The sequence below is a fragment of the Mus musculus genome, chromosome 3 (assembly GCF_000001635.26).
Source record: "Mus musculus strain C57BL/6J chromosome 3, GRCm38.p6 C57BL/6J".
Lineage (NCBI taxonomy): Eukaryota > Metazoa > Chordata > Mammalia > Rodentia > Muridae > Mus > Mus musculus.
Window position 1 is genome coordinate 10,974,944 of NC_000069.6, and position 72,089 is coordinate 11,047,032.

At 37.5% G+C, this 72,089-nt stretch overlaps 2 pseudogenes; both read right to left on the minus strand.

The window, feature by feature from the left end:
- Window positions 1-525: 525 nt before the first annotated feature.
- On the minus strand, window positions 526-643 carry Gm22795 (annotated as a pseudogene).
- Window positions 38,571-40,256, minus strand: Gm8910 (predicted gene 8910; annotated as a pseudogene).

Consider the following 72,089-nt stretch of genomic DNA (forward strand, 5'->3'; position numbering starts at 1 on the left):
TCTGTCTGGCCTTTGATGGTAAAGGGTCCCTGCTGCTTCATGGCCATGGACCCAGACACACCCCCCAGGCCCAGGGCAGCACAGGCCAGTACCCCACCATAGTTCTGGATAGCATCACCAGCTATTCACATCCAGCTGTTAGTCACTACCCTTGAATATCCAGTTCTGCTTTTCGTCATTGTGCCCAGGTCCTTCTCTTTCTCTTTCATTTCTCCATTGACTTGTTCCTTTTAGTGGCATCTAGGGTCTCTGAATGTCTGGGGTTGTGTCAGAGTGTTCTCGGGAGTATTCTGCCTCTCTTGCATATTCTGCCAGAAAGGGGTCATTTTGAGCATTGTCTGCCCCCCAGGTGCCCAGCATTAGACTGGTCCCAGATGAAAGAGATCTAGTCTCCAGCTTACTTCTTGTTCTGGGAGCCAGTATAGGCCTGCTTAGCACCTGACTCGTGGTCAATCTCAGGCTAGCTCTCTGTTTGGAACCCTGACGCTAGATTCTTTTGGTCTCAAGCTGACTTTTTTTTCAGGGAATGTTAGGCTACTAATCATTCAGATGTAATAAATAGGTCAGAACATTGACCATAGATGTAGCTTCTCTCCTCTCTGCAACCTACTGACACAAATGGCAGCCACATCTGCAAGGCAATTCTATCAGTTTTTTTTTAATTAATGAATCACAATGGAGTTATCAAAGTAAAATTGTCATTACAGGAAGCTTATGGAAGCTGAATAAGAAAAAGAAAAATTCAGTTATTTTATAAACTGTAAAAAAATCTTCAAGGAGTAGTTGCCAGAGTATTTCAATGTTTTTAGAAAATGAAGGAAAAAGAAAAGCTTTAAAAATCTAACAAAGAAAACTGAAAATAATTATATCAGTCTAAGTTATGAACACAGATGAAAAATACTAATTATGAGCAAATGGTATCCAGATGAATTGAAAGGACATAATTTATCATGGCCACTGGGGCTTGTTCATAAATGCAAAAATGAATCAATACTATGAAATCCATTAATCACTTCATATTCACAGGCCTAATGAAATAGGTTAAGTACCACCATGTAAATTTGATTGAACAGAATGATCATTTATGGCCCAAACATATGAGACACACAGCCACAATGTACTGTTAGATAGCTAACACAGCTTAGGATAGATAGATACTAAAACTATTTTAAAACAAAGGCAAACATTTGTTTATTTTGTAGAAAATAGTTTATGTATTTTTTTAATAAAAACATAAGAAAAGCTGACATACATGTGTCATTCATAGATTTAACATCTGATATACAGTTGGGGATTTTGCTGCCATTTGAGATTATTTAATTTTGTACAGAAGGGTAACTTCAGTGACTTCCCACTGGATATATTGAAATGCAATGGCTCTATATGTTTAAGTTTTATTTTGAAACATTGTAGATTGTGGACACGAAGCATGAGAAACAATCAGTACTGCTATTTATATTTCTCTTATTTTTCAGATATTTTGCCTAACAATTAAGTATAAAGCAGGTCTAAAAATAGTTGATGTAAACCAGTACTATATGTTCAGAAATTTAAGAAAAAACGAAAACAGAACACTCAGCTTCTCTTTTGTTCTTTAAAGCATAAACATTACATCATTATTAATGTCACAAAATTGATTCCAAAAATTACATATTAAGGTGTGTAAGAAAGCAAATCCAAAGAAATCAATTATCAGTACAAGAAAATTATGTCTTATTGATTCAATTAGTGTTGATTTATAGATTGACTGAAAAGTCCTGATTGAAACAATGACTCTTTGATGGAGATGGTGGTCCACATATTTTTACTTTATGAATCTGTGAGTTAGTAAAGTACCTGTCACAAACATTTGTTATGCACACAAGCAACTGACTAGGTAAAGGGACTGGAGGTCCCTTTGCCACACTGAGATTATTGAAATGGGAAGAATGGAATGACTTTAGATAGTTTCCTTTGAGATTTTGTGCTGACATCATTACTAACATAATTGTTGAGAAGATATTGAAAAATAAAATAAAATATTGAAAATAAAAATCACAGCATAATAAACATCATGTTCAATTAAATGCATTCACATCGATTTGTCTCCAAGCCTATCTTTTAATAGGGACCTAATTAATAATCCATATTATCCTTTTCTATAATGTTTCATAACGATAAATTTTCTATCCATTATGACAAAGTGATTATTCACTTTAATAAGATTGTTGTTGAGCAATTCAGCTAATGATAGATCTTGTTAGCTACTGTGGGAACTGGGGCAAGCACCTGAAAGCAGAGCACATGACAGAAGCCTGGCATGGGAAGTTTCAGAAAGAAGTTAAATGTACAACATTTTGATTAAAAAAAAAAATCTGTTTCTGGTCAGCTGGAGCTGAAAAGTTGACCATGACTAGCAAAAACCCAAAAGTACTAAAATAAAACATTTAATTTGCTGGAATACTGATTGGCTAGGGCTGAAGACTAAGAAGCAACCAGCATCATTGATATAAAATCTTCCAGGAAGTGTTTATCAGGGTCATTACAGAGAAGCTGTACACCAGAGAGAGCCAAGTAAATACTTTATTCAGGCAGATGAACTCGGTAGTTTGTAAAAGTCACCCAACTGACACTTGTTTTGAAGGTATGAAGGTTCATGAACCTCAACTGAGGCTTGGCACAATTTGACAGGGATGGATTTCTTAAAGAGAGTCCATGAGAGGGCATTAGTGAAGGTGCAGCCTCAGTTGTAGTAGAAGTCTCAGGATTGATTGGCCTAGTACCACGTGCCAGGCCAGAGGACCTGAGGAGAACCCAGGAGAAGCTACTGTAAAGGTGAAGCCAAGTTGCAGTGGAGATCTGAGGATTTGGGATATGTCAGTACCAGGGAATAATTGCCAAGAATAGTAACTGCTGTGGAGTGGAGCTTTTGAACTTATCAGATGAACTGTGTGTTTTGTGATTGGCAAAGCTGGAGAACTAGCCCTTTGTGGCACAGAGGATTCTGAGTGGTTCCCAGATGTGAATCACTGAATTATGTCCACTGTTGGATATGCTTTCTTAGTTTTGACTGTGTCCTAGTCTTTCCTGTTTAAAATAAGAAGTATTAACTTAATCTTTATATTTTCAGGAGTCCACAGTTAAGAGACTTGGGGATTTTAGAGAAATATATAATTTTATAGATTTGGGAATTTTAGAAAGACTTCAGATAATTCAGTAAGAATTTGCATAGTTTAGATAAATGGAACTTAGGGACTTTTGATGTTTTAAAGATACTGAACTTTCTCTTGTTAATTAATTTATTTACATCCTGACCACAGCCTCCTCTCTCTTCTCTTTCCCTTTCCCTCCATCTTTCCTCTCCTTCGCTCATTCCTTCTCCCTGTCTTCTCAGAAAAGGAGAGTCCTCCCGTGGATATCAATCAGCCTTGGCATATCAAGTTGCAGTATGCCAAGGTGCATTTTCTACTACTGAGCCTGGAAAAGGAAACCCAGTTAAGGGAAAGGAATCCAAAGGCAGAAAGAGTCAATGACAGCTCTTACTCCTGCGTTTAGAAGGTCCTACATGAAGACCAAGCTGCACATCTGTTATGTACAGAGGGCATAGGTCTAGCCCAAGCATGCTTTCTGGTTGGTGATTCAGTCTCTATGAGCTTCAATGGGACCAGCTTAGTAGATTCTGAAGGCGTTCTTATGGTGTCCTTGACCCTGCTGGATTCTCCATTCTTCCCCCACCCCTCTTCCACAGGATTCCCCTCGTTCTGCCTAATGTATGGCCATGGGTCTCTGCATCCGTTTCCGTCACTTTCTGAGTGAAGTCTCAGATGACAGTTTTGCTAGGCTCTTGTCTGCAAGTATAGCAGAGTATAAATGCTACTTTCAAGGCTTGGTTCTCAAGTTGGGCCAGTCATTCGTTGGCCATTCCTTCAATTTCTGCTCCATCTTTATTCCTACACATCTAGAAGGCATGACAAATTTAGGGCTGAAGGTTTTGTGGCTTGGTTGGTGTCCCCATCTCTCCATTGGAAGTCTTGCCTGGTTATATGAGGTGCCTATTTCAGGTTCTCTATCACTCATTGCTAAGAGTCTTAGTTATGGTAACCCTCATAGATACAGGGGAGTTTCCATTTAATGCAATCCCCATCAAAATCCTGACACAATTCTTTATAGACCTTGGAAGAACAATACTAAATTTATCTGAAAAACAAACAGCCCCTAGGTAGCTAATACAATCAACAGAACTTTTTGACAAATCACCTGACTCAGCAGTATTGAGATGCAGTAGAATGGAAGAGGTATTCAACCTTTTTTTAAAATTAATTAATTAATTAATTAATTTATTTATTTACTTACAGATAATTAGATCAAATGTGGATACTAGAGCACATTGTAAATGGCTCCATTACTATCTGGAATGACTTATGAGGATAGGAATTCAGTTCACCCATGGCATACAAGCAAACAAACAAATAACAACATCAGATAAAGCAATTCAGTTGGAAGTTTTAGTAGAAAGACATTATCCTTACTTGCTTTTTATCTTTACCTAATTCATGTTATGGGGAGGATGTATTGTAATGATAAAAGTTGGCAATGATATATTTAAATTATGATGCTTCTTCTATTCAAAATCCATCCTTATGTTTAATATGTTGAATTCAATATTAGGTGTATATAGTTAAAATGATATTATAATTGAAAGTATCTAATATACTTGTAAAGTACCTTATATGAAAATACCTTTTAGCATTGGCTGTCTTGGGTACTAGTAATATTAGAAGACAGACTAAAACCATGAAAAAAAATACCTGACATTCAGATATATTTTAAAAGTTACCAGTTGACTTTTGGTCCTTTTATTTGTGTCAAAATGTGTGTGCCTCAAACTTCTACAAAAAGCTGAGATATATTAATTCCAAGGTATCCCTTCTGCAGCCTAGACCTAGTGTAGACCCTGGCACTTTTCAAATCTTCAGATGGGGTGGAGCTGCTTGCCCATCTGAGGTACAGGTAGAAAAAAGAAATCTATTTTTTTTCTGATGAAAAGAAGTAAAAGTGATGGTTTTATAATTTAAAATGAATGTTGAATGTTTTTGTTGTTGTTGTTGTTGTTGTTGTTGTTTTAGCATTCTTTGACTGCTGTAGGAAACAGCAGGCTGGGGGAGTGGGGGCTTTCTGGGTTAGGTGACTGATCTCTGTTTTCATACCTACTTGGATTTGATTCTGTTTTTGAGCACTGGCCATCCTCCTGAAAATGACTGATCACATTGTAGAATAGGAAGCCACAGGTCTTTTTCATTCTTGCTTACCTGAAAATTGAATCTTGAATTGTGACGAATTCTTAATCATGCCTCTGCACAGGATGGCCTCAGGTGCCACGTATGTCCTGGAAGTGTTCCCTCCAGTCCTAATCTCACTGTGATATTCTCAGCAGCCCCTTCATTTCTTTCCTCTTGGCTTTGAAGTTTCTTTGATCTCTCAGCTACCTGAAGAGTGTGGGGAACTCTATCAGAAAAATATCTCCTTTCTCTTCTCACTGCAAATAAAAACAAAATAAAACATTAAATTCAGAGCAAAAAAAAAAAAAAAACCTTTCTGAGTTTCTTTGCTGAATACTTGATTTTGAGTTCAGTTACAAGCTTGAGAAGTAGCTAAAGTTTAACTTCCATATAGTCTCACCTTTGAAAGGTCTCTATGCATCTTTAGAAATTTACAATAGTATATTTTCCTGCACCTCGTAAAAGCATTTAGTTTATTTATATTTACATGAATGTTACCAATTTAAGTAATGCTTTTCCCTGGAAGAATTTCCATCATAGTCAATGAAAAATGAAGTTTAATTGCAAATTTCAAATTCACAAATCAAGAATGAGAAATAATTCCAAGTAGGAAGATCATTCTCTATGGTTGACAAAAATACACATTTGTTCTCAGATAAGTCAGTTAAAGACCATCAGCTAATACTGTGTCTTGAAGGAATGAATGCCATATCTGATTTTGCTGATGTTGGTCAATTAACATCCAGGTTGCTTCTATCAATAGATGTCAAAAAAACTTGCAGTCTTACTAAACAAATTCATTGCCATTACAGTAACTGGAAAAACATCAGAACAACAAAAAATGTAAGACTTAGCTATATATCCAAATGTGTTACATTTTTTTATAATTTGTTGCTGTCTTGGTCAGGCTGCGTATTCCTGCACAAAACATCATGACCAAGATGCAGGTTGGGGAGGATGCATGGGATACTTCCACATTGCTGTTCATCACAAAAGGAAGTCAGGACAGGAACTCACACAGGGCAGGAACTTAGAGGCAAGAGCTGATGCAGAGGCATGGAGAGGTGATGTTTACTGGCTTGCTTCCCTCACTTACTCAGCTTGCATTCTTATAGAATCCAGGACTGCCATTTCAGGGATGGCACCATCTACAGTGTGCCCTCCCCCCTTGATCTCTAATTGAGAAAATACCTTACAACTGGATCTCATGGAGGCATTTCCTCAAGGGAGGAAATGTGATAACTTTAGCTTGTGTTGATACACAAAACCAGGCAGTATAGTTGCATAATGAACTTCATGAAAACTTCAGATAATTTGTTTAGGCAACTTTTTAAGAATTGCCACCTTGATCCTGGGTGTTCTGACCAGTGTGTGACATCTGCATGTAAATATGACAACTTTGATTATAGAGGGGCTCTCCCGGGGATGTAAAATGTTACATTACACAGCAATATTCGATTATTAAGGGTTTCAGTATATTATCTCACGATAAAATTTTAGAATCAGTACAGGTTAAACAGAAGGACGTACATTCTTTTTTTACATGTTTCTCTGAATTTTCCTGGCTAATATGAGGCCTAATAATGACTGTTTTCCTTAAAACAACCAAGATATTTTAATAGGAAAAACTTGAGATACAATAACAAGAAGATATTTAAACTAATGAGTCAAGATGTTTTAGGATGCATACAAGAGATAACCTCTTGTCTCTTAAAAATGACATGCTAATTGTTGTATGGTCTTTGAAATAACAAGGACATGGCATGGGTATTTAGGTCATTGATAAAGAGCTCACTAGCTTAAGAATTAAAAAAACAGGGAACCCCTCACTTGCTGGTGATGGCTAAGACATGAAGAGCCTATGCTAGAGAAATCTGTTCTTTCCTGCATGACGAGTAGTAGCCCCTGCATATTTTAACTCTGTTGAACTAGTTTTAGTCATTTTATAGCTTTCAGTTTGGATTTGGAGACACTTTAATTCTGAAGGGTCTGAACAGTATGAGCTACAAGAAGGCTCACCTAGAAGCAGATTTCGAAGGGTGTATTAAAGTATTGTTTGTAGATGAAAATATGACATCACAGAGAGAAATGCCACCAGTAAGCTTTTAGAAGAAGCACATTTAGAAACTTAGGATACCCAAGATATAAGATACAATTTGCTAAACACATGAAACTCAAGAATAATGAAGACCAAAGTGTGGACACTTTGCCCCGTCTTAGAATTGGGAACAAAACACCCATGGAAGGAGTTAGACCAAAGTGTGAATACTTCATTCCTCCTTAGAATGGGTAACAAAATTTCCATGGAGGGAGTTACAGAGACAAAATTCAGAGCTGAGATGGAAGGAAGGACCATTCAGAGACAGCTCCACCCAGTGTTCCATCCTATAAACAACCACCAAACCCAGACACTATTGCATATGCCAGAAAGATTTTGATGGCTGGACCCTGATATAGCTTTTCTTGTGAGGCTATGCCTGGCAATTACACAAGTGGATGATCAAAGTCATCTATTGGATGGAACATAGGGCCCCCAATGAAGGAGCTAGAGAAAGCACCCAAGGAGCCAAAGGGGTCTGCAACCCCAGAGGAGGAACAACACTATGAACTAAACAATACCCTCAATAGCTTGTTTCTCTAGTTGCATATGTAGCAGGGCATGGCCTAGCAGGCTGTCAGTGGGAGGAGAGGCCCTTGTTTTTGTGAAGATTATATGTCCCAGTATAGGGGAATGCCAGTGCCTGATAGCAGGAGTGGGTGGGTTGGGGAACAGGGCGGGGGGAGGGTATATGGGACTTTTGGGATAGCATTTGAAAAGTAAATGAAGAAAATATCTAGTTGAAAAGAAAAGAAAAGAAAAGAAAAGAAAAGAAAAGAAAAGAAAAGAAGAGAAAAGAAAAGAAAAGAAAAAAAAAGACAAGACAAGACAAGACAAGACAAGACAAGACAAGACAAGACAAGACAGTTGTCACATAAACCAGCTAAGGAGAGTACTAAGATGCATGATTTTTATCCATGAAGATTTAAAGAAATCTTTATAGTCCTCAAACATTTATTCTTTTCCTAACTGTGGCAAACTCAACTCAGAGGGAGCAACAAAGTCAGAGAATACTCTAATTAGTTCTTAATGAAAATAGCAAAGGAAGAAAAAGGTCACACATATATCCCTTTACTTTCTGAGGTCTAGGTATCAATCTACAGACTAGCAAGAACCCATGGGATGAAATGGGGAGAAGCAACAGTCACATGTTCCCGACTGAAGCTGGTGCAGCACAAATGAATTAGCAAAAGTCAATAACCCAACATGCTGGTGGCAATCCTGCATCGACAAGAGAAAGCTCTGGACGAGATAATCTTTCCTCTATATTTTCTTGATAGTCTTAATCATTTGTGTTATTTTAGTATCTGCTCAAATATGCTCTCACAGCTGCATTGCATGATTATTGCAAAAGACATAACCCTTCAGAAATAAAAAAATATATCTCATCATTTATGCCAATAATTGTCTCCCATGAAATTAATTACATTCGATATAATGTTAACCTTCCTTTCTAATAACATGAATTCTCTAACAAAGAACTTTTCTACATTTTTACTGCAATATTTATACTCAACATATATCTGACTGTCAGGATATATTTAACAGATGAGTAAATAAAGAACAAATGTCTAAATATTAAAGCTTATTTTTAAATTAAAAAAGAAACAAAATTTATTGTAGAATTATTTCTGGTTGAATAGGAATTAATTTATTAATTTATTTAAATTAAATACATTTCATTAATTTAAATGAAAGAATAAGAAGGTAAAAAAGAAAAGGAAGTATGTGTGTATGTATGTGTGTGCATAACATGTGTGTGCATATATATATATGTATATATACATATACATATATATATATATATATATATATATGTATATATCACATAAAAACTGTAGAAGGATTGGACCTTAGAAATGATAGTTTTATATTTAAAATTTCAATAGTAATGCATATATAACATACAACATATATAAATCAGCAATGTATAATATGTATTATATGTATTATATGTTATAAATATATTGTATACATATATTAAATGGAAAAAATGGCACACCCATCTTCTGATATTTAAGATCGAAGAGCTATAGAAATCAAAATACTGTGAGACTGGCTTAAGACTAGAAAGATAGATCACTAGGATAGAACCAGGATTCCAAAATCACTTAAAGTAGAATGATTTTTAATGAGAGTAATACAACACCACTGAGAAATTTTCTTAATAAATGATGCTATATAATGTCTGCTCACAGCCTTAAACAAAAAATTTTGTTTTAAATGTATTATCTAAAAACGAGAATAAAATAATCCAGGACTATATATGTATGATCTTGAGTTAGACAAAGCATTTAAAACACACTCCACAAGCAAACAGGACACACAATAATTAGTTGAATTTCATTTTTAAATATGCTTCCCAAGAAAATTAAATGAAAATCTATATTGAGAGAAAATATTCACAAGATGACTATCTAGTGAAGGACATGTATCTAGATAGAATATATAAATTAATATTACAACTTAATACCCGAGTCAGATACTATCAGAATTACTTCGTATCTGATAGAGATAAATAGTTGTCAATTATATAAAAGAGGCTCAATGCATTTTGTCTATAGAAAAGTAAAATCAAAATGTCATTTGATAGCACTTCATTGCCACTTAATTGACATTAATATGATGTACAATAATAACTATTGGCGAGTATACATAGGGGCAGTAAAACCTATATGTTTCTTGTAGAATTATAAAATGTTACAAAAACCTTTCTAAGCATTTGGGAAGTTCTTTGAAATGTTAAACATGTATGCATAATAAAATATTTCTAGGGGCTAGAGAAAGAGAGCTTAGCAGTTATGACTGCTCTTCTGGAGGTCCTGAGTTCAATTCCCAGCAAACACAGTGGCTCAAAACCACCTGTAGTGGGATTTGATGCCCTCTTCTATTGTGTCTGAAAACAGGGACAGTGTACTCACATACGTAAATAAGTTTTAAAAAGAGCTTGGACATCTCACAAACAATCAAGTGTGCATTCATTCTCTAGAAAGAAATGAGGCAGTAACAATAGTATGAATAATCATGGAATGGTGCATTCCAATGAGAATGATTAAGAAAGCAACCCTGTCCATGGGATGCTTCACAGACAACAGCCATAGCATAGCAGCAGGAGGACTGCATGCCTTCCACCCTGCTTTGGACAACATTAATTTTATACCATTCTGGTTCTTTCTCCACCCATCATTCTTAATGACCTACAGGGAATTCTGTGTGAACTTCTGGTCCTATTTCTCTACCTCCTTATTACTGTTGTCACTATTTTTCTTTAGAGAAGTCATATCAATACAACATTGCAACCATGTAAATAGTGGCACTATTTATACATTAAAAAAGATTAGCAACAACTTGGATTTATACTGATATGAAAATTCATAGAATGAGTTGGGTAGAGTACCTTCTACTTCTATTTTGTGGAATAGTTTGTGCAGAACTGGAATTAGATCTTCTTTGAAGGTAGAATAGAACTCTGCACTAAACCCATCTGGTCCTGGGCTTTTTTTTTGGTTGGGAGACTATTAATGACTGCTTCTATTTCTTTAGGGTATATGGGACTGTTTAGATCGTTAAATTGATCCTGATTTAACTTTGGTACCTGGTATCTGTCTAGAAATTTGTCCATTTCATCCAGGTTTTCCAATTTTGTTGAGTATAGCCTTTTGTAGAAGGATCTGATGGTGTTTTGGATTTCTTCAGGATCTGTTGTTATGTCTCCCTTTTCCTTTCTGATTTTGTTAATTAGGATGCTGTCCCTGTGCCCTCTAGTGAGCCTAGCTAAGGGTTTATCTATCTTGTTGATTTTCTCAAAGAACCAACTCCTCGTTTGATTAATTCTTTGAATAGTTCTTGTTTCCACTTGGTTGATTTCGCCCCTGAGTTTCATTATTTCCTGCCATCTACTCCTCTTGGGTGAATTTTCTTGCTTTTTTTTTTCTAGAGCTTTTAGATGTGTTGTCAAGATGCTAGTGTGTGCTCTCTCTAGTTTCTTTTTGGAGGCATTCAGAGCTATGAGTTTCCATCTCACACCAGTCAGAATGGCTAAGATCAAAAATTCAGGTGACAGCAGATGATGGCGAGGATGTGGAGAAAGAGGAACACTCCTCCATTGTTGGTGGGATTGCAAGCTTGTACAACCATTCTGGAAATCAGTCTGGTGGTTCCTCAGAAAATTGGACATAGTACTACCAGAGGATCCAGCAATACCTCTCCTGGGCATATATCCAGAAGATGTCCCAACCGGTAAGAAGGACACATGCTCCACTATGTTCATAGCAGCCTTATTTATAATAGCCAGAAGCTGGAAAGAACCCAGATGCCCCTCAACAGAGGAATGGATACAGAAAATGTGGTACATTTACACAATGGAGTACTACTCAGCTATTAAAAGGAATGAATTTATGAAATTCCTAGGCAAATGGTTGGACCTGGAGGGCATCATCCTGAGTGAGGTAACACAATCACAAAAGAACTCAAATGATATGTACTCACTGATAAGTGGATATTAGCCCAGAAACTTAGTATAACCGAGATATAAGAGACAATTTGTAAAACACATGAAACTGAAGAAGAACGAAGACCAAAGTGTGGACACTTTGCCCCTTCTTAGAATTGGAAACAATCACCCATGGAAGGAGTTACAGAGACAAAGTTTGGAGCTGATACAAAAGGATGGACCATCTAGAGATCGCCATATCCAGGGATCCATCCCGTAATTAGCCTCCAAAGGATGACACCATTGCATACACTAGCAAGCCTTTGTTGCAAGGACCGTTATATAGCTGTCTCTTGTGAGACTAGGCCCGGGCCTAGCAAACACAGAAGTGGATGATCACAGTCAGCTATTGGATGGAGCACAGGGCCCCCAATGGAGGAGGTAGAGAAAGTATCCAAGGAGCTAAAGAGATCTGCAACCCTGTAGGTGCAACAACATTATGAACTAACCAGTACCCCGGAGCTCTTGACTCTAGCTGCATATGTATCAAAAGATGGCCTAGTCAGCCATCACTGGAAAGAGAGGCCCATTGGACTTGCAAACTTTATATGCCCCAGTACAGGGGAACGCCAGGGCCAAAAAGTGAGAATGGGTGGGTAGGGGAGTTGGGGGGAGGGTATGGGGGACTTTTGGGATAGCATTGGAAATGTAATTGAGGAAAATACGTAATAAAAAACTATTAAAAAAAAGAAAAATCATGTGTCAAAAGAGCTAAAACAATTCAGTGGAAAAAAATGGCAGCATTTTCAACAAATGGTACTGGCTCAACCTGCGGTTAGCATGTAGAAGAAGGGAAATCAATCCATTCTTATCTCCTTGTACAAAGCTCAAGTCCAACTGGATCAAGGACCTCCACATAAAACCAGATATACTAAAATGTATAGAAGATAAAGTGGGGAAGAGCCTCAAAGATATGGGCACAGGGGAAAAATTCCTGAACAGAAAACCTATGGCTTGTGATGTAAGATCAAGTATTGACAAATGGGACCTCATAAAATTGCAAAGCTTCTGTAAAGCAAAGGACACTGTCAAAAAGTCAAAAAGGCCCCGATAAGATTGGGAAAGATCTTCACCAATCCTATATCTTATAGAGGGCTAATATCCTATGTATACAAGGAACTCAAGAAGTTAGACTCCAGAAAAACAAATAACCCTATTAAAAACGAGGTACAGATCTAAACAAAGAATTCTCAACTGAGGAATATCAAATGGTTGAGAAGCACATAAAAAACTGTTCAACATCCTTAATCATCAGGGAAATGCAAATCAAAACAACCCTGAGATTCCACCTCACACAAGTCAGAATGGCTAAGATCAAAAACTCAGGTGACAGCACATGCTGGCACGGATGTGGCGAAAGAGGAACACTCCCCCATTGCTGGTGGGATTGCAAGCTGGCACAACCACTCTGGAAATCAGTCTGGCGGTTCCTCATAAAACTGGACATATTACTACGGGAAGATCCATCAATATACCCAGAAGATGTTCCAACTTGTAATAAGGACAAATGCTCCACTATGTTCATAGCAGCCTTATTTATAATAGCCAGAAGCTGGGAAGGACCCAGATGTTCCTCAACAGAGAAATGGATACAGAAAATGTAGTACATTTACACAATGGTGTACTGCTTAGCTATTAAAAACAATGAATTTATGAAATTATTAGGCAAATGGATGGATCTGGAGTATATCATCCTGAGTGAGGTAACCTAATCACAGAAGAAGACACATGATATGCACTCACTGATAAGTGGATATGATATTAGCCCAGAAGCCCAGAATCTCAGAATACCCAAGATACAATTCATAAACCACATGAAACTCAATAAGACAGAAGACTATAGTATGGATGCTTCTATCCGTCTCAGAATGGGGGAATAAAACACCCATGGAAGGAGTTACAGAGACAAAGTGTAGAGTAGAGACTGAAGAAATGACCATCCATAGACTGACTCACCTTGGAATCCATCCCATACACAATCACCAAACCCAGACACTGTTGTGGATGCCAACAGGTGCTTGCTGTCAGGATCCTTACATAGCTCTCTCCTGAGAGGCTCTGCCAGTGCCTGACAAATACAGAAGTGGATGCTCACAGCCATCCATTGGACTGAGCATAAGGTCCCCAATGAAGGAAATAGAAAAAGGACCCAAGGAGCTGAAGGTGTTTGCCGCTCCATAGGAGGCACAACAATATGAACTAACCAGCATACCCAGAGCTCCCTGAGACTAAACCACCAACCAAAGAGCACACATAGTGGGACTCATGGCTTCAGTTGCATATGCAGGAGAGCATGGACTAGTAAGATATAAATGGGGGAAAGGCCCTTTGTCCTATGAAGGCTCTATGTCCCAGTATGGGAGAACACCAGGGCCAGGAAATGCAAGTGAATGGGTTGGTGAGTAGAGGAAGAAGGGAGGCGATAGGGAGAGGGTGTGTTTTTCAGAGGGAAAACCAGGATAGGGGATAACATTTGAAATGTAAATGAAGAAAATATCTAATAAAAAGATGGAAAAAAAAAGAAAATTCATGTGTTAACGTACAGCCTTGCAGAACCATGTTATAGGAACTACTACTGTATTAACTAACACTATATCTATTATATTAAATTGTAAAAGTAATTTTAAGTGTAGTATTACTTATGTAATATTTAAAAATTTAAAAATCATGAATAAATCTATAAGTACATTTTAAACTATAAAATCAAGTTGAATAAAATAAAAATCAGCCACATATCTTTGATTTGTAAAAGTTTAAATTTTAATGTAGCTACTTTGTCAGTGGATTCTTTTATGGCTTTACTTTTTCATTTTCTTGAGATTGTCCTTGTCAATCACTCTGTATGAATGCTATACCTTATGTTTTGTTCTAAATGTATGCTCCCTGGAGCCTTTCAAACCACTTGGAACTGATCACTGTATATAATTAGCATCAAAACTTATTTTTTTCTATGAAGTTATTTGTCCTCAAACCATTTTTTTTTTTGCTCCTGTCTCTTCTGATATATAAACCACATTGGCAATTAACAAGAGCTCTTTATAAGAGTTGCAGGGTATTTTGTTACATGGATGTATCATTTATTGTCACACTTGTTTGATATGTGTAGTTTGCTTCTACTAGATATAAGTTTGTCCAAATTCTTTCAAATATTCCTTGACTTAGGGGAATCTCAGACCCTGTAATCTTCCAAAATTTTGTACCTTTAATTTTCCATTTCACCTTCTAACTTTGAATGGTATTGTAGAATTTTAATATTATCCTGTGATATGCTTCATTAATTTTAGACCTATGTACTTATTCATACATGGCTTAAGTGTAGGAAAAATGACTATATACGTGCCAGGTAAGCACTGAGTCCTCAGAGGGTGTCATTGGGGTATTTTTAAAGTATACCTGTTTGTTTTAATGCTGCAGCTCAATGCTTTTGATCCTTCATGTGTTGGTCCTATGTTTAAAAAGAAAAAAAAAAACAAACTTGCTTCTGTTTCTTATTAGTTACAATCATCTGTAAATTTTCTCGGATTTGCCTCTGGCTTTACTACATATTTTATTGCATTATGGATATACCTTTCAAGTATTTTTTCTTTTCTAAAAGATATATCTTAAATAATTGATAATTACTTTCCACATGGTTACTCTGTAGTTTGTTCTCACTGTAATATTGTTCCAATATCTAGTTAGGTTTTCTAGGTGTAGACTCTGAGGTGGACATTAATATGGAGTAAGTGAATGAATAAAGAATAAATTCTTGGAATTCTGTAGAATAAAGCCAGAAAAAAATGAAGTAGGCAACTGAATGTGACACCAACCCTTACCCCAAAGAGTGAAACCTGAGGTGAGCAATGAATCAAATGCTTTCTCGGTTTGTAGTAGAGACCCTATCCATTTCCTGACCTGCAGGACAGTCGAATAGGGTCTGAGGAACTACCTGTGGAGAGAATGGGGGGCAAGAAACACAAGGAGTGGACAGCAAGTCTCATTGATCAAGCTGACAAATTTAATTTTTCCCAGGCAGGTTTTATACCCATTGAAGTGGGATACGGGGAGGGGGTGACGCAGAATCACTTTGTTTCTGGAGAAACACACCTGTTCCCAAAAGCAGGTTATTGGCTGGGTAAAAAGTTCAGCAGGAGAAACAAAACTAGGTACCTTTCCACAAGATCTATAGGTATTTGTTCTTAACTGGGGGTAGTACTTTCCTACAGAAGCCTCAACTTTTCCCACAGAAATCTCAACTAAGCTAGTACTTTTCCACTAAGGACAAAACTTTCTAAGTAAGCACTTATGGCTGACAAGGCAGTTAACATTCAAACAGGGTTGCTCCCAACAAAGTCCATATTTTCTTTAGGAGGTTTTTCTTTTTTCTTTTTTCTTTTTTTTTTTCTTTTCTTTCTTTCTTTTTTTTTTTTTTTTTTTTTTTTTTTTTTTTTTTGCCAAGCCTTTGGGGAAGAAAAAGAGACATGAAGTTAGGTAAAGGGACTTTCTCAAGTGATTTCCTTAAAGTGGTCAAGACCCTCTAGCATCTCTCCAAGCTGCTCTAACAAACACTATGACCCTCTAGCATCTCGCCAAGCTGCTCTAACACAAGCTGTTGAGTCCACTAGTAGTATTAGGAGATATAGCGCAGTTACAATTAAATATGAACCACAATAATAGAGTTTGGGGTTCAGAACTTCCTTGTATGACTAGGTTAACTATCTTTGAGTATATTGTGATAATTTTATATATTTACAGTGAGGTTCACTTTACTAATTTTTTTCAAAAAATTGTAAATTCTGTTATTCACTAGCATTTTTTTTTCACATCATTATATTTACATTCATTTGAGCCATTGGTCTTTCTAACTGTAGGACATTGAGAGCATTCCATGTGGCTCATGTGCAATGCATAGGATATGCTGGTGAAGAATATGATCTCTTTGCTTTCATAGAATCTAGGAATTAATTTTTCACTTTGAATATTCATGTTTTTCTTTGAAGTCTTAAAGCTGTACAAAAACATTGTAAAAAAAAATTCACCATAGGTAAATTGCTACCTCTGTCTATAACACTGTATAAATAAAAAATTTATTCTTGGCACAAAGAAAAAAATGAGTGTTCTCCCACAGAGTCTCACTGGAAACAAAACACCCATGAGGACAGACCCCATTCCCAGCAGTGTATGGCTAACACAAAATAAATTCAATGGTGGTTTTTTAAGGTTTATTGTCTTACAATGTTTTGTTATTATTTTTTTTATTTTTCCTCTTTTTTCATTTTCTGTTTGTTTTACCCACTTAAAGATCCTTTGAATATAAGTTATGGTTTCTGGTGTTATGTTTTTATGGGATTCCTGTGTGTTTAAATCTGTGTTTATATGTTTATTATAATTTTTCTCTAGTTGTTTATCTCCTGGCAGTGGTTTGCTTTGTTATAGTCTGGTTTATTTATTTGCTTCATTTTATCTCATATTATTATTATTATCATTATTATTATTATATGCCTGCTTGTATTCTAATGAGAAAAAGACAGGGTGTAGATTTGTGTTGGAGGGGAGTCAGGGAGGATTGGGGAAGGAAAAGACATAATCAGAAATAGTTTATAAAAGAATCTATTCTTGGGTTCATATTGGATAAGAGAGACTTATTATTGATGATTTTATTTTTTAATTTTATGTCTAATTTATATATAGTAGCTATATTTAAAGACTGTGGTGCTATATGCTTTAATTCAATTATATATTATGACAAAATCAAGGTTATTTCTCTTTCTGTATTTTAAAAATACAATTATTTCCTTTCATTAGTACAGTATGGATAAAAAGTCTTAGTTGTAGACTATAGTTGGCCTCCCCTATAATATGTTAAAATTATTTTCTTCTCTAATTGTGTTTGATACCACCTATATTCATCATCATTCCATGTCACCTTCCTCTTTTTCCTGTCCTCTTACCCTCTGTGTCTTCTATGATGTATTTGTTTGTGTTGAGATTTTATAGATGGCTCAATTCAGTGAGAACACTTATTTTCTGTTGTACTAAGATTGCATATTATCAGCCTCCTTATTCCCAACTCTTTCTATTTCTCACAGTGTCATGTAAAACTTTTCTATTGAAACCCCTAACTTGCCCTAACCATGAAGAAACTAAATATATGGCCAGTATTTGGGGGATAGAATGACACCTTGATTCACACTTGGATATCTTCGTTGATAACGAAGATCCTTATTGCAGAAGTCTGAGATACTGGCAGGATATACCTGATGAGCCTATTCTATGCTCTGGGAAGGAACCAGAGTCAAATCACTAAGACAGGGAGATACCGTGTTACTTTTAATTTCCCTATTAGACAAAGCTAAGATACTTTCTATGTTAATAAGACTCTATAAAAATAAAATACTAATTACACAGACTGGATGAGTCTAGTAAAGCTTAGAAAGTAAAATTTCTCAGCTGTGATTTAGATTTAATTAAATTGGCCAAGATTTTTGCCATCAGAGAAAAATTCAAGTGAATTGCATACTGAGATGAAAAAAAAAAGCACATCCATAGGATAAAAACCAAAATTATACTAAATTTTAAACCATAATGTGACCCCTTATGTTCAAATTTTAGCCAGTTCTTAGGGTTGAATCCCAAAGTTCATTGATCCAATCAACACAGCCTCTCGTTTCCTGTGGTCTCTTCCCATTATTTCAGAAAACATGTTGAAATGGCATCTCTAGCTTTGGTCACTGTGACATGGACAGAGAATACTTTTATTTTTCTTCCCACTTCACCACTCTATAAACAAAGTTCTGAACAGTGCATTTCAAAGCTGCTTTGCTGAACCAAAATGTGCTACAGCTGCTCAGAGCCCTTCTTCTTCCTTTCCAGCAGACTCACCTGGGAACAACTCCAAATCACAAAAGAGCAAACACTACTACCATGTACAATGCTGTGTACTGATATAATAGAGCAACTGAGTAAAAATAAAATGTCTGATTGCACCAATAATCAATCTAATTATGAACAACAGCTAGTTAGAATAAACCTCTAAAACCTTGTATATCACTTTGCCTTGATACCCTTGCAGCTGTAAGAAAGGAATATAGAACAGAAGTTCTAAATAAATTGCTACTCCTCATGAACACTGGTGATTTTTATTCAGATATAAATTAAACAACATTCTACATTTCCCAAACCTGTTCATTTTACAGGCTTGGTTAGGAACTTTCTCTTTTTCCAATCATTCAAGCTAGAATCCAAAGCTACTCTTTCTTTTTGCCCCACAATTTAGTTACAAACCCTTGTCTGTTGCATTTTTCCAAGTCCCTCAAAACATAAAATATTGCTACTTCCTACTTCCTGTAATTGCACCCACAGTTCTGTCTACCTGTTATTGATTCATATGCTAAAGAAATAAACCTTGCATTAAAAGCTTAGGAACCTCCATCATATAACCTGCTATAATACAGCCCAAATGGCCCTTGGTATCATGTATTAACTAAGATCTTTGTGGCTTTCAAGGTCCACACAAATTTGTTTTACTATTTCGTGCATAGTATTTTCTTTATATTTAATTCAATTAAATTTTAAAATTAAAACAAATGTTAATTTCCTACTCAAATATTTTCACAGGAACTTGATGTTGATAAAGTTTGGGGATTCAAATTACTTAGAATTAAATTCAACGTTTTCTAAGCGAGAATCAACCTACATTTTCTATCTCCTCTCACTTATTTCTTAAGGAATTAAAGTTCAGCGATAGCTGGTATTTTAGGTTTTCAACTTCGTCCTATTTCTCCACTTCAGTAGACATCAACCCTCTGATACAATATCTCAGAAGCTCATCTTAGTATCTCTCCCATTCTTCAATACAAAGCCAAATGACATCTCCTCCATTATTCTTGCCTCTTGCATAGTCTTTTGTACTTTCTTTGTATCCATCAGAATTTGTTTCAACTATTATTTATATTTGATTTGGGTTTTTGTTTATATTAGTAGGGATATAATTTATCATCTAGTTCTCACAACCTACTGCATCAACAGTGGAAATAATAGCTACTTGAGAAGCAGCAATTATGGAATGCATGTTGCAACTTCTGTTTCATTCCCCTTCTTTGTTTCATTATTGTAGACACCCCATTTCCTTTCTAAGTACCTCTAATTTTAAATTTATAATAATTTCTAAATTAAGAAAAACATACTGGCAAACAGACAATCATAAATCCACAATTCTCTCACCTCCAAGGATTGTTCCCTTTCTTACGGAACATCTGATTTAGAGGATATATGTTAATTTCATCCACTAAGTTATATAAATGCACTTGGCTTTTGTTTCATTTTGTTCAAAATTACATTAGTGATATGGCATTGCAGTAGCTCTTAAGAATATTGAGTAACAATCACTGCTATTAACAGCAATACTTCAGTAAATCTTACCATATACACTGATATATTGATAATTAGATATATATGCCATTGACATTCACTTGAACAAGCTGACAACTTGTCCAGTGGAAACATTAGAAACAATGTTGCTATGCTATGCACATTCATTTCTCTGAAACATACATTGGAGTGGATGAGAGTCACAAGTTGAACTTTTGCGTAACTTTAGCAAACATTGTCAGATATTTTTCTAGTTTTTACAAATATGTGCTCCCATTAGAAAGGAAATAGACCTGAAGAATCTTTCATTGTCATCAAAACTCTACACTTCTATCTTTAAGTTTGTCCATTCTTCCTGAAAACAAACACTGATACTTATATGACATTTTTTATAAAATTTCTATTAGTATTTTGTTGATTTAAAGATTCTTCATATGTACATATATACATAGCTTAATTCATCATTAATTATTTGTGATAAAAATACATTCTCTTGGACTGGAGAGGTGGATCAGTAGTTAAGAGCTGCTCTTACAGCAGGACTACATTTGATTCCTAGCATGCATGATTCATAACTCCAACTCTAGGGGGACTGAACTCCCCTGTTCTTGGGAGACATACAGTGAACACATATGCACATACTCCTACACAGACTTATATGTAAATACATAATTAAAATAAAGCAATAGACCTTAAAAAAACTTTTTCATACTCTATGGCAGTGGTTTTCCACCTTCCTAATTCTGTCAGTGTTGAATGCAGTTCTTCATGCCATGGTGACCTTCAACCACAAAATTAGCTTTGTTGATACTCCATAATTGTAAGGTTACTACCTTTATGAATCTCAATGTAAATACATGATATTTCCAATGGTTTTAAGCAACCTCTGTGGAAGCATTGTTCTACCCCAGAGGGGTCACAACCCACTGAATGATAACTGTTCTATGAACTATTGAACAAGAATTATTTTCAATATAATTCACTTCACCAATATTTTCTCCATGAATGGTATCTTTGATAGTATCTTTTATAAAACCTTTGCCTAACACCAGGATCAGGAAGCTATTCACCATCACCTGGTATTGCTTTGTATGTTCCTCCTCTTTCTCCTCCTCCTCCTCCTCCTCCTCCTCCTCCTCCTCCTCCTCCTCCTCCTCCTCCTTCCTCTTCTTTCTTCTTCTCCTTCTAGACAAGTTTTATCTATGTAGCCTTGCCTCCACCATCTGAGTTCTGGGATTAAAGGTGTGTACCATCACCACCCAGCTATTAATTAAAAAGATAGATTTTAAATGAATTTTGATGTAAAATCAAGCTTCATTTCCTTTCTAAATAGTCAATCTCTTAATACTATGACTTTAAAATAGAAATGCAATCCTGCTTAGGTGTTTGACTATTCTGCTTCTGCTACTGCAGGTCTATACATTGCCTCACAATGGAACTGAAATGATGTCTTTACTATTATGGCTTGACTATGTATTTTTGTATTGTGTACTTGTTTGCCAAGGAACTCTTGCTTGCTTATACTTGCTCCAAGAATTTGTAATCCATACAAAATTGAAAGTTAAGTTTTGATGTTCACAAGGTTCACTTAAAATAAACTGTGGTCATATTTTAAGTGAGAATGAATTGAATCTATAGATCTCCCAAGCAATAATGGACATGATTATAGTATTTAATTTTTATAAAATTAAGTGCCACTTTCCACATCCTGGTGAAACTAATTAGCCAATCAGAAAGAATTTTTTTAAAGGATGAATTTGAGATGGGAAAAAAGAACAATGAGTAGTATTGAGCCTATCAAGCACAAAAGTTCTTGACAAAAGAACAAGTATCATGTGAGTGTCCACTGCTTATCATCTGATTTCTAAGATCCCTCCACTGCCCATTTATCTCACTCAACAATAAGTTGCTATTTTATTATCATAAATAGATAAGTTAGAGCTGAATAATTGCTAAGGATGATGCTTTTAATGGAATAAAGCCAATATTGTGCAAGAATTAATTTGAAAAGATACCTATTTGAAGGAAAAAGAAACAAAAATTGTTTGGAGTTGATTGGCACATGTTAAGAATTTCAGCAAAGAGGACTTTTGACAGGAAAGTTTGTTGATTGGCGGAGAAGATAATTTGAAACTTGATAGATTTGTTTTGGATATTTTTAACCATGTTAATTATTTAAAGGATAATTTTACTTCAGGTTAGAACAGGAAGATGGCAGGCATTCAACTCCTAACCCAGCTAAAATTAGAATTGAATGCAACAAAGATTTTATGAATAAAATTATATTTCCATGATCCATATTTTTCTGCATTCTCTTTGTCATGTGAACTTTTTCAATTTTAACACCTGTGATAAAAGTTAGAGATTAATAATATCTGTAATAGCTCCTTTTAGACATAAACATATGGCAGAATTAAAATTTATCATAAATTTAAGCTCATAGACATGAATTGTGTCAGCAATGCTGGAACAGACCACAAAAAAGATCCAAGGGCACTATCCAAGCAGAAGTGAAATACCAAATGAATAATACTGGAAATTTGCTTCCTCTAATGGAGTGACATTCCAATTGCCTCAGTATGTCCCCAAATATCATCAATTTGTACCATATAATCATTCATAATATTTTACAAATTTCATGCTGGAGAGAAATGAGCATCAAAATGCTAAAGCTAAAATTGTTCCAAAGCTGAAAGGAAAAAAAACTTTTTTCTAAGTATTTAATTAATTATTTAAATCTAATTAATGTGTTTAAATGACATACTCTTAATCAGAAAACTCATGCAGCACAAACACAAAAACTCCAGTATTTACTAGTCTCTTTATGTTAGAGTTGCTTTTCAGAAAGTGGCCTTACAAGTTAAGCATTGTGAAATTAATTCTAAGATACATACAGCATATATCATACATACAATCAGGAATGCATAGCTATGAAAGTTCTCATGTGTAATAGTCATATATGTATATCTATACCATATAAATGTAGCCTGTTATTGTTCAAAATGCACACATATTCACATGAATGCAAACAAGACAAGCAAGCCCATAAACATGAAAGGAGTTAAGTAACAAGCCAGCATTGCTCCCATTTGACTACACATATATCTCCATGACGAAAATGAAGTGATTAAGTCATATTATCTGTTGTTACTACTTTTGAGATGGGGTCTGCTTCTGCAACCCAGGTTGGACTTAAGCCCATGTTCCTGATTTAAGCATCTATGGTTCCTGATTTCTTTCCTAGGATTTCTATCTCCAGAGTTGCCTCCCTTTGAGTTTTCTTTATTGTTTCTACTTCCATTTTTAGATCTTGGATGGTTTTGTTCAAGTCCATCACCGGTTTGGTTGTGTTTTCCTCTAATTCTTTAAGGGATTTTGTGTTTCTTCTTTAAGGACTTCTACCTGTTTAGCAGTGTTTTCCTGTAATTCTTTAAGGGATTTTTGTGCTTCCTCTTGAAGGACTTCTACCTTTTTAGCAGTGTTCTCCTGTATTTCTTTAAGGGAGTTATTAATGCCCTTCTTAAAATCCTCTACCAGCATCATGAGATATGATTTTAAATCCAAATCTTGCTTTTCAGGTGTGTTGGGGTATCCAGAACTTGCTGTGGTGGGAGTACTGGGTTCTGATGATGCGGAGTGGTCTTGTTTTCGGATACCTAGATTCTTACTTTTGCCTTTCACCATCTGGTAATCTCTGGTGTTAGATGTTCTAGCTCTCTCGGAATGGAGCTTGATCTTCCTGTGCATATGTTGGCCTCTGTCAGCCCTCCTGGGAGTTCAACTCTGTCCTGAATCCAGAGTGGTTAGAGCACTTTTTGCAGGCAAGCTCTGCTCTTGCAGAGAAGGTGCACAGAGGTCTGGGTGCTCAGCTCTGCCTCCTGGCTGAAGATGAAATCCTGAAGGGACACTGTCCAAGAAGTTCTGTTGCTTATGTGGCCTATGTACTCTCCTGTGCAGACTGGTCTTTGAGAGACCAGGGATACAAGATGGTGCTTTCACCTGAGTCCCAAGGTCAGAGCCTTCCCTGGAGGCCCACTTTCCTCTAGCGGGAAAGGTGCTCAGAGGTCTGGGTCTTAGCTCTGTCTCCTGGCTGAGGATGAAGGCCTGAAGGGACCCTGTCCAAGAAGTTCCGTGGCCCATGCGTTCTCCTGTGCAGACTGGTCTCTGAGAAACCTGGGATACCACATGGCTCTCTCACCTGAGTCCTGGGGTCAGAGCCCTCTCTAGAGGCCAACTCTCCTCAGTGATCCCAAGATCCTGGGTGTGCTAGGGTGCCTGTGGCATGGAGAGTCCTCTGGGGACCGTGGGATAGTCTGCTAGGTTCGGGCCCAAGGTCAACTGGTTTTCTTTAGGCATGCTTTTTGACATACTGTTATTCCATTGGGTAAGTAATCAAACACTTATTCACAAATAGTACAATTATATTAAAGGTTAAATTAATCTTTGTTAATCATTGAAATCACTGAAATTTCTTTTATTGTAAGTGAAAACATTCTAATTAACTAGTTTTTTGTTTGCTAATTATCTCTCAGTACCAATTTGTTTTAATGTGATTACTATTAAATATAATTGATACTGTAAAAGACATACAATTTTATGGTTATGTAAATTTTTCTTTTCCATTTGAATATATTTATTTTCTTCATATGTTAGTACTTGAAGGCTGCATCATTGATTTAGTCTATTAATGACCTGGATTAACCCTCCAAATACTTGTAATACAAAACTTTGTCAATAGTAATATCATATGCTATAGTTTGGCTCTGAAATGTTCCCCAAATGCCATGTGCCTGTCATGTGAGTTTTCCACCTTGTGAACTTTTGGGATGCCATAAGTTCATGGAGACTTGGTATTTACCAATGATTTTATCCATTGTTGGTGTCATGGTGACAGAACTTTAGGAAGTGGGACTTGGGTGAAGGGAGCAGTTCCTTGGGAGCACCCTTTGAGTTCACGCCTTGCCTACAAGCTCCCTTCTCATTGGTCCTTCCTAGACGCAATGAACTAAGGAGACCTCTCTACTATAAGCTCCCAAAACCATGATATTTTGTCTTGTTTTACTCACAAGGCTAAAGAAATAGCCCACCATAGATGGATGCATTTGAGATGACAAGTGAAAAGGAAATCTCTCTCCTTTGACATGGATTTCTCAGGTATTTTATAAGGATATCAACATTGAGTAGTACATCACCTGTAAGTTGTAACAAGATGTTTTACTGATGATACATGTTTATGCTTTACTTCATTTGAATTTCATTTTAAAACTGAATCCAGTACTATTTAAAACAATCATAACAGCTCATTTTTATCATTCTCTAAACTACTAAAATACCTGGACATATTTGAAATATACACAATTTAACATGACTCTGGTGGTATCTGGGGTCATTCCATGATTATACTACTTCATATTGCAAAAAGGATATATATCATTAAACCAAATTGAATTATTTATGAACTAAAATCAAGATATTTTTTCCTCCTGAAGAAGCATACACACAGGGAAAGGATCGTCATTCAATTCTTGGCCCTGAATATGCATGGAGCAGTCCATGGGTTCAAGGGTGCCCTCTAAAAGAGCAAAGCCAGGATCTCAGCCTCACAATCAGCCTAAGATGGGATTTTACTGTCACCTTGGCCAGACCCAGAAGTGGGTTCTTCCCCAGAGTGTCCAGGTAAGAGTTGAGGAAAGTCAACATGTTCAGTCAAGCTGTGGGGGCTAGGCAGAGAATCCACCCACTAGTGTAGCAATCAGTAAACCTCAGGGCCTGCTTATAGCAATTTATTATTCATAAACAGTATTGTCACTGAATCTTGAATCAAGAGAAATCATAAAAGTCGTTAAATCATGAAGAACCTTGAAAGTATTTAGCGTATGCTAAAGAGTGACTTTAGCTTTGTATTAAATCTTGTGCTGAGGTCAAGGAATGTAATGCAGCTTTTAAAATTTCACATTCTTCAAACTATATATGAAGGCTCAGGCTTGGCAAAGGGTGTGTGATAACATAGACTCATGACAAGCAAATTTCCTCTTTGGAGGGAATACATTTTCTCCAGTGGTGGGGGGAAGACATTGTGGAGGCAGTGTGAGCTATTAGGAAACTTCCTGTTCTTTCAATACACTTTCAGAATTTTTGAAAGAATTCAACTCATTTCACACGTGGGGTCAGTGTGCTGCTAGCTGGCCATAAGTCAGTTAAATAGCATTAGGGTTTCTTATTAGGGTTCCTGATACTCTTTATATTTCTTAGCTTTAACTCTTTTAACAAGAAGTATCTGAGAAATGGTATCCCAATACTTTAAACTATGTAAATAAAAATGGCTTCCTCCACAGTGATTAAACATTTATATACATGATATAAACACATTGCACACTACCAACTTTAAAGAAGTTTGCACCATTTTACCATCTTTAGCCTTGCCCAACACCTTTGATTTATTTAGCAGGTTATATTGTTCAGGAATTTATTCATTGACTGCCATGTAAGCTCCTTTTGTGATACTTAGATTGTACATACATACTGGATGGCATATGGTCTCAGTTATTCAGAAACTACATACAAACATGTGAGAAACATAAAATGTGATATATTTTATAAATATTGTGCCAAGATAAAAGACAGAAATTTGTGATTTTCCATGCAGAGTATTTTACATACTAAAGAAAATTATAGTTAAAAATGATTAACAAAGGGATTTTATTTTATTCTATTTGTTTTAAAAGTCAGAAGTGCTAATTTTTTAAATTCACTCTTATTACAAACATCATAATATAATGTATAAATTAACTTTTAATAACTGACACAAGAAGCAGAAAGCCAGTCTATTGTTCTTAAAGTATCCACTGGTTTTTAGTGTTTGAGAGTATGAAAATAAAAGACTGTTTAAAATAATCAGTATTGTAGAAACACTAAAAATTAATTTTCCAGTGCATTGATGATATCATGATTACCATGGGCAGAATGCACAAAGGAATGCATTTTAGATCAGTAGGTCAGTGAGAGTAGAATGAAAGAATTCTGGTTTGGTAGTATTTCTTACAGTAATTTTTAACTCGTTGGTAATTGGCTGCACATATTATGCTTTAACTAAATATTTATAATCACCAAAGATCCAAAAAAAGAATCCATCAGTACATATATACAATTGTACATCAATACAGTACGTACAATTTGTATGTTACAGAATTTTCAGATCACAGTAAGTATGGTTAATTAGTAATCTTTAGGAGCTTTGGAATACTGCTTTGAAATTTAGTAACTAGAGGATGAGAGTGAGGAGTCAGGCATGGTCAATTTGAGTTTTAACTCTATGCAGAGTAACTTTATACTTCATTTATTTACTTCTGCTTTTAATGAAGAACTTGTGTTATATTACGCTTCTTCTTAAGTGACAGTGTTGATGCCTTTCTTTCTAGGCTGCTTTCCATTTTAATATATTATATACATCAAAGTAATAAAAGTAACATTAACACCTACAGTTATTTGTGTTAATAATAACAAGAAAAAGTAGATGAAAGGCATGCCTTATTTTACTTTAGGACTCACTGGTAACCATGACTATAGATTAGATATGGGATGTTCCTGAAGTCTAAGGAGGTAAAGATTTTATCTTTAGCTTCTGTGAAAGTATAAAAATGGGAAATGGATGTAAAGACAAAAATTTGAAGTAAAATTAAAAAACAAACCTAGAAACTCAAAACCTGACTACTAAAAATTGCAAAAGTATACAAGACTATCCCGAGCTAGTATCTCGCCAGCAAGAATTCACTCGGACAACCGGATTCTTCTACAGCAAAGCTTTATTGCTTCATCTGAAGGAAGACCCCGAACAAGGAAAATGGTGCTGCTTATATACTCCTCCGTGTGACGTGTCAGCTCCTGATTAGCTGCTCACTCATCACCCACTACTACGCCCCAGGATGGGCAGTGACTTGGCACGAATTTACTCTTGCATCTGTGCACATTACTTGTATACCAGTTAGGCACAGCAGAGGCTCATGATGGCGATTGCTCACGGCTCTCCACACAAGACTATGTCCAGGGACTTGTGACAGGATTAGCATGAATGGTGGGAGAATAACCTCACATACACTGTGGAGATCTTCAGTATGTCTCTTCCGTCTTGGTCTCAGAGAGCTTTGGTAGTGGCATGGTTTGGGGTACTCCATAAGATCATTTGTAGAGCTATCATCCTGTATCCCACCAGAGTACTCTTTGATCATCTAAGATGTGGTTTAAGAAGCCATAGAATGGTACCAAGAAGTTGTGGTACCATTTCAGGAGGCACAGCAGTGTTTATCAGCAACTTTCTGCTGTTGCTTTGCAGACCTGCACTATGTAGAACCTCTGCATCCCTGGCAGTCTCTGCCTAGCTTCCAGTGGTTAGACACAACAGCCTCAAAATATACAAATTAGTTGTAGAAGCAGAACTACAGAAAGTCTCTCTATGTCCAGTGTCCAGTGGCAGATTCATGGGACAAGGCTTCCACAGTGACACAAGAATCACAGAGATGCCTGTGTGTGACATGAGCTCCACAGACCTGAAAAAATCAGTCTCCAATCCCTTGTGCAGGGGTAGAATGAAATCATAGGGGTTGCACTACCTGAAGCTTTGGGGAAGTATCCTCAGCAACATTTTTTTGGTGATGAGATAAAAAGAGTCTTTATTTGTAGCATTGAATATTATTTTCCAGTTGAGTTTTAGATGTCTCTGGGCGTCAAGTGACCCTTTGTTATTTCTTAATATTTTGATTTGGAATGGAAATAATTCTCCTATTCCAACCCCACTTATAGTTGTATTTTGGAAGAAGATAGCATGCTTACTTTTACAAGTTCACAGGAAGGGAGATTTTCTTTAGGATAAACTATGCATCATACTCATTATATGTGATTGAGAAGATACTTGGCTTCTCAGGTAGATGCTAGAATGAACTTTGGAGTGAATGTAATTTGCTTGTGCAAAGGCCAAAGATTTGTGGATCGAGCCTGAATTATAGGGTTTCAGTGTGTCTTACAAAGTTCATGTGTTGGGAATTTCAGCCCCAGTACAGACGAAATGTAAGATAGAAACTTTAGAAAGTATTATTGTTTAGGTTGTGAAGGGTATGTTTCTACAACAGGTTAATGCTATAATTGAAATAATACTGATAGGCAGAGGAAAACCAAGAGGCTGCCTACTAGGTATCTGAAGACAAAATCAACAAGAGTTGTGTGGCAGATTATCGTGTGACTTTTAAAGCCTACGGTAAAGATGGTGGACCAGTTTGAATCAGCTAAGGCCAACATGGCCCACCACAATGAAGATTAACTTTCCTTTGCCTCATTAAATGACATCTCATCATTATCAGATGTACAAAATTAGTGGTTATCATTGTGCATTTGACCTCAAGTTCCATAGTACTCTGCAACATCTCTAACTTAATCATGAGTAATCCTCTATTCCACTAAAGGTTTTCAACAAACTCCACAATGAGATATTTACTATGTACCATTACTTTGGAGTTGTGTAGCCATCTAGCAGCCATGGAGAACTGGGAACACCTGAAAGGGAGGCTGGGAATGAAATAGGACAGGTAGGCAAGAGAAGAATGAAGCCAAGACAAGATTCCTGATCAAGGTTCAACGTTGAATTTTCAGCTCTGTGTGCATATATAGGGGAAAACCCATAGACCCATCCTTTGTTTCAGCTGGTTTCTGTTGCTTTGTTTCAGCAGGATTCTGTTGCAAAACAAACTCAGCAGGTCAGTGGGCAGTCTGCTTTTGCAGGAAACTTCAGGTGTGGCAAGGCAGGAGACTTCCACCTGGGTCAGAAGACTCCATCCTAGATGGGCTAGATCAGTGGAAGACTGACTGTGGAAAACAATTAAGGTTTGATTAGCCTGCTCAAGGCTGGGGGAAGGGCATAGAGTGGGTTTGCCTCCATTCTCTCTGTCACGTGTCTGGGTTTCTTTGATGAAGACAAACAAGTATACTGGATCAAATTCTCTATCTAATTTCTGCAGCCTTGGACATTATTGGCTGGTAGAATAATCATAGAAATAAGAGTCTTATAGAAAGCTGAGTTTTCCTCCCCATCTTGACCTTAAAATTATCTTCATGGGATGAAACATTAAGAAGGCTTACCATATGGAAATCTCAACTGCAGAAACTTCCTAAAATAAGTACAGGGATAAAATAGTTTAAGTGGAGTTTAATGCTCATATAATGGAGGGGCAGAACCTCTCTGACTATTGTAGGCTACTAAGAAAAATCTCAGTGCCAGGTATTACCTACTTTTCATGTTTTTGGTCACTGGGATGCCAAGACCCAATCAAATGTTACAAGCTATTGCTGTTACCATTGGTTAATCTCCAGAACTTGATACTAAGAGCATATTGCTAAAGACACCCACACTTTAGTAATAGGACATGGAGAAATGAAGCTGACTTGGTTGGTAACTTCATCCTATTGTTGAGTTTTCACAGAGCTAAAAGCTACCTAGCACACTACCAGTAGAGGAAAGTAATCAATAGTCTTACCCAGTTGTGAACCCAGAGAGCCACATAACAACAAGCAATGCATGCTCATTGATGCAGTATTTAAAGGAATGTGACAGGAGTAACCAATAGCTCTCTGCTTGATTTTAAAGCATGCAAGTCCAGGGATAGTAATAAAAGAGGACAACTGCAGGCTGACAGCATTTGTTGGTCCTGTAAGTTGAACACATGGACTTATGGTGGCTATAACTAGTACATATACACGATCTTCAAAAGATCAAACCAGTCAAACTCCCAGCAGAAGTTCATGAGGATCCACTGGAAACTGGAGGGTTTCTGGATAAGGGAGAGAAAAAATTTTCAGGTTGGCAGAATATGTGAGACTGCCTGTGTTCCAGTAGGTAGTCTTACACATGCACATAAATAAAGCTCTAAGTTGGTTCTGTGTGGTTTAAAAAAAGAGATTATGAATGTTGGAAGGGAAAATTAGTGGGGCAAGTAGGGGAGAAATTGGAAGGTACATGGATTTGATTGAAGCACGTTGCGTTCATGTTTGTAGTTCTCAAATAATAAAACAATTTTAAAAATAGAAGGTTTACCTGCTGCTGAGGACCAAGTCTTGAACTTACTCTCCTCCCAGAATTATGGAAAATAATTATCTGTTTATTACAAGTTATAGAGGCCAACAACACAAAAGTGATAAGGCTAACTGTATAGTAAAGAGAAATGACACCCACAATTTATAGCTCTGAGGATACACAATACAATTAAAGTGTGTGCTAAAATAAGTGAGAAACAATGTGGGCATATGGCACAGAATCCACAGGCTAAACAACACAGCACTTCTTTATTCTTCTGCAATAAAAGAAGAGTTGGTAAAAAAGATTTTGTTCAACTTTTGTGTTAGACATGCTTTATGTACATTAATATAGCAGAGAACTGACAATATATGTATTTTAGAAATATTTGATTGGTTGGTTAGCTATTTGAATCGTAATATGTTCTTAGACAAAGCAATCAAATTTCATTGTTAGCAGTTTGCAAGGAAGAGAGGCAAGGTTAAATTCACAAGGGCCAGCTCTGTGTAAATGGTCAATCTGTTTCCATGGTAACTGGCTGGCTGAGTAAACTATAAATTTATAGGTGTTGGTTTGTGCACTCTTAAGGAATCTGTAAGCGATTGTTTCTATAAATATGGTTTCCATCTCTTGGATAAGTACAGGTCTGAAGATAAATTTAGGGTAGAGAGAGCTTTTGAATTATATAAATAGTTGTTCAAATTGTCACCCTTTCTGCATTTTTACATTGTTTTCTATATTAAATATTATTTTATTGTGGTTTCAAGTCTTTTAATTATAAAGAGGAGTGCTGCCACATCTGCTCTCAAAGCATTCATTTCAATGAGTATCTTGGCCACAGGTGCTGCTGTTGTTCTCAGTAAAGCAGAAAGCTGATGCTGTTAATACAGCCCATTACCTTCCTCTCAGCACTACCCCAACAACCTATTTTAGCAGACACAAAGAGGATTTAAAAAACTGATATGGAGGAGACACTTTCAAATCCCAGCTCAGATTCAGAAACTTGATGGAATCTTAGATGAACATATTTGTATCTTTTACTTAGAGCAATGGGGAGTTTTTATTTTTTTCTTACAAAATAAAGTACTTTGTTATTTTATTTTTAAATTGTAATTTATTCCTTTAAACCGTTTTTTTCCTGAAAACTAATGTCTAGAAATTGATTTAAATCAGTCAATATCTGAGGTCTTCTTCACTTCTCATTTCTTTTAGGAATTTTACTGAGTATTTTCTTAATATTGGATTCTGTTCAAAGTGATGTGCATTTCTTCTTTCTCCTCCATGCCCACCAGTCTCCTGATGAGGTGAGAAGATTGTAATATTCCCATTGCTGTGAAGGGGAATTCTATAACCCGGGCAGTTTCCTGGCTGTGCACGAGTGTGCATATAGCCAAGTGATAGAGTGCTTGAGAATTGCTTTCACCGTGTGCAGGATTGAGATTAGAATAATAAATTCATCATTATCATTATTATTTCTATTAATATTTATACAGCACCTTTACTATGAGAAGTTCAAGAAACTATGAATTTTAAATTATCCAGTGGGCCCAGTTCTTAACTGCATCCCTACATACTGGGTAAGACACAAAATTAATAATGCATCAAAATGACATGTATTGCTAGAGAAATCTAATTCTGTTGCTGCCTAGCGCTAGTCTGTTATTGGAAAGTGGCGCTATATATTTTCTTGGAACGTGAGATAATCATTAGTATTTCAATACCAAGGTCCATTTGCTATTTATTTAAGATTAGCTCCAGGTGGCAGGTTATTCAAATTAAAGGAGAAATAAACTGAATTGTAAGTACAAACAAAAAATAATGCTTCACATTAACATTCTAAACTAAATTTTTTTCAAAAGAAAATATCACTACTATTTGTCTACAAAGCTTTATAAATACTGTATTTGCTTTATGCTCAGTATATAAATGTAAATATATCAGACTGAATTTTCATGGTACTTTAGGGTGAACAAACCGGATTAAGTGTTCTGTAATTGGCCTTATGTTACAGATGGGGAATTCTTAGCATGAATTTGAAATTCCTAACATGGTTTATCTTGTTCTACTCTCCTGATATAAAATTACAACATAATATAAAAATAACAGAGCTTTGAACTTAGTGGAGATATTCAAAATATTAATTTTCCCAACAGTAGTTCATTATAAGCCTACTTTGGGGAGCTAAAAAATAACATTAATTATAGTAGGTTTCAATACAGGATCAAATATTTTAGGTCTGATATAACACATGTTTTTTAAGACTGATATTTCTGGGTTTTTTTGGGGGGGGTTGTTTTTGGTTTTTTTGTTTTTTTGTTTTCAAGACAGGGTTCTCTGTATAGCTCTGGCTGTCCTGAAACTCACTTTGTAGACCAGGCTGGCCTCAAACTGAACTCAGAAATCTGCCTGCCTCTGCCTCCCGAGTGCTGGGATTAGAGGCGTGTGCAACCACGCCCAGCTTCTGTTATTTTTTTTAAAGGTGTATTAAGTTAATGATTTGAAAGGTTATTTCCATTTAGACTAATTACATATGTGAAGATATTCAAAATAACATAAAAAACTGCTGTGTAAGTCCAGATACTTATTGTACTTTTTCTTTTGGAAGATAATTTTGAAATTATATTTATGTACAGAAAACTTAGTGTATGTTTAGTCCAGTTTAGAGTCGAGCTTTTTAACCTCTGCCTTTTCCAGCTTGGCAATGGAAGCCACAGACTTAGGACCCAGGACCTTGCCTCTCCAGTGGCGGCAGATCTCGTCATATCTGTCATTAAAGTTAGTCCCAATAGCTTCCACCAGCTTAGCCAGAGCACCTTTGTCTTTCGAGCTAACTTGGGTGAAGGCAACAGTGGTGCATGTCTTTCTGTGAACCAGGCACCCTAGCCTGGCCTTTCCTTTGATGATGCAGTAGGGCACCCCCATCTTTTGACGCAGGGCAGGCAGGAAAACCACTGGCTCAGTAGGGTCTACATCATGGGCAATCACCACCAGCTGAGCCTTCTTGTTCTTCACCAAGGTGGTGCCAGTATTGACTCCTGCTTGGAGGACAGGTAGTCTCTCAGTTGGGACATCCCCTTTGCCAGCACCTTTCTTCTCAGCACGGGCCAGTAGCCTTTGCCTCTTCTCTTGCTTTGTCTCTGGCCTGTACTTGTGGGCAAGCTTAAGCAGCTTTTTTGCTGTTTGCCTAACTGGTTAATGGCAGGAAGCACTTTGAGGACCTTATAGAAGATAGCTCTTTGCTGCTGCAGCCTGATGTAGCAGGGACATTTGACGAAGTATGTTAGATCTCTTTTGGCTGAAATTCTTGGGCCTTTTCTCAAAGGATTGACCACCTTTTTGGCTCCTGTTTCTTGACCATAGAGGGCTGGGGCCACCTTCTTCCCCTTAGCCTTCTTTCCTTTGGGCATCTTGATCAGCTGGAGGAGAGCGCAGATAATTTTAAAAGTTACATTAGAAGAAAGACAATTCTAATAACAAAGCAGCCTACTAAAGGCAATGATTTTGCAAGAGTCCAGAAGAGCAGAGGGAGTGGTGTGGCCTGAGAAACTAGAATACAATATTGATACTGAATACCGAGATACTGCATGCAATATTGGTATAGCTTCAACACTTCAGTTAATAAACGAGTTCTCAAAAAATAAAAATTAAAAATCCAACAAAACAACAACCTTTTTCTAATTAAAAAGAAGTTGTAACTGGAGAAATATATTTTCAACAAGACCATAATTCGGGTATTTGGTAGAAAAGTATCTAGTTATTTTTAAAAAAATTAAGTTCAAATACTCTGGCTTTCCTTGTCAAGCATATAGAGAGTGTGGTAGATTCTGATACAAGTTTAACATATTTTGAGGGCTTGCTTCTCAAAAACTAAAATGCAGAAACACTAATGCAGCATGTGTTCTATCCACGACACTACTATTTCATGGTGTGAAGTCATTACTATCTTCTATGTTTTCGAATGTTTTTCCTGTTATACATCGCTCTCACAGTGGGATTGATTGCCTGACCATTTTGCATTTATATAAACAGTTGTGATTTCCAGGAGTTGTCTATAGGAACAGACCCAATTGCAAACACCATGAGAGCCTCCGCAGCTCATTGAGTACTGGGGTCTGGAGGAGCGCCCTTTGTTTGATTGCTGTACATTTCTTCCCAGTCAGAGCATGGCAAACTGCAGCTCCCTTTCTGTCATAGATATTATCAGCTCTCGTGTAGAAATGAAGCATTAAGACTAAAGACTCAAGAAGGTGGACTTCAGAAAATCAAATAACCCCATTAAAAAATGGGGCTCAGAACTGAACAAAGAATTCTCACCTGAGGAATACCGAATGGCAGAGAAGCACCTGAAAAAATGTTCAACATCCTTAATCATCAGGGAAATGCAAATCAAAACAACCCTGAGATTCCACCTCACACCAGTCAGAATGGCTAAGATCAAAAACTCAGGTGACAGCAGATGCTGGCGAGGATGTGGAGAAAGAGGAACACTCCTCCATTGTTGGTGGGATTGCAGGCTTGTACAACCACTCTGGAAATCCGTCTGGCGGTTCCTCAGAAAATTGGACATAGTACTACTGGAGGATCCAGCAATACCTCTCCTGGGCATATATCCAGAAGATGCCCCAACTGGTAAGAAGGACACATGCTCCACTATGTTCATAGCAGCCTTATTTATAATAGCCAGAAGCTGGAAAGAACCCAGATGCCCCTCAACAGAGGAATGGATACAGAAAATGTGGTACATCTACACAATGGAGTACTACTCAGCTATTAAAAAGAATGAATTTATGAAATTCCTAGCCAAATGGATGGACCTGGAGGGCATCATCCTGAGTGAGGTAACACATTCACAAAGGAACTCACACAATATGTACTCACTGATAAGTGGATATTAGCCCAAAACCTAGGATATCCAAGATATAAGATACAATTTCCTAAACACATGAAACTCAAGAAAAATGAAGACTGAAGTGTGGTCACTATGCCCCTCCTTAGAAGTGGGAACAAAACACCCTTGGAAGGAGTTACAGAGACAAAGTTTGGAGCTGAGATGAAAGGATGGACCATATAGAGACTGCCTTATCCAGGGATCCACCCCATAATCAGCATCCAAACGCTGACACCATTGCATACACTAGCAAGATTTTATCGAAAGGACCCAGATGTAGCTGTCTCTTGTGAGACTATGCCGGGGCCTAGCAAACACAGAAGTGGATGCCCACAGTCAGCTAATGGATGGATCACAGGGCTCCCAATGGAGGAGCTAGAGAAAGTACCCAAGGAGCTAAAGGGATCTGCAACCCTATAGGTGGATCAACATTATGAACTAACCAGTACCCCGGAGCTCTTGATTCTAGCTGCATATGTATCAAAAGATGGCCTAGTCGGACATCACTGGAAAGAGAGGCCCATTGGACACACAAACTTTATATGCCCCAGAACAGGGGAACGCCAGGGCCAAAAAGGGGGAGCGGGTGAGTAGGGGAGTGGGGGTGGGTGGGTATGGGGGACTTTTGGTATAGCATTGGAAATGTAAATGAGCTAAATACCTAATGAAAAATGGAAAGAAAAAAAAATTTAAAGAAAACAACACACAAAAAAAAGACTAAAGCTTTAGATAGTAGAGGTGTCTACATTTGAATTTTCATATAAGAATTTAATCCTTGTTGTTAAATGTTTTGGGTATTGAGGAACCATCCCAATCAATAAGGCAGCGATAGAAATTTTTATTCATGCACAAGTTAGACACTAGAAAGGTGGTCTCTAGCCTCTGAGCATGTACACACACGCGCACACACACACACACACATACACACAACTGGAAAAGCACAGTAGTATCTATACATGTTGTCACAGAATGCAATAGTTCATTTCTTCATCCTTTGAGTTTTGTCAGTACAAAATATTTGGGAAAAATTGTTTCATTAAAACTTTCTCATATATACATTTCCTTCATCGCATTTCCCACTTCCTCCTCTTTGCCCTTCTATCTGCAGCTCTTCCTGCACACAATACCCCTCATGCTTTCATATATTTGTGCAGTGTCTTATTCCTACTCATTCTTTCATATATATACGACATGTCATGTGTATATAAATGCAATACTCCAACTATGTGAAGGTGATGCTTTGCATTCTTTCCCTCTACCACTCTTTCCATTTCAAACTTTTTGGAACCCTGTGCTCTTCACATTGTCCCATTTCAGTTTCATAACACACACATATTGATATGTGATATAGCATCATTCTGAGTCTAAGTCACAGTCATCTCCAGTTCCATTCATTTTTCTGCAAATGACATAGTTTCATTCAATTTTAGGCTCAGTAGCTCTCTGTAGTGTGATATACCATGTCTTCTTTATCCATTTATTTGTTGATGGTAGGTATCTATGCTAATTCCTTGTTTTGGTTATAGTGAATCTTTCACCAATCAGTAGGGACAAATATTAGAGACCTGACCTTTCCCAAAAGCTTACTAATGTGCATATACAAAATCAATTTGCAAAGAGTACTATTAAGCATGGTACTGGCTAGTTTTGTGTCAACTTGACACAGCTGGAGTTACCACAGAGAAAGGAGCTTCAGTTGAGGAAATGCCTCCATGAGATCCAACTGTAAGGCATTTTCTCAATTAGTGATCAAGGGGGAAAGGCCCCTTGTGGGTGGGACCATCTCTGGACTGGCAGTCTTGTTTCTATAAGAGAACAGGCTGAGCAAGCCAGGGGAGGCAAGCTAGTAAGGAACATCCCTCCATGGCCTCTGCATCAGCTCCTGCTTCCTGACCTGCTTGAGTTCCAGTCCTGACTTCCTTTGGTGATGAACAGCAGTATGGAAGTGTAAGCCAAACAAACCCTTTCCTCCCCAACTTGCTTCTTGGTCATGATGTTTGTGCAGGAATAGAGACCCTGACTAAGACAGCATGCTCACCACTACACTGCACAAGGCCATCTAAAGTCAATCACTTGCAAAGGAGAAGAGACAGTCAATACTGTACAAAGCTGATTTTTTTTAAATTAATAACTCTTAGAAATATAAACATGCTTAGGAATGCCACGAGTGGATTTATGAGTGTTTATAATATATAGAATTGCTAAACTTCATTTTAAAATTTTAGAGCATTATCTTAAACCAAGTGCAAAAGTCCACTGTTTGTGAGGAGAGTAAATGGGAGTGTTGGAGTAGTTGAGATTGCTAGAATAGTACATGTTAAAAATGATGGTGACTTGAACAAGAGCCATAGCAGCAGACTTGGTGAGAAACAGATGGATTGTGGATTTATTTATTTATTTATTTATTTATTTTATTTTTTTTTTTTTTTTATTGCACATCACTCCTTTATTATACTGATCTGGAAAGAGACTTAGTTGTTACGCCCAAACGAGCTCTGAACCCACACGGTAGGGTCAAGCAGCTGGAACATGATTCAGACAGTGAAAGACAAAAACTCGGACATGATCCAGGGGTACTTCACCTCTACAAAACAAGGCCAAGGGATCCAAACACAGCAAGAGGTACAAGGAGTTTATCCCACTGATATGAGGTATGGCTTATTTTCTGGTGACCACACAGGACTGTTTCAAATGTCACTAGCAACCTCAGAGTTGCTTTTGTGTGCTGATAATATGTATATACACTTTTTTTTGTAAAAGTAAATGTAACATAGACTTGACAAGATTGATCCCAACCTTCTAGGGCCAGCAGCTCCTTTAGGGTCAGAGAGAAAGTAGGGTTAAAAATCACCATGAGGTTACTTCCACTCTCCACTGGAATGACTATGCCCCCAGTTACCTAACTGCAGGAAGAGTGCAGGACAGGTTCCAGGGACAAAACTGGACTGCAGCTTCTCATTGGTCACACCACAGCACAGTTCCTCCCTGAATTCTTCCTAAGCAGACCCTTAGTAAACAAAGACCTAAGAAAAACTATAGTTACTATCTCTCAACTCTCCTGGTACAGGGAGCTGTCCCTCAATGTGGTCCGAGAACCTGCACCCCCAGAGGCGTTATTCTGACTAGATTCTATGAAGGGAGTGGGTGCAGGGGATAAAATACTACAATGAAAACGGGAGCCACAGGCCCCCATCTGCAGCTACAACTTAAACTTAAAATCCTAAAGACATAGTCAGTGTGGCAGGTGCTGGGGAGGGTGCAGGAGGCAGGAACAGGCAGGGAGGGTGTCGGGGTAGGAGTCTGCCTCTTCGCCTTCACTTCTTCACCTTGCCCTGAGCAGCCACAGCTTCCATGGCTTTGCGCACGGTCTCCTCGTCTCCCAGGAACTGCATGGGCTTGATGGGCTTCAAGTTCTTGTCCAGTTCATAGACGATAGGGATGCCTGTGGGCAGGTTCAGCTCCATGATGGCCTCTTCTGAGAGACCCTCCAGATGCTTAACGATGCCCCGAAGGCTGTTGCCGTGGGCGGCAATCAAGACCCTTTTCCCCTCTTTGATCTGGGGGACAATTTCTTCATTCCAGAAGGGCAGTGCTCTGGCAATAGTGTCCTTCAGGCTCTCACACGAGGGGAGCTGGTCTTCAGTAAGGTCTGCGTACCTGCGATCCTTGCTGATGTTGCTGTAGAAGGGGTGATCAGGCTCCATGGGAGGCGGTGGGACATCATAAGATCGTCTCCAGATCTTTACCTGGGCCTCACCATGCTTAGCAGCAGTTTCTGCTTTGTTGAGACCTGTCAGACCACCATAGTGTCGCTCATTGAGGCGCCAAGTCCTGACCACTGGCAACCACATCTGGTCAATGGCATCCAGGACTGTCCAGAGGGTCCGGATTGCTCTCTTCTGCACAGAGGTGAAGCAGATGTCAAATTCATAGCCAGCATCTCGCAACGCCTGCCCGCCGCGCTTCGCCTCCTCGTGGCCCGCCGGGCTCAGGTCGGCGTCGTACCAGCCGCTGAAGCGGTTCTCCAGGTTCCAGGCGCTCTCGCCATGCCGGATCAGCACCAGCTTGTAGGCAGCCATGGCGACGGGCAGAGGATGCAGCAGCAACTCGTGGATTTATTTTTAATGTGGTTGCAACAAAATTTATTGATGATTTCATCTCTGAGAGATTTGATGGTGCATTAAAGATTGCAGGCAAAGATTCAGAATTCCCTGAGTAGTGAGGTGAATCAAGCTATGAAAAACCAGGAGAAAGAGAAAGAAGACAGTTGTTTAGAGCTTAGTTAAAACAAAACAAAACAAAACAAAAACAAACAAACAAACAAAAACCAACTAAGTCATCATCTTTTGTCAAAAAGCATACCAAGCAGGCAATGGAAGATACTGATCAGATAGATCACTTGCTGTTCTATCATGATGACTACAGAAATAACATTACAAAGACTCCTGAGTACAGGCAGTTCCTAGAGAAGTGAGTACAAATGAGATTGAGAGAGATGGCTGAAATCCAGGGCCTGGGTATCTCAAAATTCAGACAGAATGGCAAGGGAGAATGGTGAGTAGGCATTAGAACTCAGAGGTGATGCTGAAGAGATTAGTGGTGTTTTTATTTCAGTACAAAGAATTGAATGCTAAAACCTACATATGCTATGCAAGCACACTGCCATGGAGCTATAGCCCAAGGTCTTCTTTTAAAATTTCATTTTATTTTGAGATAGAATCTCTAAGAAGCTCAGGGTGGACTAAATTTGTAATTTCTGATTTGGCTTTGTGAGTAGCTTTATTACAGGCCTGTACTACCAGGATCATCTTGAGAAATTATCAATGACAAAATTAAGAAAACATTAGAAAAAGTTGAAATTGGGCAACTGGCATAAATACCCATAAGTTAAGTGAGGAAATGCATGTGAAAAGTATCCATGGTATTTGGTAACAAGAGAGTCTTTGTGACTTGGCTGATGACCAATAGTTTAGCAATTAATGATTTATCAGCTTGGTTCAAGCCACCATGTCCTATGGCATAAAGTAGAGTAAAGGAAAAATAAAAAGCAAAGAATGAAAAAAAATCCCCCAAATACTGACAATTCTTCTCTACTGCCTATTTTTTTTTTTTAAGATTTATTTATTTATTATATGTAAGTACACTGTAGCTGTCTTCAGACACTCCAGAAGAGGGAGTCAGATCTCATTACAGATGGTTGTGAGCCACCATGTGGTTGCTGGGATTTGAACTCCGGACCTTCGGAAGAGCAGTCGGGTGCTCTTACCCACTGAGCCACCTCACCAGCCCTCTACTGCCTATTTTATGCTTGTGTGTAAATATGATTCTCAATTTATTTGTCAACTGACCATTGAACTGATCTAATAGACACAAGATGAAGATGTACCAGGAGACTCTGCTTCATGAAAGGAATTGTTGTCTAGCTGTGGAGAGCACTTCAGAGGCTGTCTCCAACTGTTAGTCTCTCCAATCAGAAGGAGAGAATGCCTCAACAAGGCAGTGCCCATTGCAGAGAAACTAAAGTTTAGAGGCTGACTCAGGTGAGAGATTAAATACATGCTTATTTTGGTTAGATTAGGGAACACTGTGTTGGCAATAATCACTCAAAAGTCGCTAGTTGGGCTGGACAGATGGCTCAGTATACAACAGCCCTTGCTGCTCTTACAGAGATAGGACCTTAGTTCAGTTCACAGAACATACATCTAGCTTGCAACTGTCTGAATCTCCAATTTCAAGAGATGTAACTCCCTTTTCTGGTCTCTTGAAGCACCCTCTCTATAATAAAACATATATAGTTGAGGATAATAAAAATAAACTAAAAATACTCTTTCCTGATAATGTTAAAGGCACAGTAGTCCTGCAACATAGTTTGCATAAATTTGGAAATGTTTTAATGTATTATTTGAGAATGTTATATATGTCTATAATAAGAAGTGGGAACAAAACACCCTTGGAAGGAGTTACAGAGACAAAGTTTGGGGCTGAGATGAAAGGATGGACCATGTAGAGACTGCCATATCCAGGGATCCACCCCATAATCAGCATCCAAACGCTGACACCATTGCATACACTAGCAAGATTTTATCGAAAGGACCCAGATGTAGCTGTCTCTTGTGAGACTATGCCGGGGCCTAGCAAACACAGAAGTGGATGCTCACAGTCAGCTAATGGATGGATCACAGGGCTCCCAATGGAGGAGCTAGAGAAAGTACCCAAGGAGCTAAAGGGATCTGCAACCCTATAGGTGGAACAACATTATGAACTAACCAGTACCCCGGAGCTCTTGATGCTAGCTGCATATGTATCAAAAGATGGCCTAGTCAGCCATCACTGGAAAGAGAGGCCCATTGGACTCGCAAACTTTATATGCCCCAGTACAGGGGAACGCCAGGGCCAAAAAGGGGGAGTGGGTGGGTAGGGGAGTGGGGGTGGGTGGGTATGGGGGACTTTTGGTATAGCATTGGAAATGTAAATGAGCTAAATACCTAATAAAAAACGGAAAAGGAAAAAAAAAAGAAATGATAATATCCTTTCCCTAATTCCCTTCTCTAACTTTGCCTTAAAATTCCACCCACAATCTATTTCTTAACCACATCTTCTTTTCATTTTTACTGTTATCTGTTTGTCCTTTTTAAAAATTAGATATTTTCTTCATTTACATTTCAAATGTTTCCCTTTCCTAGTTTCCTCTCCGAAAATCCCCTATACCCTCCCCCTGCCCTGCTCCCCAATCCACCCACTCTCACTTCCTGGCCCTGGCATTCCTTTGTACTGGGACATAGAATCTTCACAAGACCAAGGGCCTCTTCTCCCATTGATGGCTGACTAGGCCATCCTCTGCTACATATGCAACTAGACACACAAGCCATGGGAGGTACTGGTTAGTTCATATTGTTTCTCCTATAGACCCCTTTAGCTCTTTGGGTACTTTCTCTAGCTCCTTCATTGGGGGCCCTGTGATCCATCCAATAAATGACTGTGAGCATTTACTTCTGTATTTGCCAGGCACTGGCATAGCCTCACAAGAGATAGCTATGTCAGAGTCCTTTCAGCAAAATCTCTCTGGCATATGCAATAGTGTCTGGTTTTGGTGGCTGATTATGGGATGGATCCCCGGGTGTGGCAGTCTCTGGATGGTCCTTCCTTCCATCTCAGCTCTGAACTTTGTCTCTGTAACTCCTTCCATGGTTATTTTGTTCCCCATTCTAAGAAGGAATGAAGTATCCATACTTTGGTCTTCTTTCTTCTTGATTTTCATGTTTTGCAAATTGTATCTTGGGTATTCCAAATTTTGGGGCTAATATCTACTTATCAGTGAGTATATATCATGTGCGTTTTTTTGTGATTGTGTTACCTCACTCAGGATGATATCCTCCAGATCTATCCATTTGTCTAATAATTTCATAAATTTGTTATTTTTAATAGCCGAATAGACTAGAGCAGAAAAGAAATTCCTCCAGACGCATAATAATCAGAACAACAAATTCACTAAATAAAGATATGATATTAAAAACTTCTTTTCATTTAAAAAAACTAACTCACTTAGCACTGCTAGTGATTCTCACATGCGTATGTGTGTGGGGCCATCCATAGGAGTGTGAACAGCCTGCTAGTGATCACACCCCAATGAGGAGTGATTCTTCCTCCCCCCCCCCCCCCAGCACCTATCCACATACAACAGCATCTCAGTTAGGATTGGTACCTGTGAAGCACCGCTCCTACTTCTGATGTAATTTTTGCTGGATTGATATCTTTCAAATCTTGTGTAGGTATCTACAGATGTGATTTTTATCAATGTATATTTTAGGTCTTGTACAGAGGTAGTAATTCACAGCTCTACTCCTCTTCCACTAGTACTTATATTCTTCCCGCCTCCTTTTCAGTGATGTTTCTTACAGTAGGAGAGGGGAGGATCAGAAAGGTGTTCCACTTAGGACCTCACCTTCATAGTCATTCCCCATCAGTTCGTTGACCATCTATGAGTCTGCAGTGGCTGTTACCCACCCACTCTAGTCTTCTTCTGTCTGCATACTCCTGATGTCATCTCATTTTATAGAATTGGTCTGGATGAAACACTATAGCACCAGTACCTGCCATTGAAGATCTGAACCTGTGATAGTCACTATGATTCCATATTATACCCGCTTGCTTCTGGCTCCTTAATGTGGACACAGAGAGCAGAGGTCCAGTGTATTCCAGAAGTGGAGAGAGCATAATTTGAAGCACTTCTTTAGACTTCCCTCCTCTGGACTGTCATTCCCTTTAATAAGCATATAAAGATATAACAATAGAACTTTTCAAAAATTGCCCATTAGTTTCTCATATTTAAATATTTTTCCTGATTCTGTCAGTTCTCTAGTGTTATATTTAGGAGAGAGAGAGCATGTGGTCTGGATTAGTTTCTCTTTTGCTTTGAAACCATTAGTAGGAAATTAAAATTGTTACAGGATCTTTACATAGTCTTGATACAGCAGTAGGTTTGCATATAGTCTTCAAACTTCCATCATGAACACACAAAGAAGACTTTGGGATAAGGTACTGAAATTAGAAGTGCTCCTTCTTATATGTTATGAACTGAAGCTCTACACTGCTTCCCTCCGCCTGAACAGTAGTCTTAATGGTTATTTGCCTAAAGAAGTAGGCGAAGGGAGAATCTGTTTGATAGCAGTAAAAACATAATTGGATAATTTGAAGTAACCTCATTTGAAGTTAACATTTGTGTTTTGTTTTGTTGTTGTGTTATCAAGAGAATATTGCCATAAAAGTAGAACGTGACATCTAAGGTATAATGGTTAGGCTACAAAATAGGTATTTCATGAAACTGAAGAGATTCTCTTTAAGAATATACTCTTTAGTAAGACTCTTAACTCTGTCATTAACCCCAGCCTAGCATTTTGGATTCTTAGTGTAAAATGTGCAATCACTTGATAAATGTGTTAGGAAAGCATCTAAAACATTGATGCAAACTTTTTTTTTTTTTTTTTTTTTTTTTTTTTGTAAATGCAAAGAATAGGAGTGCGAAAACAATACACTCCTTGCCTTATTTAAATTCACATGAGTGAGTATCATGGAGCCAATTCTGGTGAACAAGGCTGAGAGTTAACACCAGGTGTTCTCTTTAAATGAGATGGGCATGCCATTTAAATATTGTTAGGAGTCAGGCAAATGCGCTGAACTAAGACTCTGCCTTTCTGATTATTCCAATTAAGCAGGCCTGCTATTTAACAGGGTAATGAAGAACTGGAACCTTTTTAATTGGGGCACTCAATTAATTTCTTCGTCCACTCTGCTCAGCAAATTGTAGCATAAAAGTTTCTTTTTCTCTTACTATTCTAGTTTTGCCAGTATGGATCTTAGACCTTGATAATTACTTGTTTGGCAGTGATATCCATTTGCCATGGTGCTGCCAAGGTCAATATCAGCAGGGAGAATATGTAGCTGTGAGTTTTGAACAGAAATTCATTCTCAGTACTCCTTAGTTCTATTCAATAAACCAATATCCTGATGCTGATTTCAAATTTTGCTCCCTAGTCCTGTGTACAAATGTTAACTGTGCTTAGGTGGGAACTCAGGATGAGAGATGATTTTCATTTTCCTTCTATGAATATTTGCATTTAAAACCGAGAACTATTAACGGAAGACACAAACTTGATTTTAAATAACATCATCTTTCATAATTGGCATATGTAAATGAAGGCAACAAAAGGGAATTTTAGGATCAGGAACTGAGAGAATAACTCCTTTGAAAGTAGGCTCTTGAGATAAGGAGCAGAGGTGCTAGATTTGCCTCTTCACACAAATTGTTTTGATATTGATAGTACTGACATTTTGTTGTCCTCCACATTTCCACGGAGGTGGGGGGATGTCTGTTATCCGTCTGCTTCTCTTACAGTAAACATAGATATTGAACACAGAGAATACTACAGTTATAGACATTCTAACTATCCTACTTTTAAAGACAATGCTGAATGGAGCTCTGTGCCCATGTGTTGGGGTTGAGGTCACCTCTTGGTTTCTAGGTAGCATCTCTTGTCCATGGTGGGAAGTCAGGAACTCCAGGCTCAGCAGTGCTATTTTTGCAATATGACATTATTCCTTCAACAGTTTTCATGCAATACTTCAATTCATGTCTTTGTTATAAAATCACAAACCTGTTCTGAACCCTCAAGAAGCCACAGGCTGACCCTGGTAAAACAGTATTAAACACTTCTTTAATCAGATTTAAGCATCTGGTGACATTTTCCTTTCACTTAAAGCTATGATAAATAGTTTGTTTTTATCACCTTTAGTAAATTCTTTGTTTATTTCTCTCTGGCATCCCTGTAAGAAAGAAATATGCCATTGAAGTATGAAATATGAGGGTGAAGATGGAGAAGTAATAGCAAAGCAAGTGAGAGGAATTGCTTTTCATTTCTCATGGTTTCTGTGCACCTGTGGAGATTGGTTCCAGCAGCTGCAGCTGCCGAGGCAGTGTCACCTAGTCATCTTTTTCCAGCAGCATTTCCCTTAAAAATTGTCATTGACTGTTATGAGCATCTGTTGTATGTTAAAATAAAGTGCTGTTTAATTCAGACACAGTTACTTTTCATAACTGTCTTCTCACAAAAGAAAGATGAAACATCACAGGGAAGTTCTGATAGCCACAGCCTCAGCTGAAAGATGGGCTGTTTGTTCTCCCAGATCTAACTACCCAGTCTGGGTACCACTTAGGTATGAAATTTCACTGACTGAGTCTATCTGAGATGAACAGGATAGTTCTGTGGTTCATGTTTATTCATTTGGACATTTGGTCTCCAGTCATGTTAAGTCCCTAAATCCTGTTGCCTGGAGAAGCAGAACCTTCCAGAACGTGTGAAGAAAGGCCTAATCCAACTTGCCCTGTTGGTCCCTAAGTTCTTCAGTCATTGAATTTGGTGTGACCCATGCTGTGGGCTGACTTATACAGCAGCAACTCTAGATGTGATCTCTAACTCAGTATGGAGATTTCCCTTGTAACCTTATTAGACTGAGCTTCTTACCAGAACCTGAATAGTGAGGACAGGGTGGGTGTGGGGAATGGCTCCTAGCAAACACAGAAGTGGATGCTCACAGTCAGCTATTGGATAGATCACAGGGCCCCCAATGGAGGAGCTAGAGAAAGTACCCAAGGAGCCAAAGGGGTCTGCAACCCTATAGGTGGAACAACAATATGAACAAACCAGTACCCCCAAGAGCTGTGTCTTTAGCTGCATATGTATCAGAAGATGGCCTAGTTGGCCATCATTGGAAAGAGAGGCCCATTGGTCTTGCAAACTTTATGTGCCTCAGTACAGCAGAATGCCAGGGCCAAGAAGTGAGAGTGGGTGGGTAGGGGAGTGGGGAGGAGGGTATGGGAGACTTTTGGGATAGCATTGGAAATGTAAATGAAGAAAATACCTAATTAAAAAATAAATTAAAAAAAAGAAATAAAGGGCTGAGGCCTTTTTGTCTTATTGATAGTATCTTTTGCCCTACAGAAGCTTTGCAATTTTATGAGGTTCCATTTGTTGATTCTTGATCTTAGAGTATAGGCCATTGCTATTCTGTTTAGGAATTTTTCCCCTGTGCCCATATCTTCAAGGCTTTTCCCCACTTTCTTCTCTATAAATTTCAGTGTCTCTGGTTTTATGTGGAGTTCTTTGATCCACTTAGACTTGAGCTTTGTACAAGGAGATAAGAATGGATCAATTCACATTCTTCTACATGATAACCACCAGTTGTGCCAGCACCATTTGTTGAAAATGCTGTCTTTTTTCCACTGGATGGTATTATCCTTAGTCTGATAGGGGACTAATATCCAATATATACAAAGAATTCAAGAAGCTGAACTCCAGAAATTCAAATAACCCCATTAAAAATGGGGTACAGAGCTAAACAAAGAATTCTCAACAGAGGAATACCGAAGGGCTGGGAAGCACTTGAAAAAATGTTCAAAATCCTTAATCATTAGGGAAATTCAAATCAAAACAACCCTGAGATTCCACCTCACACCAGTCAGAATGGCTAAGATCAAAAATTCACAGCAGATGGTGGCAAGGACTTGGAGAAATAGGAACACTCCTCCATTGCTGGTGGGTTTGCAAGCTTGTACAACCACTCTGGAAATCAGTCTGGCGATTCCTCAGAAAACTGGACATAGTACTATGGAAAGATCCAACAATTCCTCTCCTTGACATATACCCAGAAGATTTTTCCAATTGGTAATAAGGACACATGCTCCACTATGTTCATAGCAACCCTATTTATAATAGCCAGTATCTGGAAAGAACCCCGATGTCCCTCCACAGAGGAATGGATACAGAAAATGTGGTACATTTACACAACGGAGTACTATTCAGCTATTAAAAATAATGAATTTATGAAATTCCTAGGCAAATGGATGTATCTGGAGGATATCATCCTGAGTGAGTTAACAATCACAAAAGAAGTCACTTGATATGCACTCACTGATAAGTGGATATTAGCCCAGAAACCTAGAATACCCAAGATACAATTTGCAAAACACAAGAAAATCAAGTAGAAGGAAGACCAACTCATGGATACTTCATTCCTCCCATGAATAGGGACTAAAATAACTTTGAAAGGAGTTACAGAGACAAAATTTGGAGCTTAGACAAAAGGATAGACCATCCAGAGACTGCCCCACCTGGGGATTCATCCCATAATCAGCCACCAAACCCAGACACTATTGCATATGCCAGCAAGATTTTGCTGAAAGGATCATGATATAGCTGTCTTTTGTGAGGCTAAGCCAGTGCCTGGTAAAAACAGATTTGGATGCTCACAGTCATCTATAAGATGGAACACAGGGCCCCCAATGGAGGAGCTAGAGAAAATACCCAAGGAGCTGAAGTGGTCTAAAACCCTATAGGTGGAACAACAATATGAACTAACCAGTACCCCCGGAGCTTGTGTCTCTAGCTGCATATGTAGCAGAAGATGGCCTAGTTGGCCATCATTGGGAAGAGAGGCCCCTTGGTCTTGCAAACTATGCCGCAGTACAGGGGAATGCCAGGGCCAAGAAGTGGAAGTGAGTGGATAGAGGAGCAGGGCAGCAGGAGGGTGTAGGTGACTTTTGGGATAGCATTTGAAATGTAAATGAAGAAAATATCTAATAAAAATTTAAGAAAGAAAGAAAGAAAGAGAGAGAGAGAGAGAGAGAGAGAGAGAGAGAGAGAAAGAAAGAGAAAGAAAGGGCTGAGGGAATTCTGAGCTTCCTCTCTTTGCGAGGCATTAGAAACTGTGGAGTTTTAGCACACCACATTTTTGAAATTATCTAAGACTAAGACAAGCTATGTTGAAGGTGACATTTTCCTATTTTATTTGATAATATTAATGGTTGTACATGAATCTTCATATTTGTTTTATTTATTTATTGTTTATTCTCATGAAGATAAAAACATGGTTAGAATATTTAAGGTGAGAAGCCCCTCAACGAAACATGCTCTTTTCCTTGACTGGCTGCCAGGCAGAACAGTTGGTGCCTATTGACAACAGTACTTCTTTGAATAGAACTCATTCAGGCTATAAGCAGCCAGGCGCATTCTGATCACATAGAGAGCTGCTGCAGAAATCACGCTCTGATTTATTTATCTTCTTGAGAACTGCAGGTGCTCAGGTCTCCCTTTCATTGCTCTTGGGATTAATTCATTTCTGAGCTGATGGAGCTAACTAGCTTCCCATTTCAGGTCCCCCTGTCCCCACTGACTGAGGAGACTGCCGATTTATCATCAACATTCCTCTTAAGGTCTTTTGTGGCAGATGGCTCTTTGGACTACCTGTCCAAGATTAAAATTCCGGGGAAAAGACATAAACAGTCTTTTCATAATTATATGTATGAGAAACTAATATTTCTCATTTAGTTTACCTTACATAAGATTTTAATTTTTAATGTTAGCATTTTCATGATTTGAAGATACAAAGAAAACAACACTCCACAATTTTATACTATTTAATCTGCTGTTGATTCATTTAAAGTATATAATATGCTATTTACATACTCTATAGATAGAACTTTGAATGTTTATTACTATATAAATATCTATACATGCTCAAATACATATCAGGAATATCTAGTTAAGGCATATGAATACATATATGTTATATGTAATATTTGAATGTTACATGTGTATAAACATAGAACTGCATTTACATTAAAGCTTTAAGGTATGTCCATAACATATTGTCAATGTGTAAAATAGCCATTTTTCATTTAAAAAAAAGCTTATAACGTCAAAGTTTTCTGTAATAATGAACCTGAAACCATATTGTGATCTTGAAGACTTCACATAGTTTTGAGACAATGAGAATTCAAAAGGCAAATGATATCTTAGTATTCCTTAAGCAGAGTTGGGAATTACAGTAAAGATGATTTTGATGTTTCCATGAAGTTTTTTGACTTAGATTTGGGAATACTCACTTGATTCAATATAGTAATATACTAGAGTACAACATGATGTGTCTCTCTGTGTGTGTTTACAGGTTTGTGTGTGTGTGTGTGTGTGTGTGTGTGTGTGTGTGTAGATAGATGTGTATGTGTACAAGAAAGTTTGTTATGTACATGTGTGTGTACAGGTACATATATGTGTACAGGTGAAAGTATATGTGTACATATGAGTGTGTATGTGTACAGGTGTGCATGCATGAGATTTTGTTAGTTGGAAGATTCTCCTTAGAGTGACCAAAGTGAGGCTTTTCTGTGGAAATAAAATTTGAACTAAAGGCTAATGATGAAAAATGTCTGAAGTGGACACTTCTACCTCTTTGGAAATTTCGATATGTCAAATGATGTTTTATTGGACACACAGATGAGAGGATGTCTTGCTAAAGCAAACACATGAAAGACTGTTTTCCTGAAGCAGACACAGGTGAAAAATGTTTGGATATAGCAAACACGTGAAAGGACACTGGATGAAGAAGTTTAAATAAATATGACCACACATATGGTGGGAGACAAGCACTGAGCATTGGTTTGGTTTGTTCTCCCTTGCTATTCTTCGCTAAAAACACACATGCTTGCGTTTGACTTACAAAGCATTGCTGAGCTCAACTTGTGATAACTCCACCATTGAGAGAAACTTGCCCAAGAATTGCTTGTGAGGGTCTCATGGCAGCCTGCTGCTTCTGTGGCATTGCCTCAGGATGATTGGTGAGCCTGGCAGTTTCTTCAGGAATGAACTACAGCTGCCTGGTGTCTGCTTGCTGAAAGGACTGGACTGTAGCTGCTGGTTTGTGCCTGGTGTCTGCCTGCCTGGAGGACTGGTCTGCAGCTGCTGATTTGTGTTTCGTGTTTGCTATGAGACTGAACTGCTGCCCAAGAAGATTGAACTCAGCCCCAAAGAACTATTGTGGAACAGGTCTGTTTCTCTCCTATCCTAATAACTTTTCTATTGCACTACCTCTGCTGGATGGTGGGCTAGAGGAGAACTCTTATGAAAAGTAGGCTGAAAAAAGTTTATGCCTACAAATGTCCATCATGTAGCAGACAGCACCCACTGATGCCAGGAGCAAAAGACTTTGTATTAAGCTGGTACACTCTTTGGAGAAATAGATGCGTAGATTTCCATTGCTGTTGGAGTGACATCAGTTTTGATGTAAGAAAATGCTAATGAATGAGAACTGAGGCTCTCCACTAGAAATGGATGGTCTCTCTGTTGTGTACAGCAGTTGCTAGTCTGTTCCTGCCTGAGATAGGTAGAGGGGTCCCCACATCTCTTTTCTACCACTTGGAAGACTCAGATTGCTGCTGTGTTATTTAGAATAGTCTATTAGCCAAATTGAATCAAATAATTAATACTGAGAGCCAGTGGTTAAGCTACTAAAACTTGCTACTTTTGAGTGCTGGAAATTTAGGAAAGGCAAGATTTTCTGAAAAGAACTATGTACCAAATATTTAAATGTGTATATTTGAAATATATCTCTTTTTCAAATTATTTCTTCTATTTTCTGAGATTATAATCTATTTACAGCACCCTTCCTTCCCTCCTCCAGATCTTCCCATATACCCTCTCTGCTTCTTTTCCATTTCATGTCCCTTTTCTTTCACTGTTGTGTATATACACATATATACTTACTCCTAAATATGTAGATACAACCTGTTTAGTTTATTTAAAATGTTACTCAGATAACTTTTGAGGTTGACCTTTGGAATTGTATTGGTATGCTCTTCTCTGGGGAAGATGATTTCTCCTGTTCTCGGAATTCTTTAATCCCCTTCTTTGTGTAGGCTGGTGGCTTTACGGGATTTTCCCTGTCCACTGAAGCATGTCTACTCTTCCTGTTATTGTTCAGCTCATGCTTAGGCAGTCATGTTGGTGTCACTTTATGGATGTTACTAGGATATTACCAGTAGACAATTTCACATTAAATTCCCTGATCTTCTGCTTTCCCCAATGTTCCCTCAGCCTTAGGTGCCGGAGTTATTCTGAGGATGTATCTGGGATTAAGGTATATAACTTTGTATTTTGATTGCTTGTAGTTTTCTGTAATGGTCTCCATCATTTCAGAAAAAAATCCTTGAAGACAGATAAGAACTGCATTCATCTATAGATATAAGGGCAAATATTTAGGATGTTGTTTGGGATTATATTGGTTCAGTAAAGAGAAGGTTGCAGGTTCTTTTTGAAGATCAACAACTTCACTAGCCCAGGATAGTTAACTAGGTTTCCAGTACCAGCCATGATTCCCTTTTCTATAGCTGACTTTACAATAAATTACTGAGCTGTTGGTTACTGTCAAGTTATGTGTGGCACTACTGTACCCTTAGGGCTGCCATTGTAGTTGTAGTTTATAGCTGTTGCTGCTGCTGAGGAATGCTGATTACCTCTCTCAGTTGGAAGCTATCACTGTGCTTCCTCATACTATAAAGCTGTCCTGGTGGGAAGAATTTGAGTCATTTACAGCCCAAACACTTCTGAGATCTGTGTCTGGAGTGGATGGTGTCTTCCACAATAGAGCGGTTTACTTCTGGAGAGAAACCGCAGTATCAATAGTCCATGATGTTTGGACAGCCTTTACCAACAACTCAAAAGATGTCTGGAATTGATGTTTATCGTTTGATGGTCTTTTGCTCTTGGAAAGAAAATTGTCAAAAACTTAAAATAAATAAAAATAAAGAAAGAAAGAAAATTGTCAGCCCAGATGAAAACAATTTATTTAAATTATATATGTATATTTTAAAGATATATGTGTTATTTATGGTTTTTAGTGGATAATTAATAGTATGAGTCCTTATAACTTTTTCAGATATCCTTACTATTATCTTTACCCTCCACAGACATTCTTACTGTTATTTTTACAGTCGTCTATCTTCTGTATTTGTCTCTTCACCTCCTTAATTAAAGCCGCTTGGTAACCCCATGTCCCTGATTATACGACTTACACCTTAACATTTCGGTTTTTATTGCTTTTATCTCTCACCCCAGCAATGGCTGCTTTTTACTTGTTTGTTTCTGAAGTCACTCCAGGATATGTATGTAACATTAAATATTAATCCCTCTGATGGCAAGTTCTGCTACCTGCCCTAGTGGTTTATGTTCCCGAATAAAAGATACACACATTGGCCAGAAATGGCCTGTATATTTTAATATGCCTTAATCAGCACAATGGTTAGGCCACTGGTTAATCTCCATGCTGCTAGACTCTACCTCCCACCGATGATTCCAAGTTATTACTTACTGACTTCTATGTTCTATCTTGGTGGCTATGGACCCAGTTGGGCAGCCCTCTGGGCCTCACTCTCCTGGCTCCTTCACATGACAGCTATGCTGCTCTGTCCCACACTCCTCTCATGCGTGGCATCTCTCCTCTCCTTCATATTTTCCCAGCATGGTGGATCTCTCTCCTCCTAGTCCCAAGCCTGGGAATCTTAAAATCTTGCCTCTGTCTCTCCTCCCCAGATAGTGGATGTTGGCATCTTTATTTATCAATCAGAACCAGCATGGGCAGGTTTCCAGAAGCTACATGCAGACACTATCATGTAAGGAGATTTTTAGGGACTATAAATCAAAGAGAACAGAGGACATTTGTCTTTCTGGGTCTGGGTTACCTTACTCAATATAATCTTTGTTCTGGTTCCATCCATTTACCTAACAGTTTATGGTTCCAACTCCATTGAACATTATAGCTGGATAATATTCCACAGTGAATGTTCACCACATTTACATTATCAATGCGAACATATCTCTTCAAAGTTATATTTATTTCATTTAAAGATTTCTGTCTTCCCTATCCCTTCCTCCTCTTCTTTCTTCTGTCTCTCCCTTTTGCAATGGTTAATATGCAAAACCAAAGCATGGTACTTATAGGCGTAGGCCTTAATCTGCAATGTTTCACCAACCTCAAGTTGCCAAAATGTGACACTGAATATACTTTTAAAACTCAGAATCCACAAATATCCTTTGATCTACATGTCTCTAAGGAATGTATTTTGGAAATGTAATATATTTTATATTACTGAGGTACTTGAATTTGTTTTTTGTTTCACAGCTAACTTTAGAATGTTTCTTTTAAGAAGGATCCTTATTTGTGATTCATATACAAGCCTATAAAGAACATAAATTCAGTACCCTCTTGGCATCAGAAATGGTTAAATTTTAATTCAAAACTAATAATGAATGCATTCCTTGTTTTGGCAGTCTGTTTAAAAAGTGGCAGTTTGTTCTATGAGGGGACATTTTACTGTCTCAGATCCTAACCATTGCCCTTTGCTGATGTCATCTGATTAGTACTTCTGCCTTAATAACTCCATAGTTTTCTGCACACCCTGTGCTCATGAACAATCCATGGTTTCCTGTCCTGCAAGGGTGTGATTCATTGTCTTCCTGAAGAATTCTCAAAGAATCAGCTCTGTCATGACATCTGTGACAAGTGAGGGTGCTGTCAAGCAGACAGACCAGGGGTGTGAACCCTCTAGGAAGATGGCAGTGGCAGCATTGGGTTTTTTATTTCTGCTTTTGCCTCTGATGATTCATTTTCTAAGTTCTTTCACATTCATTTGAAGATTCCACACCCACTGAAATACCAGTTCCGCCGGGAAAACTTTCTGAATCCTCTTTCATGGTTTCTGGTTGCTATTTTCAACAGTCAGATAGAAGTCTACCTACAGGTGCTGCTTTCTGAGAAACCCCACTACACTGTGTGCTCATCTTTGTTACAATGCCAGCCACACTTTTCTTTGTGTTATAGGTGTGAGCTGTTCTGTGTGAGTGAACTCTGGGCAGGATTCCAGCTTCATTTTACGAATCTTTGCAATCGTTCTGACTCAGATCCCTGTAATGAGAATTTTGGAGTTTTGGTTTCTTTGAAAAATACAGAAATATCATGGGAATGTTTTCGTTTAAATTTGAGGTGTGGGATATGGGGCTCTTCGGATTGTCCAGAGCAGCTGATTGTGATTGCCTCAAGAAAGGACATGTTTTTGCCAGTGGTGGATAGCTTCTGCGATTGTGTGATGTTTGGAGTTCTGGGGACTTTTCAGAGGTGCATAAAAGTTAGGACCCTGAGAAGCAGGGTGGGTTGTTGATTCTTGGTTGGTTTCTGTTGGTTGAAGTTGGTTGTGATTGTTAAGTAGTTGTAAACAAAGAAGAATCAACAAAAGGAAACTAGATAGCCTGCTGGTAAAGAACAAACTTGGCCCAAGGAACTTGATGTATGCTCCTGACCAGCAGGACATAGTCTAACAGTAACATGCCCTCCCCCAAGGAACTTCATGAATTGTCCTAAAAAGCAGTAACATCACGCCCTTTGCTTTCTATTCCTTTTTCTCTCTTATCTAGTGTTAGGGGGTAGAAAGGGTAGAAAAAGGGGAGTAGAGAAGGGTAGAAGTAAAAGGAACCCACAAAGTAGCTAATACCAGTTACAGATTCCTTATCTATAAAATAAGGTAAATATATGTGTTTAGTTAAGAAATACACACAAAACACATACACAAATACACACACACACACACACAATTTATTTGGTAGTTTTATGAGGCTTGGTTTTTTTTTTCTTTTTTCTTCTTCTTCTGTAAAACAGGGAGAATATATTGAGTGCTCTATAAAATTTTACCAAATATATCTTTTCTTCCTTAATTGAGGTTTAGTGTTAGATTTTTATTTTTATCAAATGATCTTACAGGTTTATCATGTTATTTGCAATTTTATAGGAAAAAGTACCTCACCTAAATTCTGCTTTATTTTTTCTAAGTGAAATCTCCACTGAGGCTCCTAATCTAATAAATATTGAATTGCATACATCAGTATGTGTAATGGGTAAGTATCATGACTGAAGAAAATGGAGAACTGGGAACGTCCTAGAAAAGATCTCTATAGTTTTCATGGAAATGCATCACAGCCAGTCTGTCTAGAATAGTTGCAGAGAAAAAAGTTGGAGGGCAGGAAGCAGAACTCAAGTGCAGGTGGCCTTTTCACAAGTGTAGGATTTCTCTCTAGTGAAGGAGAGATTCATCTTCTCCAGTAGTCTCCTTGCCTGTTTAAGAGAGAGAGAGGGGGCGGGGGGGGGGGAGTATGTTGTAAGGTGACTAGGAGATGGGAAGGATCTGGGATGGCTTGGAGGAATTAAAATTGTGATCAGAATATATTGTATGAAAAGCACCCCCTCTTTTTCAATTAAAACAAAGGAAAAATATAGCATTCCTGCATTCCCCCAGAGATAAGGAACTTTAGCTGTATCAGGCAAAATTCACCAGGCAAAATCCCCAGGATGTGTGTCTACACTAACTTTACTCATGACAATTAGAAAGGATGTAGGAACAAAGGAGAGTGACTACTGACACATCAGTACAGTTGCTATGGCAGCACTATAGGACACACAATATGTCTATGTACAGAGAATTGTGTGTGTGTGCATGTGAGCATGTGTGTGTTCACATATGTGTACATATATGCCTAAGAATACCTACCATAAGGCTTCTCTCTGAGTTTTGTTACGTTAATAGTTATTTTCTTTGTTAAACTAATTTTCTTTTATTATAGTTATTTATAAATAATGAATTTTTATAAAATTTTATAAACCTACAATTTTATCTTGCTAATGAATGTATGTTTTTATTGAATCTTGACAACTACATGGAGCTCTTTATGTAGGTGTACATTTATTGTTTTTTAATGTGCTTTCTATTTGAGCAGCTTAGCTTATTTCAATTAGGTCATACTTGTTTTTCTTTTTCTTTTCCTCTTTCTCGCCGAAACTGTGGTGAGTCCTCAGTGGAAACCATTCTTTCTTCATACAAAAGGTCATGATTTTACCCAGTGTCCCAAAGTTTCTAAGAGTTGAAATAAAAGGTCATGTGGTAAATGCTTAGCTCATAAGCTTTTCTGCTGCTCACCACATTGCCTCTGTCAGTTCCTCACCCTCCAAAGCCCTTGTCCATATGTATCTAATACAGATAGAAACTGGGCAAAGGTAATTTACCTATCCTTACAAGTGATTTTCAAGCTTCGTAACTTATAGGAACCAGTGGATTTGTCATATATCAAGCATTGACCCAAGTACTGTAACCCTATAAATAATGCCATTAGTAACATTGCTTCTTATTTCACAAGTAGAGAAACTGGGGTGTTAATTTCACCTACTTAATAAGTAATGGAGTTAAGCCTCACATCTAGGCAAGTTAATTTGCAGCTAAAGCCTTTTAATCACTATTAGATCTGTGTCCTAGAAAGTTCTTCTCATTATTGAGCATTATGGTTTCACAAAGAAAGGACTGCTAGTGGAAATTATTAGAATGGAGGAGTCGGACTTTGGAGAAGTAAAGTTAGAGAAAGACTTTTCTGCTCTGCGTGTAAGCAGCTTTCAGGACTTGGAGAGATGCTGCTTTTCCATGTAGATATGCTGATATTGGGGGCTATGTTGTGAGCAGCAAGAAAGCTTATTGATCTAAGCATTTCTCATGTGTCATCTTGCTTGAACTATCAGTAACATTTGGGATGCTGGGTAAAATTTTTTCAGATTATTCATCTTCAAGATCTCTTGCTTTCCTTCTATGAATGCAGACTCTCATATGTCTAGGCTTTCTTGTTCCCACTTCTAATGGCCTAGAGCTCAGACCCATATACAGTCTCCCATTCCCCCTCACCCACAATGTCATGGATCTCTATGACATAAAACCACAGCTGCTTTTCAATTGTCTATGACTTCACTGTTTCACTGAGCTTGGGAGGTGAGCAAATGACTGACTGGTGTCCTAGCACATCATGATGACAGCCCATAAACTCTTCCCTCACCTAACTTAGTTTATGACGACTTTGTCTCACGATTTGAAGTCCAAATATGTTGGCCTTGATCCCAGCTAAATTATCATGAAATCCATAAGAATTTTTCTAGAATAAAAGTGCTTCTCATCATCTCGATAAGAAACATTTGGGTCCAGGCAGGGATGGGGAGGGTAGAGATACTATCTCACATGTCAAGAGCTGAGCTGATGTCAAAGAAAATTAAAGTGGCACAAAGTTACTTTTGCAAAAATTACTAGCTAATGTGTGCTGGCAAACATTTCCATGAATAAATTCAAATTATTTGAAAATATTAGCCTGAGTGCTATGACTCACCACATGAATTATTAGTTTTATCTCATTTTCTGGTTCTGGTTTTTTCATTTCTGGTAGACAAGAGGTAAAAGACCAATAATATTTTTCCATGATTAGCTTTTTCTGGGCATCTTATTTGACTGAGAAACAATAAAATCAGGTGAAACAACTTAGGTCCTTGATTTCAAGTATGTGTTTAATATTCTAGCTCATATTTTCATTCATCAAATTAAAAAGGAGCACCATGTGGCATTTCATCTTTAATGCAATAACCTATATAGACAATGACCAGATACTCTGTTCATGGACATAAGATGACTATGAGGTTCGGGGAATATGATAAGAAGTGAGTGTTTGTAGTAACCTTAGGCTCTTGTGAAAGATTTTTCATCTGCAGCATAGTCTGTTTATTCTATGCCTTTTACTTGAAATACTGGGCATTGCTAACGGCATTTCCAGTTTCTTATGTTGATTTTGGTGCAAGTTAACCATTCATGTATTTTTAAGAGTTGTGTGGAATGTGTTATATATATATAAACAAGTTAGCCCTTGTTTATCTAATATGAAATTGAACTGGGAATCTCTTATCTTAATGGATACATTTTCAATTTAATTGAAAATTGAAGTCTCATCCACTTGTTCATGAACAGCAAAGCTTTTTGTGAATGTGTGAGGTCTGTGCTTAGATATTTTACTAATATCATTGGCTGTGTGTGGTAGGAATGACCAGTTGTTTTAGCAGCATTTCTAGAAATGGTTGTTTTTGTAACTTGCATTTTCTTTGATCTTTTGCCAAAGAGTAGAATGGCTTTAAATATGGGCAATACCATGTAGTACAATATTAAATTTTGAAAAAATTAAACCAAGTAAGGAACTTAATGGTCCATAATTTGCAGAGATAGATAGATAGGTAGGATTTACTAATTCACACAACTGTGGTGACTTGAAAAGGGAAGTAAAGCAGATTAGAAATCATGATACTAGGGTCATGAGAAATGTTGCAAACTAGAAATCATGCATACTTATATCCAAATGACAAAGTGATCTAGGGAGTGAATTTACCAGGGAGGCCAGCCATCTCTGTGTGTATAATTCTGGGTATGTAAGTCAGTAGATATATTTATATTTCCTTTATTTTCCTTTGAAATTTTACCTTTCCTGATTATTTTTTTAAATAACCCTAAATGCTGGTTCAAGGAAATTACTGAGGGCTGAAAATAGTATGCATTTATGTATATGCAATAGCATTTGTTTATATATTTATATTCTTTCTTCAGTTAAATAAAAGAGAGTTTCTAGCCTCAGTACTTCTAAAGAACAATAAACCTTCTTGGTTTGGTATGACACATTCTGCAAAGCCTTGCTGAGTTTCACGGCTTTGACTTTTATCAGTTGATTTTCATAAGGGATAACTAACTGGGTGTTCAAAATTGCCACATGCTTTCCTTGTACTTCAAATAGAAAACCCTTGGCACCCAGAGCGGCGATATGAAAATGCTAAGCATTAAGGAAAGTGGATTAGCCTTCATAAGGGGAACTTCCGGCTGCCAGTGCCAGAGGGGTTAATGGAAAACAGTGTGTCATGTTTGCCATTTCCCCTATATTATCTTGCTCAGAACACCTGCTTAACGAACTAGACATAAATTATCACACTATAAGCACATTCTTTAATAACAAAAGCCTGCAGAGCATTTCTTCTTGTTGAAATAATAAGCTCAGAAAAATGATTTTGATGAAATTTTCTTAAATCCCACAAGCAAAAAAAAATTTAAAAATGTATTTATGAACATCAATTTTTATTCTCTCTAGGGTTACTAAAAGGAACTTTATAATACAAACTGCACTATTTTAATTGAATCTGAACACTCCTTTGTCAAGGGCATAGGTGTGCTTTGATTTGATATGCTCTAGCCTTTAGCTACTCCTGTGGAGGTTTTCTCTTCATGCTTTTCTTAGCTATAATATCACTGTCAGGTACTCTAACCTATAGAAAATTCAGTGTGTGTGTGTGTGTGTGTGTGTGTGTGTGTGTGTGTGTGCGCGTGTGTACATATATAATACATGTAATCAATGTAATGATGATACCACTAAGTGAAATTTAAAATTATAAATATTTTGGTAATAAATAGGTATTGCCACTGGGTAGTAGTGTTTAATTGTTCCCCCCTATTGGCAACTTGCACAGTGTTTCCTGGAATCATGGACAGTAGACCACAGGAATTAGATTTTCAGGTAAGATAGAGATTGAACTACTGAAGTCCTCTGTCCTAAATGTATGGAGTCTGAAGCAATAGGGCCCACCCTCAACCCATGAGGGGCAACCAAGGGCTGTATGTTTTGGGAGTCATGTGGACTACCCTGCCAAACCATTGTAATACCCAAAATGAATTCAAGAACACCCAGTACCTCCCCCCTTCAAAAAGGACTTTCCAAACTGAACTAGCAGGCAAAGTACAGAGCCAGATAAGGAAGCTGGCTGACTAAACAAGTGTAAAAACATAGATTTAGCAATCAAAATGATTAAGCCTGCAGCTACCAAAACAATATTAGCTGTTCTCATAACAAGATTAGCAATTCTCCTGCCCTCCCGCCCCACACTGAATTCTGACAAAGACCACAAACCACCCTGACCTTGTTGCAAGAATTCCGTTGAGGTTAATAGCTGTGACGTTAATGTACTATTATTTTGCTGACCAAATTATAATAACCCACCATGGGGGCAAGCAAAGTGAGTCCCTAGGCCAAAGGATTACTTAGTGACTATACAAACCAACCAATGCCTAAAAGGGTTACTCGCTACACCATTGAGAACCCTATTGCTCAAATCTGCCCCTTACAAAGGTATAAAAAGTGTGTTCTTTCTTTGTCCTTGGTCTTTCCTCTGGCCTGCGTGCTAGTGGGGGAGTCCCCAGCATGTTGGATCAATAAAAATCCTCATTCGTTTTGCAGCGATGGTGGCGGTCTCTGTGGTCCTTGTGAGTAAGGGTCTTTTGACGAACTCCAACACCATTACGAACTAGGTTTCTTGTGCTCAGTACTAGAAATTTTGTTAGCCTATGGTTGTTGGGAGCACTTTTAGTCCAAGTGTCTTAAATTTCTGTAAGATTTTCTCTTTTTCTGTCTCCCTCTCACTGCATGCATATATATACTTACTTATATGTATTGTGTATAATTTAAGGTAAATATAAAATAATATGATTCTTCATTTTCAAGATTGGTAGATGGAGGTATCGACTAGAGTTACTTCTCTTCATTAATTGTTTTTTAGATTTGCTTACATATCTAATTCATGCCTCAAATATACCTTTACACATTAACTGGTCTTTATTAGTAATTTAAATATTCATTTGGATTGTTGAGAAGTAAAAGAAACCAGAGTGTGGGGAATTCCTTTTTTACCACGTAGTAGTTTGGGGACTAAGTCATTAAAGTCAAATAATCTCCTTATAAAATTATAAATAAAAGCAAAGATTGTTTCTACTCAGATGTGAAACTGAGGAAAATTATGTCTAAATTAAAATTTCTATTTTTTAGAAAAAGAATACCAATTGTGTGGTCTTTCTTTAAAAACTGAATAAATTGGACTTTGTATTTCTGTTAGCACAACAGGCTAAAACAATTTCATTGCACAATTTAGCAGTTTGGGGAATCTAAGCAAAATGTGCCACATGATTAATTGATTAATCTTTTGATTTCAAATAAAACATTTGGACAAGTAATGTAGATGGCAGAAATTCTGTGGAGAGAACTTTGGGCTGAGGAAATTTGTGAGGTGGGCTATACTAAGTAACACTGGCCATGATGATCTGAGACCATGTTTTTAAAAAGACAAAATGTTTTTGAAAGGTACTGAAGGAACAAAGTGTTTATTTCTTTTATTCTTGTAGTGCACAGAAGAAGTAGAGAGGCGATTGATATTTGCTCATGGGATCTTGAGTACAGTTTGGATTATTGACATTCTTGGAGTGACTTCTGGGAACATGCAACATGTAAGAAATGTCACCACATTGTGCTTAGTAAGGGTTATAGGCTTGTCATAAGCATTGATGAGAGGGGTGAACTTGTCATAGGAGTTTGACAGTTTAAAAGGCTTGCCTCTATTCTCAGCTTGATATGTTCACTTACATCCAGACCACCTATGGCAAGGACCAGAAATTTCCACAACACTTAGCATTCTTCTAACCTCTCAGCAGAGATTGATGGAGATCTCCAAGTTGTGGAACACTTAGTAAAATGTAATAAAAGCTTCAGCTCACAGATTTACAAAGAAAGGTCTTACATGTTCTATGTCCTTCTTGGGAATTAGTCTACATGTTAAAAAGTAATTCCCACAGTGAGAATTATGATTTATTAATTAGCACTTGTATATGAGTCTATTTCTCATAATATACCATAGTAAGTGGGCATGAACATAACAAACACACTTCCAATTCAAATCTTGCCATTTTTTGTTGGGTTACAATGGACTATTTTTCATGTAATCAAATTAAAAACAAGCATGGTTTTTATTGCTATAGTTCTTTCTTAGTCTCTATTTCCTTATTTCAGTTTTATTCATTTCATATTAAAGTATTAGAATATATGTTTTAAGTGATTATTTTACTTTTATTGTATGATCAGTATTAAGAAAATTCGACATAGTACTACCGGAGGATCCCGCAATACCTCTCCTGGGCATATATCCAGAAGATGTTCCAACTGGTAAGAAAGACACATGCTTCACTATGTTCATAGCAGCCTTATTTATAATAGGCAGAAGCTGGAAAGACCCCAGATGCCCCTCAACAGAGGAATAGATACAGAAAATGTGGTACATTTACACAATGGAGTACTACTCAGCTATTAAAAAAATGAATTTATGAAATTCCTAGACAAATGGTTGGACCTGGAGGGCATCATCCTGAGTGAGGTAACACAATCACAAAAGAACTCAAATGATATGTACTCACTGATAAGTGGATATAAGCCCAGAAACTTTATATGCCCCAGTACAGGGGAACGCCAGGGCCAAAAAGTGGGAATGGGTGGGTAGGGGAGTAGGGTGAGAGGGTATGGGGGACTTTTGGGATAGCATTGGAAATGTAAATGAGGAAAATACTTAATAAAAAATTTTAAAAAAGGGAAAAAAGAGTAAAGATGGAAGAAGCTTCATATGAAATAGGGTGTCCGTAAAACACTCAGGTAGTAAATGACAGGAGAGCAGGCAAGAACAATCCTCAAACCCGTTAGATTATGAAATGACTGGGGAAACAGAGCTCTTCTGCAGGAATGTGAAGTAACCAAGCAGAAACCTCACAAGAAGAGGAGTCACACAGGTTCAGGACCATTGTCTAGCATCTCTGCCAGAGGGACATGAAAAAAATATAGAAAGAAGGCTTTCACATGCTGACATGCTTACAGGATATATACAGGAGCCCTTGTGAGGCTTCATTTTGTTCTTATTGACAGGCTCAGCATAGAACCCTAGCACTGGCCTGGAGGGAAGGGAGTTCTCCAGATCTGCTATAGTGCTGCCTATTTCTCTCCCGGCATGCATCCCTCTCCAGTGGTGCAATTGTCACAGTGCATTTTCCAGGGCCAGGGTTACAGCATCCTTGTTCTCTTGTGTCATTGTGGAGGATCCTCTAACAGCTGGGTGAGCTCTGGCCCATGAGCTCTCAAACTGATGTTCATCACCTGCTTCCTGCCATTGTCCTAGGGGAAACCCAAGTCATTAGCATCTGCAGCGACCTTAATGACATCCAAACACTCAGTAAAAGTAATTAGAATCTTTCTTTTACAACCAAGAACCAGAGAATTTTACAATATTCTGTGGCTCCTTTCTCTACTTAATTTGAGAGTAAAATGTGGAATAAAAACAAACAAACAAACAAACAAACATTTGACTTAATTCCACTGCTCAATAATTGCTTATCAATCTCAAGCATTTACTATTTACAGACATTGTTGTCGAGTGTTTTATGTATTTAAGTGTCATTACCAAGTCTCTACTCTAGAAATTCAGACTATCCCTCTTTGGTTTTGAGGTTTGACTACACGAATTGCCTTAGTAAATGTCTATAGGCTGATACCTCACCAGTTTCAGACAAGGGTCTTTAGAACTTTATATATCCCTGCTTGTTCTCTGGAGCCTAATATTTGCATGGTGCCCATGTCAACACATGGAGACTAGTATGCTAGATCTAGGAGATAGATAAGACATGTAGAGTTGAGCCAGGCTCTGCAATTAAGCCTAGTCTGGATGAGACAAATAGACCTTTAGATGCACAAGCAAGACAAATTGAGAACAGCAGAAATGCCTCCATGATCTCAGTCTACACCAGGCTTACCTTAACTAAGGAACATCTGAGAGAAATTAATTATTTTTCTTTCAAGTGACTGGATTTTGGAGTGGTTTACTTTGATTTTGTGTGTGTGTGTGTGTGTGTGTGTGTGTGTGTGTGTGTGTGTGTGTGAGAGAGAGAGAGAGAGAGAGAGAGAGAGAGAGAGAGAGAGAGAGAGAGAATCTCTTCATATAATGAGGATACATGCCTTAGATCAAGAAGAGATAGTTTTATGATTTATTATGTTATGGGCTTTATTATTTTAAAATGCTTAATTAAGTTATATTTAAGGTCTATTAAACTATTAAACACTACTTTTGTTTCTTTTAAGCATATTTAAAGGTCTAAATCTTCAAATAATTTTAGTCAAAATGCTTTTCTACCCCTTATAAAACTTCAGGGTTACAGGATTCCTTATTAAATCCTAAAAGTAGTTAGAATTATTATACACCTGAGCTTCTGAATGTATAAGCAGTGTGCACAACAGGAAAAAAAGGCAGTTGTACTACGCACACCTAGAAGGGATGCAAGTCTGTGGCTAAGAGTGCCTCAACTTTTACGGTACTCATTTTGAAGATGCTTTTCTTTACTTAAATATTAGCTACTATAAGTGCAAGTCAAGAGTTCTGGAGCTGAATACACCTGGCTCATGCTGATTTTCCACTCACCCGCCTAGTAATAAAGTGTCGTTTCGTGAGCTGCTATCATCTTACACTGACAGATAGTGCTAGAAACTTTTCTGAGAGTCACTGTATTGTGTAGTTATCATTGCATGTGCCATAAAATCTCTTCCGAACTTTTACAGTAAATGTTGTTTTTCTAAACTTATTCATACAATCCTATTTCTTTGCAGCGCATGTTCAATTTTTAAGTTAATTCTGTGTTATGTATGCCCTTTCACTCAGCCTTAGAACCATGCAACAATGTATAAAATCTGAACATAAATAGATTTGGTTCAAATGTGACATAGAGAAAAAAATCTGAAAATCCTTTCCATGACATATTTTGGTGGCCGAGATGAATTCTCTAGCCACCTATAGATTTGTCTACATGGACATAAATTTAACTGTCATTTTGGCATTAAACTAACAAAAACAGAGCTGTGATACTGCTTCCTGGTTGTGTTTTATTGAGAATATTGAAACAGTTTACTGGTGTTCGTTTTACCACATCTTCTCTATGGCTACAGGTTGTAGCCCAGAGACACCAATTATTAATTTCTGTATTGCTTTCTAGTTGCTATGATAAAATACAGGCAAGCTAGTGAAGACAAAATTTATTTTGGCTTACAGTTCCAGCGGGTATACATCCCAGTATGGAAGTCAGGAAGAAACCTCATTATGCTTCCTCTGCAAACAAGAAGCATCAACAGGAGGAAGTGGGGCTGGGCTACCAAACCTCAAAGTCTGCTGTAGCTCAAATTTCTCCTCTGGTAAGATTATACCTCCTAAAGGTTCCAGGTCAACTAGGTACAAAGTATTCGAAGACATGAGCTTATGGAATCTTATTCAAATCATTGCAGGTGTAATACTAAGTGAAAACCTTGAGTATTCCTGTATAGCAAATCAAATTGTCTATCACAAACCCAAAATGTCTAAGCAAGTTATATAATAAGTGTTTTTGAATCATAATTAAATCAAGTATCTTTAAGTCCTAAGAATATGAAATAATTATATATGTGTGTATGTGTTTGTATATATATATGTATATATGTATATATATACATGTGTATATGTGTGTATATATGTATATGTGTATATATATATATGTATATATATATATATATACATATATATTACTAGTGTATGTGGGGGTGATGGTTTCAGCAAACATAGATGAATTATTTTGACCATACTTAAAATTCTATTAATTTCTCTTTACACAATATAATGTTTTGATGATTTGAACTTACTATTTATTTTCATGATATTTTTTATTTGGATTATCTTCACCTATGATTTTAAGGTTTGAGCTGTTTGAGCTAACCATGTAGATTTAGAAATACAAATAATAATACAAAAAAGTGCAGTTATGAAAGATTTGTTTCACAACACATACAAAGAGCCTACATGCCTTGCTTTTAAAACATTCCTGATGAGTTTTCAGACTCTGTGGTATTTAGATTTTCTCCCTTTTTTGTATTTGCATAGTGCTTATTTGTTATCATTTTATAAATTCAGGTTATTTTTAAAACTATAACCATACATTGTATTACTTATTAACTAATTAGAATAGACAGTCTTTTTATTAAATAACTAATGAAATCAAGTTAAATCAAACAAAAGACTCAGCTTTGAAAAGATCACTGCATCAGATGCCATAGGCTGCATGTGTCTCTGCTTCACCAAGCCACCTACTCTTACCCTCAGTCTAACTTAGCTTTTAGTTATTGGATTTTGATTATGCTTCCATGAAGTATGTTATTCTCTTTTGTTTTTATTAAATCTATATTTGAGTATCATTTTTGATTTCAAATTCTCCAAGTTTTGCAAAAAGTCTTTAGTATTAAAATAATTTAATAACCAAAGTTATACAGCTTTAGGCAGAAATTTCTTGTAATTCATCCACAAACTGACATGATCAGGAAAATAGCCAGGCCCTAGTTCTACTGAGCAGAGCAAACGGGGAGAAATCTCATAGTATATATGATCATAATGTCAGTAATTATGACCTGCAGGGCACATTGCATTACCTTGTCTGTTCAAAATGTCCTGTAATGTCTGTTTCCTTGAGAGGGGTCCTGTCTAAATGTGGTTTACAGAAGACTTCTGGGTGGACGGGATCATGACAATGTGACCTTAAAGATTCATACAAATAAATGCCATGGTCTTTTGATCATGCAGCTGTCAAGGAATTGAGTTAAAACAAACAAACAAAAAAACAAACTAAATTTAACAAGCAAACACAAGTACTAGAAAGAGAAAATTCTCTGCAGAGGCAAGAGCTATAAAGCCTGAGCTTCAAATGTTGGAGCTAGTCTGTGGTACTTACTGTGCTTGACTGAAAATGGGTTTGAAATCCTCAGGTTGTGGGGAATGATAAAAGACACCAAGCAGACTTGAAAATTAACCAAATAGACTATCAAAGAAAAGATAAAATAATTGAAAGTAAAATGTAATGAGCTAATGGGTGTATTTAGCAGTCAACTGAATGAATAAAAAGGAGAACATTTGTGAATTACAAGATTTAATAGAAGAAATTATCAAAATACAATGCAGTGGTAGGATGAGAAGGAAGCCATAAAACAGAGATAAAAATGGTAGAGTAGGACCATACAAATCCAACATATGCTTAATTGGAATTCAAGAAGGACTAGAAATAAAAAAAATGAGAGTAAGTGACATCAGGATAAATAATTCTTGGAGAATTTTCTAGAATAATCAGAGAAGTTCATAGATGCTTGTAGCAGCCTCCTGCTTAGCACCACTATCGACAGTGGGAGACCAGAAGTGATGGATTTTGTGTGCTGAGTAAAATGAATAGTCAACCTAGGGTTTATATGGTCTAAAAATAAATGCCAAGAATATTATGACATAGCAAAGGCATCTTAAATAAATACTATGGGGGAAAAGTCTATCAGCATATTGAAGGGAAATCTAAAAGGTATATTCTGTCTTCTCTCTCTCTCTCTCTCTCTCTCTCTCTCTCTCTCTCTCTCATTGTTTTATTTTTTCATTGTTTCATTTTATTTTTAAAAATATATATGAAATAAATGTAATAAGCCAAATACATGGACAAAAAATACAAGAATCATATCATCATCTCAATAGAAGGAAAAAAAGTCTTTGATAAGAATCAACATGCCTTCTTTTCTCTTTTTTCTTTTCTTTTTTCCTTTTTTTCTTTTCTTTTCTTTTTATTTTTTTCTCTTTCTTTCTTCCTTTCTTTTTTTTTTTTAATTCAAAGTGGTACAGAATTCAGAGTACAATGAAAATGAAAAAGTAGGCTATAGTGAGATTCCAGACTGGGTTCACTTTAAATTCACAGTTTAGGTAGGAATTGCTGAGCACTGGAGACAACAAGCCATTGCATTAAATAATGTAAATACTTTATTCATTTTTTTTTACAAAAGTTTATTACAGTGTACAACAGGCTACAGGATAACACTTCATTCTAGCTGTAGGTGGCAAAGATGTTATGGCAAGGAATCCAGATGTTTAAATAAGAATGGAAGAGGAGGGTCACCATCACCCCAGATGTGATATGAGCAGCATACTTTTTGCCAGATTTAATTTCACCTGTGGCCAGGGGACCTTTCCCTGTGGCCTTGGCTTTTAGCTCCTCGAGTTTCTTCTGTTCCTCCTTTTGCTTCTGCTTGAAAGCCTTATATTCCTTGGTCATTTCCTTGGCCTGCTTCTTGGGCTGTTTCAGGGGCTTCTTTTTGCCACCTTCCTGGCCCAACATGGCACCTCCAGCTCCTTCACCAGACCCTGATCCTCTCAATATGCCTCCTACTTCTTAACAAGTAGGAATGTAGGAAACATATTCCAGCATAATAAAGGTTATATATGACAAACACATGGCCATTATCATCCTAAATGAATAAAACCATTAATAATACCCATTAAAATCAGGAATGAGAGAGGACTGCCCACTATCCCTACTGCTCATCCATAATGTGACTGAAGCATTAGCTGGAGCAATAAGGCAAGAGAAGGAATACAAATGTGAAAATATTAGGTAAAATCATTTTCAATCTAAGATTATATTATCTATACCCAGTGTTCCTAAAATTTGACTAGTAAATTGTAGAAATTATCAATAATTTAGCAAAGTGTTATGATACATAACTGACTTATGAAATTTACCAGTCTTAATAAATATGAGTAACAAGCATGATGAGAAAGAGATCATGGACACACTCCTCTTCCTAGTTTTTCAAATAAAATAAAAATATTTAGAATATATATAACAAAAGAAATAAAAACCTCTACAATGAAAACTTTAAATATATGAAGAAAGAGATTAAGAAACATACTAGACTTTGAAGACCTCCCAAGCATATAGCTTGGTAGAATTAACATTGTGAAAAAAAGGCCAAAACAATTTACTGATTCAATGAGATCACAGTGAACATTCTCATCTCATGCTTCACATAGATAGAAAGAAAATCCTCAGTTTAATATGGAACAACAAAAGACCCAGAATAGCCAATTAGTCCTAGATAAGTGGTTTTTTTTTATTCATTCTGCTCATTTTAAGTGCTAAGTGCATCTCAGACCCCAACTTTTATGCATGTTTCTATTGAGTCAATTTTGTTCGATATTAGAATCCAGCTTGTTTCTTGGGACCATTTGCTTGGAAAATTGTTTTCCAACATTTTATTCTGAGGTAATGTCTGTCTTTGTCACTGAGGTATGTTTCCTATGTGCAGCAAAGTTCTGGACCCTGATTACTTATCCAGTCTGTTAGCCTATGTCTTTTAATTGGGGAGTTGAGTCCATTGATGTTAAGCGATATTAAGAAAAAAATGATTGTTATTTCCTGGTTTGTTTTTGTTGTTGTTGTTGTTGTTAGGTGGAATTATGTTTGTATGGCTATCTTATTTTGGGTTTGTTGAAAGATTACTACCTTGCTTTTTCTACAGTGTAGTTTTGCTCCTTGTGTTGGTGTTTTCCAGCTATTATCCTTTATAGGGCTGGATTTGTGGGAAGATATTGTGTAAATTTGGTTTTGTCATGGAATATCTTGGCTTCTCCATCTATGATAATTGAGAGTTTTGCTGGGTGTCATAGCCTGGGATGGTATATTACAGTCTGTATGAATCTGCCCAGGATCTTCTAGATTTCATAGTCTCTGGTGAGAGTCTGGTGTAATTCTGATAGGTCTGCCTTTATATGTTACTTGACATTTTCTCTTACTGATTTTCATATTCTTTCTTTGTTTGGTTTGGTGTTTTTATTATTATGTGACAGGAAGAATTTCTTTTCTGGTCCAGTCTATTTTGAGTTCTGTAGGCTTTTTGTACGTTCATGGGCATCTCTTTCTTTAGGTTAGGGGAGTTTTCTTCTATAATTTTGTTGAAGATATTTACTGGCCCATTGAGTTGGGAATCTTTACTCTCTTCTATACCTATTATCCTTAAGTTTGGTCTTATCATTTTGTTCTGGATTTCCTGGATGTTTTGAGTTAGGAGCTTTTTGCCTTTTGCATTTTCTTTGACTTTTGTGTCAATGTTACGGTATCTTCTGCACCTGAGATTCTCTCTTCCATCTCTTCTATGACTTCTGATCTCTTTCCTAGGTTTTCTAACTCCAGGGATGTCTCATGTTGTCATTTCTTTATTGTTTCCATTTCCATTTTTAGATACTGAATGATTTTTCTCATTTCCTTTACCTGTCTGGTTGCATTTTCCTGTAATTTGTTAAGGAGTTTTTATGTTTCCTCTTTAAGGGCTTCTACCTATTTACCTGTGTTCTTTGGTATGTCTTTAAAGGAGTTATCTGTGTCTTAAAGTTCTCTATCACCATTATGAGAAGTGATTTTATATCTGAATCTTGCTTTTCCTGTATGATGGTGTACCCAGGAATTGCTATGGTGGGAGAATTGGGTTCCAATTATGCTAAGTTACCTTGGTTACTGTTGCTTATGTTCTTATGCTTGCCTCCTCTGGTTATTGCTGGTGCTACCTGCTCTCACTGTATCTACTGGAGCCTCTCCTTCCTGTGATCCTGGTTGTGTCAGAACTCCTCAGATCCAGCTGTCTCTGTGATCATATAATTCTGGGATCCTGTGATCCTGAGATCCTGGATGTGTCAGAGCTCCTGGGAGTCAAACTGCCTCTTGAACCCTGAGATCCTGGCATGACCAAACCCCTGTGATGATCCTGTGATCCTGGGTGTGTTAGAGCACCTCAGCGCTCTGGCCTAGACCAGAAGGAACCCATGCCACTGGTCCAGTGGGGTTCCTGAGTCCCTGGATCCTATTGAACCCAGTTACTCCCAGTGGTGTTGGGAAAGATGTTGCGTCCTCCTCACCTCTGATACTATGATCCTAGGTATGTTATAGTGTCTGGAAGTGGAGCTTCCTCTGGGTATTGTGGGACTTTGCAGCGTTTGTGCCCCTACAAGGTGTATTT